This window comes from Pinus tabuliformis, chromosome 3_1 (genome assembly GCF_031772625.1).
Source record: "Pinus tabuliformis cultivar Carrire ecotype Pingquan chromosome 3_1, CPIR1, whole genome shotgun sequence".
NCBI lineage: Eukaryota > Viridiplantae > Streptophyta > Pinopsida > Pinales > Pinaceae > Pinus > Pinus tabuliformis.
This window is the reverse complement of record NC_142301.1, coordinates 208,185,057-208,257,145: the sequence shown is the minus strand read 5'-3', so window position 1 is coordinate 208,257,145 and position 72,089 is coordinate 208,185,057. Positions and strand designations below refer to the sequence as shown.

Below are 72,089 nucleotides of genomic sequence, written 5' to 3'. Positions count from 1 at the left end.
AACCATGTCTATTTTAGTGTTTGTAATATTTATATTAGGGTTTACCAATGTTGGGTTTATAATATTAGTCCTTTGGGTTTAGTATTATTCCCTTGGGTTCATAATCCTTTGGGGTTTTAGTATTAATCCCTTCGGCTTATTTTCTCTTGGGTTCATAATATCAATCCCTTGGGTTTATAATATAAATAATGGTTAACCATGGTCAACCATAACTAACCATGGTCAGCCATGATCAATCATGGTCGGATCTCGCATTATGACAAAAATTGTCTTCATATAAAAATCATGGAAAATCATGGTCAACGATGGTTTATGACGGTCAACCATGTTTTATAGAATCACACATGTTCAACGATGGTCAATTGTGGTAGAACATGTTTGAATGTCGCATTGTGACAAAGATTGTCTCTTTATGAAAATCAACCATGGTCCAACATGGAATTGTGATAAGGATTGTCTCAATATGAAAATCAACCATGGTTAATCATGTTTATTTTAGTGTTTATAATATGTATCTTAGGGTTTATATATGTTGGGTTAATAATATTAGTCCCTTGGGTTTAGTATTATTCCCTTGGGTTCATAATCCCTTGGGATTTTGTATTAATCCCTTGGGTTTATTATTCCCATGGGTTTATAATATCAATCCATTAGGTTTATAATATTAATCATGGTTAACCATGGTCAATCATAGGCAACCATGTTCAACCATAGTCAAACCATATGGATATGGAAATCAACCATGGTCCAACGTTGCATTCTGACAAAGATTGTCTCGATATGAAAATCAATCGTGGTAAACCATGGTTAACCATGGTCCAATGTTGCATTGTGACAAGGATTATCTCTAAACGGAAATCAACCATGTTAATTTTAGGGTTTATAATATTCATGTGAGGGTTTATTCACCTTAGGTTTATAATTTTTTTCGCTTAGGTTTATTATTCCCTTGGGTTTATAATATCAATCCCTCACGTTTATTGATCTAAGGGTTCATATTCCTAGGGTTTAATATTATGCAATAATGGTCAACCATAATCTACCATGTTCAACCATGGTCAACTATGGTCCAATGTTGCATTGTGACAAGGATTGTCCCAATATGAAAATCAATCATGCTTAACCATGTTTATTTTAGTATTTTTAATATTTATCTTAGGGTTTTTATACCTTGGGTTTATAATATTACAACCTTGGGTTTAATATTATTCCATTGGGTTCATAATCCCTTGAAGTTTCAATATTAATCCCTTGGGTTTATAATATCAATCCCTTGGGTTTATAATATCAATCATGGTCAACCATGGTCAATCATATCCAACCATGTTTAACCATGGTCCAACGTTGCCTTCTGACAAAGATTGTCTCGATACGAGAATCAATCTTGGTCAATCATGGTTTCCCATGGTCCAACATTGCTTTGTGACAAGGATTGTCTCTATATGGAAATCAACAACGGTCAACCATGCTTATTTAAGGGTTTATAATATTTATGTTAGGGTTTATATACATTGCCTTTATAATTTTTATCCCTTGGGTTTATTATTCCCTTTCGTTTATAATATCAATGCCTTGGGCTTTTTTTATCTAAGGGTTCACATTCCTAGGGTTCAATATTATTCCCTTAGGTTTATAGTTTTTGGGATTTTAGTTATAATCCCAATGGTTTGTTATTCCTTTGGGTCAAACAAGGTGAATCATAGCCAGACATGGTCAACCATGCTCAAATGTCGCTTTGCGACAAAGGTTGTCTAAATATGAAAATCAAGCACAGTCAACATGCTCCAACATCACATTGTGACAAAGAATTAATTATTATTATGTAAAAATTAATTATTATTATTATTATTATTATTATTAATGGTTAATGGTTTGTGTCATAGATAGAAATGAAGCCTTATGTATATATCAACCATATTTGCTAAAATAATTATTGTTATTAAGATTATTATTGTTAATTATATTAAATAAAATATTATATAGTAATTTAATATTATTCTAATATTAATATTATAATATTAATAGTCATAAATATATAAGAATATGGTTGTTATTATTTATATAATTATTAATAATCTTAAATAGTTAGTTTTTAAGAAAGCATACATAATAATTATTAAATGTGGTTGATATATATTTATTGGCCTATATCAACTACATTGGTAAATATGGTTATATATACACTTCATATATACCTATGAGCCTATATCAACTACATGGCTAAATATAATTGTGCTACTTACATACATAATAATAATAAGTTTAAACTAGATATAATTGTGCTAACGATATACCTAATAATAAGTTTAAAAATTAAAATAAATCTGACTCTAATAACTTTTGAAATATTTATTTCACCGGACTCTAGCTAACAATCAAAAGCAATACACCCCAAACTTTCCTTTTTTAAAGTTGGTTTATCCTAAGACTCTTCAACTCAATGTCTTCAGCCTGCCAGAAGAAATTCATCCCCCCGAATCTTTTCTTTATCTGTAGTTGAATGTCTTCAGCCTGCCAGAAGAAATTCATCCCCCCGAATCTTTTCTTTATCTGTCGGTAGGTGTGGACAAATTTGTGATGCTTATGCGTCAAAAATAACATCTCAAGTAGTGAATTCTGCAGCGAGCTCGGCCCTACATGCACGGTTTTTCCATGGTGCGAACCAATCCCCGGCGCCGACAAATAACAGATTACGTTGAAGGTAAAGAATGATCATAGATTGGAACGTAAAGAAGCTGTAGTTCATAGGATCCCGACCAATCGCAGTCGCTTTTTCACTCGTTTATCCTCTGACACTTTTATCGAAAAAGAACAGAGTGACGGCTCTTCGAGCCACCAGGGAGACTATTTTATTTTTCAAGCAACAGATACGCAAATGGTATTTTTTTAATTCTCAATAAATGGTATTTTTTTTAATTCTCAGTAAATAGAGTTTTGATTATATATAGAGATTTGTTAAGTGTTGGAAGAATCATTGTACTTTTATGGAATCTTAGTTATTAGTTTGGAATGTTTATCCATATCTAAGGGTTTTAGTGTAACCTAAAACCTCTTCATGATATCAGAGCCTGGACCCAGGTTAGATTCCCCTAGTTGCTTTTGAGAGCGGTTGTGGAAGAATCACCTCACCTCTATGGAATCCTTAATTTCCAACCTGGGGATCCTAGTTACTGGTTTGTAATGTTTACCAACACCTGCCTGTCCAACACTAAAAATTTTGGTGTAAACTAAAACTTCTTAATTAAGAACATTTGAATGATAAAGAGTTTACAAATCAAATTTGTGATTTCAAAATATTCTAATAATATTTTAAATCAGAAAAATATACCAAAAACACTCTAAAACTTGGATCTATAAAGTAAAAAGATATTATAATAAAATATAAAGTTATTTGAAAAAATTCGTACAAAATTTTTAACAAATTAAATCAGATAATATGCCAAAAAAACCCTCCCTGTGAAACAGATAGAGTACGGAAATGCTTGATAAAATATAAACTATCCAATGCAAAATCTTAAATATAATATAAAAATGTGTATCTTTATATCAATAGATCATTTTTCGTGTTTTCAGACTGTTACTGGATCCGCTGTGATAAGAGAGCGACCTTATTGGCATCCTGGGGCGTGTGAGACAATCTGAATGGGTCGCCGGTTATGCCACTTTTCCCTTTTATAACACTTTTTCCAATTGTGATCTCTGAATGTTCGACCGGCAGAATCATCAATGGGATTTGCAAAGAAAAACTGATGAATGTACAAAATGTGATAAATTGGATTTTCCCTTTTGGCGTCTATGACACTAACATTTAAAGAATTATTATGATATGAAGTTAACGTATAACTTCTTCAATATACTCTCATTGATGTGATGTCAAAATATGCTCGCCTCTCTCCAAATATGCGTCTTCATTGGGAAGATTTCTTGGGAGGAATTCATCAGACGGCCAGGTCCTGAATGAGTTCACATAATGATTTTTTCATCTGGTTTATGCTATATTATTCTCAGTCTGAGGACAGAATGAAAAGTAGCAAATCAATCAAATTATTTTATTATATTTTATATATAGATTTCAAATTATTTTTTCTTCGGTGTATTAGGAATATGTGTGTTTTGAAAGTTCATAATATGATCTACAGTGAAATTTCTTTTGCTTAATTAATTTTAGCTCTACAAATTCAGTAGATTCAAATCTTCAGAAGCAATAGAACAACTTAACCTGGCAGGTGCTACATCCTGCCATGGTATATTACACTGTAAAACCATTATTCACTCCTTAAGCTTTCCTTTTAAGTAGATCTGAGCGGCCTAGAGAAATTCTGGTTTTCTTCTTGATATAATCCTCTGACAGCTTTGACCGTCTTTATTCCATGAACAGTAAAAGGTAAAAGAGTTCAGCAACTAAGCTCTAGTATATGTTGCTTATCTTGCTTTCAAGGCTTCCAAAGATTGAGTAGCCGTCAAGCTATACTTGATACCTTCCCCTCACGATTTACTTTCAAAAAATATAAGAAGCAGATACTCCATGGGATTGCAAACCCGGACGAGGAGCCACTCCTAATCCCAATACATGACAAATCAATTCTGAGATTGCTGTTAAATGTCATTTTCAGCGAGAAACGGTAATTCTTGCATTTCTCCAGAATCTCTCCCACAGCCAAAACAGTGGCATTTTGGAATTTCTAGCTGTCTTTAGGTTTTGGGGAATTCTTGGCCATAGCTGAAGGCCAGTCGGGATCACTGTCAAAGTTTTGTTGCTGACAGTCCTTCGCAGAGACTAACATGGAGTAAATCATTCTTGTACAGTGTTACGTACGATTATTAAAGCTTCTAGAGCAAAAATGGCGAAGCAGAGTCAGTTATGTTATCTAATTCTATTTGCGGAATTTGTCTGGCTTCAAATTCTCGCCCCAGGATGTTCAGCAGACAGAACTCAGGGAACGTTGGACAGTTTCGTGGGTTTTCCTCGACGACGCCCCACTGTACAAGTAACAGAGCAGGCACGGCAACATAATTCAATACAAGTAAGAGAGAAGACACGGCAACATAATTCTTCTTTGTCGGTGGAGTCTCCAGATGAAGTCGTTAAAATGGTTCAAAAGTAAGTCGCCATTCGAAACTGGACTTCTTATACTTATTAATATATTGTAAAAACTATTTAATTTTTTCAAATTTCATTTTAGTCTTTCTTTTTAATATTATTAAACCTTATATTGTTTTTCCATAGCAATAACTTTAGGAGGGCCCACCACAACCCCACCGGGGTTCACACTTATTGTGGGGCCTGATTTTGATAGACCCAAGAAAAATTGAACTTATTCTACGCCAATGATATGGCAGGTGGCTTCAACCATTTAGGGTACTCATTGGGGCTATTAAACCTTATATTATTTATATACTTGATCAATTAGATAAAATTCTTACATTTTCATTTTTAATTTAATGTTTTCATCTTGCTAGTTAGTGTCAAGGTAAGACACTATTAATTTAGTATTATCAATATAACTTATAATGTTTATATTTAAAAATAAAAAATGTTCTTCAATATTAGTAAAATAAACTAAATTTTGAATATTTAGGTGGACCATAACTTGAAAGTCTTATTGAAGTCTTTAGACATATAATTCCATGTGATAACTAGGTCACATATTTTATGGATATAGTCTCAATATTTATGCATGATGTTTAGATATTTGTGCAATGATTTTTTATTCTTAAACTTCGCATGAAAGCCATCCAAAAATAAACTTCTTGAAAATAACTCATAGCATACTTAACATCTATTATTTCTTATTACAATTTAACCAAATATTTACATAAAAATATAAAAATACTTACCAAGAGTTACTTCCTACCATTATTTATGTTAAATATATAGACTTACTTGTGGTTACAATCACCAAAAACCTTTTTATGCCTCACTAAATCACTAATTTATCCACTTGATATCTCAATTTATTAGTTCATGAATAACAAAAACTAAACTATCATACAACACTTTGTTTATATGTAATATTATTAATATCAATAATAATTGAATTGCTATTTTTTATACTATCTCAATTATCTCCTTTAACAAAATTTCGTAAGTGCCTAAATTGGAATCGTGTTGAACTACTATGTATCTAAGTTTTTAAGTTCTTTATTAACTTTCAAATGTCTTTGTATCATGTGTTTTCTTTAATTTACCATTTTTGAGCCTAGAGACTCATTCTATAGCCTCGTGTAAGATGTGTGTGTGCCCCTTTAAGAAACTAAAATTAAAATTAAAAATTATATTTTAAATAAAAAAAATTGTAGGCTATAGTTAAAAAAAACTAATATGTTGTAAAGTAATTAGAAGTAATTCTACAGGCTAGTGTGTGGGGATGTGTAAGTTTGTTTGTCCTTCTTGCCCCTTTAGAAAAAATAAAATAAAAATTATGTTTTAAATAGAAAGAATTATGCTATAAAGTAATTAGAAGTAAAAAAAAGTGTGACTCACATATTTAAATCTTATACATTTCAAAAATATTTTAACAAGATATTTAAATAAACTATTTGAACATCTATATTATGTAATTTATTTAGATATGAACTTCATATATATTTATATATAGGAAAAAAAAGAATTTTTATGGTTAATTTTTTTTAATCTTATATATACTTTATTTAACATTCAAAAATACAATTTAACACATTGTATTTTACACTTTAAAAATGTTAACATGTGAAAAAATTTCATCTCTCTCACTCATATGAATGTTAGATCAGTATTTAAAATAAATTTATACTGATTAACCTTCATTTCAACCCATAACAACATTACCATTTATAACTTTTTTTTAGTTGAGATATGTGTTGTTACCATTTATAACCTGTTTTTAGTTGAGATACTTTTCAAAGTAAGTTGTCTGTGCTTTAAATTTCTGTGAATATCTTTGTGTGAAATGGGTACAGATTTGAGTGGTTTAGTTTGAATCAATATAAATACTTTTTGAAATTTAAATCTTAAAATGTTGTTGCCCAATATATTTGTATTATTTGTAAAATTTACAGATGTGAAGAAATTAAGATTTGAGTGAAGAAAACTTAAAATATTTACATGGTTAGATTATAATATTTAAATTAATGAAGTAGATTTTAAGTGTGATTTTTTCTAGTTTCTAGTGGATTTATGGTTAGAATCCAGGGAAAATTTTGTGACTAAATTTTAATTGGTGTTGTTTAAATTAATTTTTTTAATTACATATAAAAAATCACCTACCAAATTTATGATTTCAATAAATTCTTAACTGAAAAATTAGAAAAAAAAGAAAAAAGACAAAAGAAAAAAAAACAAAAAAACAGCATAAACTTTTCTAAAATTCAGAATTAGAAGTACCATTAAAATGCTCATTTTCTACCATTAAAATGCTAATTTTGCATATTATTACTCAATATAATTTGTGTTTTTGAATATGACGTGTTATGACGTGTGCTGCAGAAGTATCAATGATAATCGAAGAAAACTGGGCTATTTGTCCTGTGGAACGGGTAATCCAATCGACGACTGTTGGCGCTGCGACCCAAACTGGCAAAAAAACAGGCAGAGTCTTGCGGACTGTGCCATTGGCTTCGGCCGAGACGCGATTGGAGGCAAGAACGGTCAATACTATGTAGTAACAGATTCCAGCGACGAAGATGCAGTGAATCCAAAGCCCGGCACTCTCCGCCATGCCGTTATTCAGGACGAGCCGCTATGGATTATATTTCAGAGCGACATGGTCATTAGGCTCAAAGTAGAACTCATCGTGAATAGTTTCAAGACAATCGATGGCAGAGGCGCCGACGTCCACATTGCCCACGGTGCCTGCATTACGATACAGTATGTGACCAACATCATAATTCATGGCGTTAGCATCCACGAGTGCGTTCAAGCAGGCAACGCCATGGTGAGATCTTCCCCTGAGCATTACGGCTGGAGAACGGTGTCTGACGGCGATGGAATTTCAATTTTTGGAGGACGCTATATCTGGATCGATCACTGCTCTCTTTCCAACTGTAAAGATGGCCTTATTGACGCAATCATGGGATCCACTGCCATCACCATTTCGAACAATTATTTCACGCACCATGACAAGGTATCTCTGCAACTTGCCAGTGAATTATACCTTTACCAACTTGCTGTTCTCTGTTGTCATTGGATTCCTTCACGGACCTTTGTTTTCTGTATTAATGTTTATCACAATTGGATAAAAGCTAAGTGGTGCTTTTCCATACAGGTCATGCTTCTTGGACACGCGGACAGCTACACGAATGATGCAATAATGCAAATAACCATCGCTTTCAATTATTTCGGCGAAGGGCTCATTCAAAGGATGCCGAGGTAAATAAATTTCTCTTCCCCTGCCACAATATGTCTAGGGTGAGTTGTGTAGGTGTAATTGTGTAATGAATGAACGAGTCATCATGTATCTTGAATGGCATCCAAGTAGATTTAAAGTTTGATCATGCGTATGTGTCTAGGGTGAGTTGTGTAGGTGTAATTGTGTAACGAATGATCGAGCCATCATGTATCTTCAATGGCATCCACGTAGATTTAAACTTTGATCATGCATATATGTCTAGGGTGAGTTGTGTAGGTGTAATTGTGTAATGAATGATCGAGTCATCATGTATCTTGAATGGCATCCACGTAGATTTAAACTTTGATCATGCATATTTGAAAAATGCTTATTTAAGTTCAAAACATTTAACTGGCCAATGTCAAATTGCATTTCAATGACAGATCTTCTTAAAGGTTGTACAATGTTGTTAAGTTTACTACTACAACAACAAAAAAATCACTTTCTGGTTGGTTTATACTTGGGCCAGTGGAAAGTGTTAAATATACTTTATATAGAAATAAAATTTTGAAAGTTCAAATTTTGGAGATGAGAAATTTCAAAGTATATTTGAAAGTGTTAAGACTTCTCTTTGTGCTTTTTTGTGTCAATCAATCTATTAAACATTTGGAATCACCAAAAATTTACAGACATTTTATATCTTTCAATTTTGTAAGATACAAAAAAAACCCAAGAAACAATTAGTTCTTATTTTGTATCTTTCCCTTTTCTATAACAATCCTAAAATAAAAACTCTGGTTTCATATCAATTTAATCATTCCATTACCTCCACATCTATTCGCTTGTCCATAATCATTGAAGAAAGGGGCAAAGTGGCATTGAGATAATCTAGGGAGATTGATCTTTCTTTGAAATTTTTTTCCTTTTCAATCTAGGAGATTGATCCTTCTTTAATTTATTTCCTTTTACTTTACATTAAATTCATCGAAATGTGCCACAATCCTAGAGGTTTGAAGAATTAAGTATTTTAAAATAACCCTATTTCTAAATAAACATATTCCAATGACCACAAAGATTGCAAGTGTGCAATGTTTTTTGAACTTATTATTGCAGTGATGAAAAGAATCCTCAAAAAAGAACTAATCCATCTTCTCTTTAAAGCCTAAAACCTATAAAATTGAGAGCCATAGTAATGGGGGAGGAGACAAAAAGTCATCCCCTATTCTTCATGGGTTTTGCAAAGACTACATATAGTACTTTAAATATTTATATGATAAATTAAATTTGAAATAAAAATAACTTTAAAAACAAAAATCCTAACCCTCCACATATTTAAAAAATCCAAATTAAGATTTTCACTATTTAATAAATACAAAATTAAAAAATATGAAATCTATAATAATCCATTACATGATAATAATTCTACATTAAAGACTAATAAATACTTATTAAAAAAAAAAAAAATCCACCCTCAATACAATAGTGTTATCATACAAAATATAATCCAAAATTACATTATTATGTAAGATTAAAATGTTAATCTATATTAATAACGATGAAAAAGAAGAACCTCCACAATAACTAATATAATTTACCATAAAAATTATAAAAATTAATATAAATTTTTTAATATATTATACTTATATTAAAAAAAAAATTTACATATCATTATAGTTTTGTTGTTTTAACCCATCAAAAAAATTAAGTGATAAATATTTAAAAAATTAAAAGAAAAAATTCACTATCACCTAAACAACACAAACAATATAAAAAAATTACTTCCTAAACAACGCAAACAATATAAAAAAATTACTTCCTATCACATTTTTGGAATAACCAAAACTCAATTTCATTATGAATTCATAAATTTAGTTATTATAAAAAAAAAATCAATGTTCATGAGAAATATTCCTCCCAAATTATTAAAATACTCGCATTATATTCTTTCTTTACTTTATTAATTCAGAGTTACAATGAACATATTCTTCCTTTTACTTTATTGATTTAGAGCCACCGTATAACCGTACAATCCTCTGATATTCTTGCATTATTTCAGTCAGAGTGTACTCTCCATTCTTTATTCATACCCAACTCTGTGTTCTTTTCCATCCCAATTCAACCAACCGCTTTGCAGTAGTTATAATAACGTGCGGAGCAAAGGAGACTCTGCTTTAACCTTTCTGGGTGACTGATATGATACCTTAATGCGATTATTAAACTTTAAAATCCAGTTGTTTCCACTGGTAAATAATGAGAACTTACCTTCAATGTTGCAGGTGTAGACATGGGTACTTTCACATAGTGAACAACCAGTACGCACATTGGGAAATGTACGCAATCGGTGGGAGCGCTAAGCCAACCATTAACAGTGAAGGCAACAAATTCATAGCGCCCGATAACGTCAACGCTAAAGAGGTGCAGAACCCGATTCCCTATTCTTGAATCTGACAAAAATAATATCATTCCTGATCTGTAATTTCAAAATTCATGTTTGTCTTTCAATGTAGAAATCCCCACTAAAACTCCTAATGAATTGCAGGTAACCAAACGGCTGGATGTCGTGGGCGAGGAATGGACGCAGTGGAACTGGAGATCAGCAGGAGACCTAATGCTCAACGGCGCTTACTTCGTTCCGTCAGGGGCAGGAGCGGAGGTTAACTATGCCTTGGCCTCCAGCGTCGAGGCAAAGCCAGTGGTCCTCGTGGAAACAATGACCAGAGACGCGGGCGTCTTAGGCGGGTGAGTATTAGTTGAAGGAATCACCGCACTTTTATGGAATCGCTAATTTTCAGTTTGGGGATTTTAATTATTTGTTTGGAAAGTTTAACAACATTAACTGGTTTTGGTGTAAAGTCAAATTTCTTAATGGTATCAGATCAGAGCTTGGACCAAGCTCAATTCCCCTGGCTCAGATCAGAGCTTGGACCTAAGCTCAACTCCCCTGGCTGTGGCTGTGTTTGAAGGTGGGAGGAATCACTTCACTTCTATGAAATCTTTAATTTTTATCTTAAGATCCTAGTTACTTGTTTGGAAAATTTACCAACACAGAAAATTTTTACAGATGTTGATAACTTTCCAAACCTATAACTAAAATCTCCAAGATAGAAATTATAAATTCTATACAGATACTGTGATTTCTTCAACAGTATGAATGGGATCTTTCAAAAACCAACAACTCAATCTTCTCATCTCATTTTTTCTCTCAAGAATACGTCAAAACTTATTAGGGTTTAAAATTACAGGCATTGCATCTCATTTTTCTCTCATGAATACGTAAAACTTATTAGGGTTTTTGGATCTTTTAAAAACCAACTACTGAATCTTCTCATCTCATTCTTTCTCTCAAGAATACAAAAAAACTTATTAGGGTTTAAAACCCTACTAGGGTTTACAGGCATTGCATTTCATTCATTCTCATTTTTCTCTCATGAATACGCAAAAACTTATAAGGGTTTAAAACCCAACTTATTAGGGTTTAAAACCCTACTAGGGTTTACAGGCATTGGAACTAATTCATTCGTTTCTCTTGCAGAAGCCATAGTAGCCTACGCGATGGCAATGCCGGAATAAAGGGGCAATTGTCAGTATCAACTGCGCCAGTATCGATCTTGTCTGCTGCTCATTTTCTAAGAATAATATATTTCCTTCTGTGCGCTCTCTGCTTTGTGTTGACAGCGTTGGACGTCTGAAGGTAAATTTTGGCACTAATTGGCAGCGTAGTTCCGTGCCATAGAGATCCATGAAAGATCTTATGCCATGGAAAAAGCCCGTCGATATACCATGAAGCCCATAAAGGTTCAATATTGCATTTGGGCATATATTATTTGGCGTTAATTGGTAGGATAATTCCGTGCCACACCGCCATGGAAAATTGCCATGTATATACCACGAAGCCTGTAAATGTTCAAGATCGCATTTGGTCTTGAGAAGGCATGATCCGAATCAGCTTTACCTGTGCCTGGTAATTCAGTCTCGAGTCATCACCACACGAAAGATTTAATCTACTGCAGCTGAAATTTTGGGTTGTAAAAGTTGGTATGTTGGGAACGTTCATGTTTCATCCTCCGGGATTTATAGTAAAAGTGAGTAATTGTGAACACCTCACTAAAGTTGAATTAGTGTAACATATTTTTACCGAGAAGGCCATTCAAAATAATGAAAGTGAACAAGGCCATTCAAAAGAATAAAAGACATCGAGTGAGTTATTGTCATAGGTTTATTAAAAATTAATTAATTTAAATTATTGAAGTTAGGTAATGCAATAATTTCATTAAAAATTAAATTAAATTTTAAAAATAAAATATGAATGCTTTTTTAAAGTTATTGATTTGGTGGAAGTAGGGTCTATTGTATTTTTAATAGAATATTAAAAAAAAAATAAAAAATGATTTTTTATAAAATTTATTGATTTCTTGGAATTCAAATTATAGTGATTCCAACTCAAGTTGTAGTGATTTTGTTTGAAATTTAGTACTAGCACAATCACATTTATTAATGTGGTTGATATAGGTGTATATGAAATACATATACAACCATATTAGTAACTGAGATACATATACAACAACATTAGTAAATGTGGTTGATATAACAATATTAAACTCTATTATTAAATCAATTATTATAAGCCCTACTTTTATAAAATGTGACATTATAAACTCTAATTTTATAAACCTTACAATAAATATTTTAAACCATAGGATTAATATTATAAATAACTCTATTAATATTATAAATAGCACTATTAATATTATCAATGGAAGGGGAAAAAGCACAAGGGTTTAATATTATAAACCCAAGGAAAAATAAGAACAATGTGATACATCATGATATTAAACTTTAATATTAAACCAAATATTATAAACCCTAACATCATCAAGCCTAATATTATCAGCCCTAAGGTTAATATTATAAACCCAAGGGATTATACATATTATAAATGGAGAGAACAAATAACCTTAAGGGATTAAAATTAATATTAATATTAATATTAGAAACCCTTAAATTATAAAACTCAATATTAAACCCAATACTATAAACCCCAATATTAAAAGTGAAGATTTCAAACCCTTATATTAAGTAAGATATTATAAATTCAATATTAAAAACCTCAATATTATGAACCCAAAGGATTAATATTATATATCCAAAGGGATATAAAGCCAAGGGATTAATATTATAGACCAAAGGAGAAAAACACTTACAGGAAAATTATTCAACCTTAGGATTTATATTATAAACCAAAGGGATTATCAACCTAGGATTAATACTATAAACCAAGAGATCAAAAACCTTGAAATTAATATTATAAACCCTACAATTATAGACCTTAACATTATAAACCCAAAGGAATAATTTTATAAATGGCGTTTATTAGTTTATATATATATATATCTATATATATATATATATATATATATATATATATATATATATATATATTTATTTATTTTTATTTTTTTATACTAGAGGAATCGGCAATGGCGATGGTATCGTACTCGCATTACACGGGGTCGAATCCCATCGGCTACCTCTATAACCTCGAGGAGGGTCTACCTAGGTCGCCTTGAACATCCCTCGGGTATTCTTGGGGTTTGAACTCGTGACCTGCATAGGTGCATGAACAACTTAGCAAATCGTTTGCTTGCCACTAGACCAAACCCCACAGCCAAAATTAATATAAATATTAATATTAAAAATATTAATAATTATTATAATTAATAATTAATAATTAAAAATTATTATAATTTATTAAATATTAATTATGAATAGTTATTATTAATTATAATTATTAATATTTATTAATAATTAATAATTAATAATTATTATAATTATTGTTCAAAAAAAGGATAAATATTATAAACAAAAACTATTGATACTATAAACCCAAGGGATTATTCATATTAAAAACCAAACACATTAAAAATCCAAGGGATTAATATTGAAAGCCTAAGAGATTAATAGACCAAAACAATTAACATTGAAAATCCAAGGGATTAACATGAAGGAATTATTAATATTATAAATCCAAGGATTAAAATTATAAACTTTGGGGATTATTAACACAACCAATGAATAAACCCAATGGATTAATATTATAAAACCTATGTATCAAAAACCCAAGGGATTAATGAACCCAACCAAAGGTATTATAAACCCTACCAAAGGGATTATGAACCCAACCAAAGAGATTATAAACCCTACGATTAATATTACAAATCCAAGAGATAAAAAACCCTATGATTATAGACCTTAAGATTATAAAGACAGATGAATTTCTTTATAAATGATGCTTAATAATTAAAATTAATTTAAATATAAATATTAAAAATTAAAAATTATAATATTAATAATATTAAACCCACATTATTAATATTAATCCCAAGAATTATTAATCTTGACTAATTATTAATATTCTAAACCCATGATCTTAAAAACCTCAGGGATTAATGAACCCAACTAATCATTACTATTATAAACTGAATAGATTAATAAACCTAATAGATTAATATTATAAACCAAAGGGATCAGTAGACCCAATGGACTAGGATATAAACCTTGAGAATTAATATTATAAGGCCTAATATTACAAATTCTAAATTGAAGAAATTAATATTAATGTGAAAATAAATCCAAAAGATTAATATTAATATTAAACCCAAGATATTAATATTCTAAAGCAAGGGATTAATAAACCCAAGGAATTTGTATTATAAACCTGATGGATTATAAGCCCGAGTTATTTAAATTAAAACTTATGATTAATATTATAAATCTTATGAATAATATTATACCTTAGGAATATGGACCCTTAGATTACTAAACCCAAGGCACTAATAAAAACAATGGATTAATATTAAAAACCTAAAAAACCCATAGGATTAATATTGTAAACAAAGTTATATAAACTATAAGATAAATATTATAAATCCTAAAACAAGCATGGTTCACCATGGTTGATTTTCATATTGAGACAATATTTATCACAATGCAATGTTGGACCATGGTTGATCATGATTGATTTCCGTATTGAGAGAATATTTGTCACAATGTGACGTTGGAACATGGTTGAACTAAAAGAATAACATTAGACTGTAGGATTAATATTAAACCCAAGGAATTAAAAAAAAGGATGGAGGCCTAGGACTCAGGGACCCATACCTCCTGAACCAAACCATGGGGGTCAAACTATGGTGGCGATGGATGAACGGGGGAACCAACATATGGAAAAAAATATGGACTCATAAATATAATATGCTCGAGAGGCCGAAGGTGATTTGGAATCTGGCAGCCAGCAATAGACACCTTATCCACTAGTATGCCTTATGGAAGATCTACAATGGAAAAACAACTAGATTTTGGATGGAAGCTTGGCACCAACGAGGAAAAATGATGGAAAAATAGGAAATCAAAGAAATATATCAGCAGACTCGAGACAAAAATACACATGTAGTGAGACAGTACTCAAAGAAGGAGCAGGGGGAGGAAAGTTGGCAAATCTGGAAGACAATAGAAGACTGGGAAGAGACGACAGACACAGATCAATGGGGCAACCTAGATAGAGAACTAAGGACGAGGAAGATAACGATTCACCAAGACCCATAAATTTTGAGATGGGGCCACACTACCAAGGAACCTCCACTATAAGTGAAGCCTATGATATCCAATTCCAATAAGAAGAGGAAGGACATGACATAATATGGAAAAAGATCTGGAATGGGGGGTGGTGGCCAAAGGTAACCCACTTCCTCTGGATGGTCAACAAAGGAAGAATCTTGACCTGGGATCAGTTACAGAAAAGAGGCTTCTTGGGGCCCTCCTTCTATAGGCTATGTCGCCAAAACAAGAAAGACATGGAACATCTCCTCAACAAATGCCCATTCACAGAACAAAAATGGAGACAAATGCAATGAATTTTTGAAAGGATAGATAGAGACCAAAACACTATCAAAGGAACAATCCTATTATGGCGAATCCACATCTATTCTAGTCCGGTAGTAAATAGGGCTTGGAACCTAGGCCTTGGATTCACCCTATGGGCCATATGGAAAGAGAGAAATAATAGAATTTTCAAGCACAAAACAACCCCGCATGAAAAAGTATGGGAAGGTATCGTTCAGAACATAAGGGAAACAATATTGGCAGAACCATGGCATGAAGAGGACTGGCAAGTGTCGCCCCAAGAAGGTCAAATATTACAAAAGCTAAACCTAGCACCAGGGATGATTGACAACAAAGCATGGAAGCTAAGTAATGTGGGCATGAGATCGAGGTCCCATTTCACCCTTCCAGAAGAAGTGTTCTTCCTACTCAACTTCAATGGGGCCTCCAAACGCAATCCGACAGAAGCAGACCTAGGGGGCCTCTTTAGAGACTCCTAGGGCAACACCCCTCTCATATATGTAGAAAGATGTGGATTCACTAGCAACAATGAGGCGAAGTTTGCTGCAGTGAGACAGGGCCTCTTAATCGCTATCAGAGTGGCATAAAAAAACCTGGAAGTGGAAGGGGATTCAAGCTTGGTAATCAATATAGTAGAAAAATCAAATAAGGGCACTAAGTGGGACAGACTTAGCCAGAGCCGGAGAACTGCAAGACTGATCCAGGAGATAGGAGAAATCATCCCCAAATTTGACTACATTCAAGTGAAACATGTAGGATCGACTGGAAAAACAATGGCCAGTTCGACCAAGGGATACAACCCTTGAATCCATGGAGGCAATCTTGGAACAAGTTCTTAGGCAGAGCCAGGGGAGCCAGAGCTAGGCAACCCAAGCTCCCAATCAGGATGAGACGTGGTGTCAGCGACGACAGACCTTGAGTTGACATGGTCAGTACCGAAGCATTTATTACAACTACTCCCCACATGCTTAAGGTAGGGGGTGCAGTGTCCTCACTCATGAATGCATGGGATGTGGGTTGGCAGGGTGGCAGAGAGAGGGATAAGGAAGGGTGGTAGAGATGGGGAAGGTATTTGACGTGCCGAGTAAGTGAATTTTTCAGAGGAGAAGGAAGGAAGCTCAGAGCAAAAGAGAGGAGGCAGAACTTCATTTGTAGGCTAGCGATGGCTTGCTGGTATGCAGTCTGGTTTTGCTCCTAGTCAATTTCTAAGCACTGGTGGGGGTTCTGCTAAGGGGACGGGAGAGGAACAGGGCCATCTCAATGGGGCATAGCTCAGTCACGAAGAAACTAGGGGAGGAAAGGGAGGGCCATGGCCTGGCTTTACGTGTAAAAATTTTTGCTTTTGAGCCAAAATTTTGGTAATGACATGGATATTATAGGGTTGATCCAAGCTACAGGCCCATACATCTTAGCCCAGTCTGGGGGTATTGGGGATAGTGGGCATGTCATGTCGGGGGGGAGGGTTGAATGAAGTTGAGAGTGGTAAACAAGAGCAGCCTGCAGGGGGACGGGACACCAACAATGCTAGCAATTTGTTGAGAAAGCTTTGACATTTGCATTTGCATGGCAGAAAGAGATTAGATAGGGACCCTTGGGGGCATAATTGGCAAAGAGGAAAACATTCCCATGATAGGGAGCTGCTAGCTGAGGAAGGGGCATGTGGGTATGACAATAATTGTAAAGTCTATGTCAAGATGGGCCTAAAATCCTGGTTCCTAATGCAAGGGGGTGACCAGCAACTTTTCCGCGGTAAGGGGGAGCGGCATGGGGAAGAGACTAGGGACCCATGTTTGGAACCCAATCCCCGAGGCCACCTATGGCCACAGGGATTCCTTAACCTGCTATAGGCCAGGTAACGCAAAGAAGCAAGGTATGACCAGTCACGATGGGTTGCTGTGAACGGAATCAAGGATCTAATGGTGTTTGAATGTCTATAGGGCATCAATGAACGGGACATGACTCTAGCAAAACGTGGGCGTTGTCGTGGAAGTAAGGGTCAGACTCCCTGGGTAGCCAAGAGACCCAACCCAATGGAAGGTGGCAGGGGCTGCAAGCCTACTCAACACCTCATAGCAGAAGTAGTTGTGGCATATAGGGATGAAACAGATGAAGGTATGCGAAAGATGATTAATGACTAGGAAGCAAAGATAAAACGGGAGATGGAACTAGATGATGAGATAGAAATTTGGAGGGCGATGGTTCCTCACCCAGGGAATACAAGAGGTAGAATCATGCAATTCAAAAACACCATTGACCTATATTTCTTGATGAAAACTTTTCTTGGTAAAGCAATGGAACAAATCTTAGTGGGGATGGGAGACACACTACACGACCTACCAAATTACAAAAGAGAAATGGAGAAAATCATATTTCAGTTGCACAAACATGATATCAGAATGGATCGTATCGACTGTCACATCCCTTGCATCGTGGAGTTGTTTGGTATGCTAAAGGCAACTGCTAAAGATCTCGCTCCTGTTGCCTCAGACTCCAAGGAGCATAATGTCAAGAAGGATTAGTTCCTCTATGCTTAGTTTTTGTTTATTTGGATAGCATTTAAATTTCTTGTTGTTTATGCTAGAAGTTATATAGTATTTGGACATGAGACTGAGACCTTCATAGCCTTGCTAGAAAGACTGAAGCAATTTTGTTTTTGGATGGCATATAACGCTGACCAGTGGCCAACAGACTCGATTTCCCCTCGAGGCAAGTTGAGGTCACCAGGTATATCTCTATGGTGTAAATTTGCCTTATGTATAATAGGAAATGGACGGTCTTGCTAAGGAATACAAATAAATATTAAACCCAAGGAATATAAATCTTACTATTAATATTTTAAACCTTGGGAATAATATTATAATCCCAAGAGATTGATGCTATAAATCCAAGGAGTTAATAAACCTAAGGGGTTAATATTATAAGCTCAATGGATTATAAACTAAGAGTAATAATTTTAAACCCACGGGATTAATATTATAAACATAAGTGATTGATAAACCCAAATAATTAATATTAAGAATCCAAGAGATTGATAAACCCATGGGATTAATATTAAACCCTAATATTAATATTATAAACCTTAATACTACAAATTATAAACCCAGTATTACACTTTAATATTATAAAACGAATATTAAAAGGCCTAATATTATAAAACTTGTATTAAACCCATGTTTTGTAATGTAACAATGTGACATTGAATAAATTACAATGTAATGTGACATTGTGATAATGATTGTTAGAATTATTTTGATATTGAGACAATATTTGTCACAATGTGATGCTGACCATTCCAATGTTACAATATTAAAACGTTGATATTATAATCCCAAGGGACTAATAAACCCAAGGGATTAACACTAAAAATGCAAGGGATTATTAACCGAAGAGAATAATATTAAACCCAAGTGATTAATATTACAAACCCAAAGGATATAGTCCCTAATATAAATATTATAAACCATAAAATAGGCATTATACCCTAATATTCATATCATGAACCTTACGATTAATATTATAAACCTAAGGGATTATAAACCTAAGGGAATAACATTAAACCCTAGGAATATAAACCGTATGATTAATATTATAAACCCAATGGATCTATATTAAACCCTAGGAATAATATAATAAACCCTCAATAGTATTATACCTAAGGAATATGAACCCTTATATTAAGAAACCCAAGGGATTGATATTATAAACTCAAGGCACTAATAAAAACAAGAGATTAATATGAAAAACCTCAAAAACCCAAAGTATTAATATTCTAAACCAAGGTATACAAACCCTAAGATAAATATTAGAAACCCTACAACAAACATTGTCGACCATGGTTTATTTTCATAATGAAACAATATTTATTACAATGTGACGTTTGACCATGGTTGACCATAATTGATTTCCATCTTGAGAGAATCTTTGTCACAATGTGATGTTGGAAAATGGTTGCCCTAAAGGAATAAGATTATATTGTAGGACTAATACTAAATCCTAGGAATATAAATCCTAATATTATTATTTTAAACCTTAGTATTAATATTATAATCCTAAGATATTTAAACTATAAATCCAAGGAATTAATAAACCTAAGAGATTAATATTATCAAATCAATGCATTATAAAGAGAGAGGAATAGTTTTAAACCCGAAGGATTAATATTATAAATTGAAATGATTGATAAACCCAAAGTATTAATATTAACAATACAAGGGATTGATAAACCGAGTGGATTGATATTAAACCCTAAGATTAATATTATAAGCCCTAATACTACAAATTATAAACACAATATTAAATTTTAATATTATAAAATGAATATTAGAAGGCCTAATATTATAAAACTTGTATTAAACCCAAGTTTTGTAATGTAACAATTTGACATTGAATAAATTACAACGTAATGCAACATTGTGATAATGATTGTTAGAGTATTTTACATATTGAAACAATGTTTGTCACAACGTGATCGATACATTTTTGTATCATTCCAATGTTACAGTATTAAAACATTGATATTATAAGCCCAAGGGAATAATATTAAACCCAAGTGATTAATTTTATAAATCCAATGGATATAGACCCTAAGATAAATATTATAAACCCTATAATAAACATTATATCCTAATATTCATATCATGAACCTTAGGATTAATATTCGAAACCGAAGGGATTAATAAACCCAAAGGGTTAATATTAAAATCCCAAGGGTTATAAACTTAAGGGAGTACCATTAAACCCTAGGATGAATATTGAACCCTATGAATATAAATCCTAAAATTAATAAACCCAAGGAATTAATATTGTAAACACTAGGCTTAATATTAAACCCTAGGAATATATACCTTATGATTAATATTATAAACCTAATGGATTTTAAACCCAAGGGATCTATATTAAACTCTAGGATTAATATTATAAACCCTACCAATAATATTATACCCTAGGAATATGAACCCCTAGATTAATAAATCCAAGGGATTGATATTATACACCCAAGGCACTAATAAAAACAAGGGATTAATGCTAAAAACCTAAAAACCTCAAGGATTAATATTGTAAATGAATGTATATAAACCCTAGGATAAATATTATAAACCCTAAAACAAACATGGTTGACCATGTTTGATTTTCATATTGAGACAATATTTTTCACAATGCAATGTTGGACCATGGTTGACCATGGTTGATTTCCATATTCAGAAAATCTTTGTCACAATGTGACGTTGGACCATGGTTGACCATGGTTGATTTTCATATTGACAATTATTGTCACAATGCGACAATGGACCATGGTTGATCGTGGTTGTGACAATGTGACAATATTTGTCACAATGTGACCATGGCTATTGATGATCATTGACCATGATTGACCAAGGTTGATTTCCATATTGAGACAATATTTGTCACAATGTGACGTTGGACCATCGTTGATAATGGTTGTTTGTGGTTCACAATGGTTGATGATGGTTGATTTTCATATTGAGACTAAGATTGCCACAATCTCACATTCGACTATGGCTGGACATCATTGAATATGGTTGATTTTCATATGGACCATGATTAATTTTCATTTTGAGACAATCTTTCTGCAACATTTGACCATGGTTGACTATGAGTGAAGATGGTTTACCATGGTTGATTTTCATATTGACAAAATCTTTGTTATAATGTGACATTGGACCATGGTTGACTATGAATGACGATGGTTGACGATGGTTGAACATGGTTGATTTTCATATCAAGACAATATTTGTCACAATGTCACATTCGATCATGGTTGACCATGGTGGACCATGATTATAAACCTAAGGGTTTTATATTAAACCCTAGGATTAATATTATAAACCATATCAATAATATTATACCCTAGGAATATTTAACATGGTTGACCATGAATGACCATGGTATCCTTTCACATTGAGACAATATTTGTCATAATGTTGCGACATTGGACCATGATTGACCATGGTTGATGACGATGATTGACCATCGTCGACAATGGTTAACCATGGTCAATCATGGTTGATTTTCATATTTCAACAATCTTTGTCACAATGTGATATAGGACCATGTCTGATCATGATTGACCATGGTTGATTTTCATATTGACCATGATTGGACATAATTGACCATTATTGACCATGGTTGACAATGATTGATTTCCATATTCAGATAATCATTTTCATAATGCGACGTTTGAATAAGTATTATAAATCTTAAAATAAACATGGTTGATCATAGTTTATTTTCATATTGAGACAATATTTGTCATAACGTGATGTTGGACCATGATTGACCATGGCTAATTTTCATATTGAGAAAATCTTTGTCATAATGCGACATAGGACCATGGTAGTCATAATGTTACAATTGACCAATAAGAAATCTTCGTCACAATGTAACCATGATTGACTATGATTGACCATCGTTGACAATAATTGGTTTCCATATTCAGATAATCTTTGCCACAATGTGATGTTTGAATAAATACTATAAACTAAAATAAACATGGTTGACCATACTTAATTTTCATATTGAGACAATCTTTGTCACAATGTGACATAGGACCATGGCTCACCATGATAATATTATTTAATTATCAATTATCAATAATATTTATTAATTATGAGTAATAATTGATATTAATGTTATATACCATAATAATAATAATAATAATAATACTAATAATAATAAGAATAGTAATAATAATAATAATTATTATAATATATTGGATTTATAACATTATTCTTGGGCTTTATAATCCCTTTTGTTTTTAATTTCGATCCCTTAGGTTTATGATATTTATCCATTGGTTTTACTAATTCCTTGGGTTTATAATATTAAACCCTTTGGTTTATTAGCCCCTTGGATTTATAATATTAATAATTCTTTTGGTTTATATTTTACTCTCTTTGTTTTATTTATCCATTGAGTTTAAAATATTCATTCCTATGGTTTATTAGCACCTTCTAATTTTTATATTGGTCCGTGGGTTTCTTGATTCTTTACATTTATAATAGTTATCCCTTGGGTTTTCTAATTCATTGGGTCTATAATATAAATAATCCCTTGAGTTTGAAAGGATAATTCCTAGGGTTTGTTAATCCCATGTGTTTTTAATTTGTTTCCTTGGATTTGTTGATTTTTTATGTTTATATATAGTATGCATATGGCTAATATTATTATACTCCACGTAAATATATAAAATGTAATGGAAATCATATTCATATTATATTATATTAATATAATATTGTATTGGAAAACATAATCATATTCATATAAAATATAAAATATATTTGCAATCATATTCATATTCATATATATTAATTATTATTGTAAATACATATTTTCAATAAGAATTAAATGTTATTATTATGTTATATGTAGATTATATTAAAGTTTTAAATATAACTATAATATATTAGTAAAATTTTATGTAACAACTAATATTATATTAATATAAAAATAATGTTACTATGGCTATTATTAGTTATATATTTATTAATAATTAGAAATAGTTAGCCTTTAATAAAATACACCTAAAAGTTATTAATGTGGTGGGTGGTGGATATACCCCTATAGGGGTATGTCAACCACATTGGCAAATGTGATTGGACCATGATTTACCATGGTTAACAACGATGATTGACCATCATCGACAATGGTTAACCATGCTTGACCATGGTCGACGATGGTTAACCATGGTTGACCATGGTCGACGATGGTTGATTTTCATATTTAGACAATCTTTGTCACAATGTGATGTTGGACTATGGTTGACCATGATCGACTATGATTGATTGTAATTGACCATGACTGACCATGGTTGACAATGATTGATTTCCATATTCACACAATCTTTGCCACAATGTGATGTTTGAATAAATATTATAAACTAAAATGAACATGGTTGACCATGATAATATTATTTAATTATCAATTATGAGTAATAATAATAATAATAATAATAATAATAATAATCATCCATTGGATTTATAACATTATTATTGTGCTTTATTAATCCCTTTTATTTTTAATATTGATCCCTTTAACTTGTTTATCCCATAGGTTTATCGTATTTATCCCTTTGTTTTACTAATTCATTGGGTTTATAATATTAAACCCTTGAGTTTATTAGTTCCTTGGATTTATAATATTAATAATTCCTCTTGTTTATATTTTATTCCCTTGGTTTTATTTATCTCTTGAGTTTAAAATATTGATTCCTAGGGTTTATTAACCCCTTCTATTTTTTATATTGGTCTGTGTGTTTCTTGATTCTTTACATTTATAATAGTTATCTCTCAGGTTTTCTAATTCATTAGGTCTATAATATAAATAATCCCATGGGTTTAAAATGATAATTCCTTAGGTTGGTTAATCTCATGTGTTTTTTATTTGATTCCTTGTATTTGTTGATTCTTTATGTTTATATATAGTATGCATATGGTTAATATTATTAATATACTCCACGTAAATATATAAAATGTAATGGAAATCATATTCATATTATATGAATAATATAATATTGTATTGGAAATCATAATCATATTCATATAAAATGTATTTGCAATCATATTCATATTCATATATATTAATTATTATGGTAAATACATATTGTCAATAAGAATTAAATGCTATTATTATGTTATATGTGGATTATATTAATTTTTTAAATATAAGGATTAATATATTAGAATTTTATGTAACAACTAATATTATATTAATATCTCGGATGCGGGTGCTACGTTGCATCACATGTAAGAGCCACTTGCCACGGAGGGGAGGTCACGCGACGGACGGAGATCTTTATGGCCCCTCGCCGCCAACTCCACAGGCCGGGCATTGCAGTTCATCAGCCTTAATGAAGGTGCAGGGAACATTGAAGGGTTAGATGGCCGCATTCAATGCGGGAGAATTCCGACGGAATGTGGAAGGCAATAAGAATTGCAGAGTGGGGGCAGACGCTGCTCAGTGCGATGGTGTATATGCCCAGAATTCGGAGCAGAGCGGTGTTATTGTCGATTTGGGGGAGGCTGGCAAGCTGCTGGTCCTCCCTGGTTCTTGCCTGCGCGCATTTGTGTGTTGCCTGGAGCCAAATTGGAGGAGAATTCTGCCTAAGAAGGAAGCTGCTGGAAGTATGGTGCGAGAGAGGATGCCGTGCAGAAGAGGAAGGGGCTCAGGGCGTGGCAGCTCCTCTCGCTCGCCTGCAGCAGACACTCATCACCACTGCTGTTGTTGTTACTGTCATCGACGTGTGGGAGCTTCCCCTGTTCAGGCAAGCCATTTTGTGGAGGCTGGAGGGTCCAACAATGGCGAGCCAAGGCTACCTGCGTTTGGCTCGGTTATTTTCACGTTGGGCAATTCCAGGGATAATGCGGGTATCAACGCCCACATATCCGTTCTGTTCACCAGGGTCCCTGAGGAAAATGTGGAGGGTCTGCCGAGGCCCCTTGCAGTGGAAAATCCCATGGAAAACGAGGGAGGAATTCAACAATCCCTTGCAGGGGAAATTCTGTCGGAGCATGGAGGAAGGCGGCAACAGTCTCTGGCGGAAGAAATTCGGGTGGTTGACAAAGGAAAGCGTCCACTGGGTGAGGCTTCAAGCTCGGGGGGCAACTCACTGCTGGAGCCCCACCATACATCAAGCCGTGCGCGTGAACCTGAATTGCCAGCCTTCATGGATGGACTACCCGAGGGACAAGGATGGGCGTGGATTCGGGAGGCTGAGCCAGAGGAAGCTGAGCCTGAGGAAGCTGCGACCGAGGACTAGGCCCATGTGGCACTCTCACGTTCTTCCAGGAAGCGTTTGGGATCGTGGACGGTTTAGTGATCTTTCCTGTTGTCTTGTGTCTTACATTGCTGGTCTCCTGTTCAATGTCGTTGGACTCTTGTCTTATGTTGTTTCTTGTTTACTTCTATGATATGGATAGCAGTTTCTCTGTTTTGGGACATAAGCGCATTCCCTGTAGAAGTCTGAGTCATATAGCCTTCGAATTCTGCCCCTGCGTGGGTTCTTCAGAAATGTTTAGGATCTTTTTGTTAGTTGATGCACTGGTCAATACTGGAAACATCACCAGGTGCAAGTGTTTTTGGAATCTGTTACAGCTGCCCATGGAGCCACAGTTGGAAATGGGCAGCCAGTTCTCTCGAATGTAAGTTTCAGCTGTAACAAAAGTAGGTAGTGTTGCTTAGAAAAAAAAATATTATATTAATATAAAAAATTAATGTTACTATGGCTATTATTATATATATAGTTATTAATAATTAGAAATAGTTAACCTTTAATAAAATACACCTAAAAGTTATTAATGTGGTGGGTTAATTATTGATGATGATGATGATGATGAACGTCCACTGAGACCAAAAATTGGTCTGTTGGACATAAAGAAATGAATTATTTAGTTTGGTTAAAGATTTTATTCCTATGCTCAAAAAGCTTGGAGAGAAGCCTCCCAAGCTCATTGTAATTTTGACATCATAAAACGCTAGGAAGGTCAGTATTGCAACAAAGATTTTGAAACTGAGATCTAATGTGATTGTACATGGGTCACTCTAAGAGGAAGTGATTTTCATCCTCGATGTTCGTATTCTCACAAAGATGGCAGAACCTTTCCATCCATGGTGTTTTAGGAACTACCCAATGACTCATTTCACTATGGAGCTCATGGGAGTTCATTCTAATCTTAGCTATATTAATTTTCTTCTTTGAGCTAGTTAAAACATAGAGATACTTTTGATCTTCTAGGGTGGGGTTGATGACCTCCTTATAATATCTTAGTTTTCTTTTAGTTGCTAAATCTTTCTCACACCACATTTTTCCTTTGAACTTAAAGGTAACAATATTTTTATAGTTATTAATGTTTTGCAATATAACATTCTCGTCGATCTCCCAATGGTTTAACCAGGTCCTCGTGTCTTAATACCAACTTCGTTTAAGCCTTAGGTGGTTTTGGCTAGAATCTAAAGCTAGCTTAGGAAGTCTATGGTCTCCTATGTTATTGAGTTTGTGCTTGTACAATAGAAGCCTAGTCATAGCTAGGCTCTCGATAGGGGAAAGACCCACTTCTATAAGGAGAATAGGATATGGTGTGTTGCTTTTAATTTTGAGGTTATACATTATAAAACGCTGCTGGATTTGCTCAATATTTCTCCAGGATTCCCTAGAGATGCTGCAACCCCAAACCTCACATCCATATAAGATAACTAGAGTGACTAAAGTTTCAAAGAGGAACTTATTTTTATCCCACATTACGAGGTTTGTCGTTTTACAATTATTTTCAAGACCAAAATAAGCTTTCTATCCCCCATTAATCCTTTTCTCAATGCTATAGTTCTAGTTGAGCTTGTGACGAATATCAATTCCTAGGTACTTGTAGGAAGACACTTCCTCCAAGTTACTATTGTCATATATAAAATTAGCGTAAGTGTCCTTCTTGGATTTGATAATCATAACTTTTGTTTTGTCAGTGTTAACAATCATACTCATGGTAGAGCAGAAATCCTTATTATGCTATATGTGGATTATATTAAAGTTTTCTATTAATATATTAGCAAAATTTAATATGACAACTAATATTATATTAATATAAAAAATAATGTTACTATGGTTATTATTTTTTTTTCTCGGTAAAGACTAATTCTATTAACTGAAAATCAAAATAATGTTACAAGGGGTTGAGGCCTCAGGCAAGAACAACTGAGAGCTTTCAACGCAACAAAACTGTCCCAAGTAAGGGAGAACCAGTTACAGTGAGCTAGGAACTAGACATAGGAACCAAAATTTAACAAAAAGGTCATGAGGAAGAGATGGTATAACCACCTATTAAGAAGATGAGACCAGAAAAGAGAGACAGATATGTTGGGCAAAACCACAAAAGAGCTTTATACTACCGCCCACCAGGAAGAAGAATGAAACCACCAGGCTATAGAGGCAGAACCAGAGCTGCATCCAAAACCACATGAGCTTGATCATTCGAGCCATCAGAAAAAATCGGGAAGGTCTGAAAGGTCCTAGGTGGCCATATATTGCCACGTTCTCATTCGGAGGATCATTCAAAAATGGGCATGCGTTGCCATACCACATTTCATCATTTCCTGCCATGTCACCTACATCACTGCCACCAGAATGAAACGACGATGGATGTGTGTCACTGGAATTGCCTTCCCTGACCATCGAGACAAAGGCTCCCTGAGAGTAGCCACCTGGTGGTTGATTTTTGCTGGGAGCACTGCCTTTGTCATGCATCTCACCATTCCTTTTCTCCTGCCTTCCATCAGCCAAAATCTTCTCACTGCTCTGGCTGCCTGCCTCTCTTAGGCCACCCTAAGAAGGCTCAGACGTCAATCGCACCATAGTTTGAGGCAAAACCTCTTCTTCAGAGAAGATAATAGTAATATTGGCCGAGATAAATGGCCTGTTAAGATTGCTCTGAAACTTGAAGTGAGTAGTCTGAAAATCATTGTGTGGAATCAGCCTACAGGAAGGGCTGAGAGGAGGCAAATTCACCAGAGAAGAGGGCTAAGAAGTAGGAGGCGGGGTAATATCCACAGAATGAACAGATTGCAAATGCCCATGGCCACCACGGCTTCCTCCAAAGTGACTTTTCATGCTATGGCATACCATGATGAGGCGATGGAAGGGAAGCACAACAATACTGGAAGCAATGGCGTGGAAACAATACAGCACAATGGGAAACCACTTCAAGCTTAGAGAACAGGCCTGAGAGTGAAAGGAGGGTAGCACAATTGTAATGACAAGAGAAACCAAGAGCTTGCCTCTGTTAGCAGAAATAGTCCTTCCACAGAGATGCACAGCCAGAGAAGGCCTGAGACAAGAAGGCGGAATGTAAACAGTGGGAAGGAGAGCCAAGATCGCCATGTTAATATCAGCAAGAGACTCGCCTTGGACAGAGTGAGCAGTTAATACTGAATTCAGGAAAAATCTCCCTTGCTTAAGGTTAACCTACTTGAGCCAGATACGCTCATGGATAGCCACATTGGTCTGCAGCTGGTAGTACCACGCTCTTCCGCCCGTCATTAAAATCATCAATTTTCATTTAATTCACGTACATCCGGGTGTTCCCCTCCTTCCTGATTCATTTCATTCTTCACAAGGTTTTTGTAATCCAAGAGTTGGGACTAAGAGGCCAGTCTGGAAATTGATCCAGCATGAAGATCCAACCCGCATTCAACTCCAATGTTAGCAAGTAAGTTCGTGACTTTATTTCCTTCCTTGCGAATGTGCTTCAGAGTGACCGCCCTATGAGAGGAGAGCCAGCATTCAATAAGTTCAAGCCTTTTCGCCATTCTCCAGCTATTACTCACTTTGCTTGAGGGAGTTCCTTGCAAGATTTTTGAGACCATATTTATGATGATCTGAGAATCACCCTCTATTATAAGCGGAAAGAATCCTTTACCTTGCACAAGAATAAGACCCTGCCAGAGACCTTCCAATTCCACCGAATTATTGGTATCCCAGCCCTTTGATCCTAAAAAGGATAAAAGAGGAGCACCCTTATAGTCTCTGAAAATCCCTCCAAAGCCCGAATTACCTGGATTACCTTTCGAGGCCCCATCGAAGTTTAGCTGGTACATATGCATGGGGGGGGGTAACCACTTCTCAGGTGAACGACCCATCGGAGGCCTTGTTCCTTTGACAACCTGTTCTTGATTCCATTGAAGGTTCCAATTAGCCCAGATGGACTGTTCTTGGGGGATAGTAGGAAGGTCCTCCTGATACCAGGTTTTGAGAGAAATAGTTTCCTCGATATTTTGGCAAATTATTTTCCAGATATTCTCTAGCGGCGCAGAGTGATCCTTGAAGATTCTACGATTTCTTTCCTTCCATATGGCCCACATGAGAAAGCTCGGGATGAGCTTCCATAAGAAATTTAAAATCTTGCTTTGATAAGGATTCTGATCCCAGTTGCGCACAGTGGCAATGATGTCTCCATGAATTCTTCCTTCCTTTTGGCACCGGAAACTAACCTTTTCCCAGAGCTTGCATGCAATATGACAGGAATGCATGAGATTCTTCATGGATTCCTCCTCTTTTCTATAGTTAGGGCACATTGAGGGCCCATGAAAGTTCCTCTTCCTAAGATTGTCCCACGTGAGAATCTTTTTGTGACATAGGAGCCGGAGAAAGGTGGAGATTTTCGGCCAGATGGAAGGGTCCCAAACTTTGCTCCAGAGAGGATATTTCACCATTTGTTCCTTGATAATGAGATTATAGGCCTCTCTCGTAGTAAAGGTGCCTCTTTCATCATATCTCCATCTAAGGATATCCCTTTCGTCAGAGATCTGTATTCTCCTTTTCATTAATTCTGTGTCTAGAGTTTGTTGAACTTATGGTGTTCCCTGTCTTAAGATCTAATCTGCCTTGATCCACTCCCTATACTCTTGGGTCGATGAATTCTTCCAAAAGTTTTTAACCTTGTCATATGATTGCATATCCTGCTCCAGAAGTTGCATATGAGAAATTTGGTCCTTTAACTTGGGCATCTGCTGCCACGAATCTTCCCAAAACCTTGCAGTGTTGCCATTCTTCACTTCCCAAAAGCTGTGCTGCCTAATGAGACTTCTGTGTTGCTTCGCCGAGTTCCATATTAGGGAGCCCAACTAACTTCTAACATTCTTATTAGTTCCTCCGTTGGGCAGGTTCTTGCATACTTAGTTGTCCAAAGAGAAGCCCAGGGGGTGAGAGGCGCAGTTAGCCATTTCCACCAAATTTGAGCTCCCATGACTTCATTACTGTGAGAAGGATCCCTTAATCCAATACCGCCACTGCTCTTTGGAAGACATGAAGTGTCCCATTTGACAAGAGCCCATTTGCGCTCGTGACCGGTGCTGCCCCAAAGAAAGGATCTTTGGAGATTCTTGATTTCTTTGAGAACCCATTTGGGAGCTGTAAGGATGGAGAAGAGGTATAGCAACATAGCATGAAGAACATCTTTTATGAGGACTAGATGACACACCATATTTAAATATCTGTGAGTCTAAGAGGAAAGGTGAGCCTCCAGTTTTTCTAAGAGGATCTTCCATGAAGAATGCTTCAGGGCCGAGGCAGCCAAAGGAGCTCCTAAATATTTGGAAGGAAGGTTAGCAATGGAGAATCCCAGAATGCGGGTGATAGCTACTTGAGTGATAGCAGGGGTGTGGAAAAAGAATATCTGAGATTTGGATTTATTGATAGATGCTCCTAAGGCCTCCGGGAATTCCATCAATAATGATTTGATCTAACAAGCTTCCTAGACCGAAGGATGCCCAAAAAGCATGTTGTCATCAACAAATTGCTGGTGTGTGAAGGCTGAAGAGTTGTGAAAGGATAAGCCTCTCAGACATTGGGATTGCTGAGCTAGTTTAATGCTTCGGCTCAATCCTTTTTCCATAATGACAAACAAGAATGGGAGGGAGGGTCTCCCTGCCGAATTCCCCAAGAAGGATGAAAAGGAGAGGAGGGAATTCCATTGACCAGAATGAAAAAGAAAGAGGAGGAAATGAGACTCATAACCCATCTAACCCAAGGAGGAGCAAAGCAGAAAGAAGTTAGAACTTTTTTAATGTACATCCAACTTAAGCTATCAAAAGCCTTTGAAAGATCTATTTTGAGGAGCATACTTGGCTTCTTGGAGTGCTTCAGGGAATGAATTATTTCATGAGTTAGGATGATACCATCCGTAATCTGCCGACCTTCGACGTATCTAGACTGCTCAGGCGAGATGATGAGAGGAAGCAGCAATTTGAGTCTGGAGGCAATGATTTTGGAGACTATCTTATAGATTATATTGCATAGAGCTATATGCCTATATTTTTCAGGTGTGCTAGGCTGATCCACCTTGGGTACCAGGGCGAGGAATGTGGCATTCATTCCCAAAAACATCCATCTTAAGGTTTGTGATTCCTCAACCACCTACCAGACTTCCATCTTGATCAAATCCCAGAAATTGTGGAAAAAGTTGGAGGTGAATCCATCCGGGCCAGGTGCTGTCCCTGCTCTCAACTAACGAACTGCCGATTCCACCTCCTATAAGTCTACAGGCTTGAGAAGAAGTTGGTTATGCTCCTCTAGAATAATTTTAGGAATATTTCGAGTTATTTTTTCTATGGCCAGCGATCTATCTACATTTGGCTCGTGATGCACTTGCTTGAAATAGTTTAGGAGTTTGCTTTCAATTTCTTCATGCGTTTCCACTTTGAATCCCTGCTCATTTTGAATGTGAGTTATGTTGTTACTCATTTTGCATTGGATGGTGGTAGTATGAAAAAGTTTTATGTTTATTTCTCCATCTTTAAGCCACCTTATTCTTGATTTTTGCCTCCATAGCGTTTCTTCTTGCTTAGCCCTTTCTAAGATTTGCACCCCAAGAGCTATTCCCTATTATGACAGGTCCTCTGAATGACCTTCAACAATAATCCTCTACTCCAAATGTTTCATATCTAGCTCAAGGGCACTCTGAGCCTGGAAAATATTACCAAAAGAAGTATGATTCCATCGTTTGATCTTGCTTTTAAGATGCTTTAGCTTCTCCTGAAATTGAAACATCTTTGAACCTGTTGGAGGGGAAAAATTGTTCCATTCCAAGTGGATTAAGGTGTGGAAATCCGTATGAGACATCCAGAAAGCCTCAAAATGAAACGGTCTTCAGATCAGGTTGCCAAGACGCGTCCACTGAAGGGAGATGGGCCAGTGATCAGATCCCGAGAGAGGCAGGATGGAAGCTGCAAAGTCTCCACCGATATGAATAGCATTGTCTGAAAGTAAGAATCTATCCAAACGAGAAGCGATCTGCTGCGACCCTGCTCTCCTGTTGCTCCATGTAAATAGACCATTATTGAAAGGCAGGTCAATAAGCGAGTTATTCTGAATGAAGTCTTTTAGGGGTTTCCCTTCCTGATTCCCTCTGCTTCTGCCTCCCCTTTTTTCTTCCAACCTAGTAATCATGTTGAAGTCGCCTCCAGAAATCCATAAAGGGTGCAACCTATCAAGGTTGATTGCAGAGAGGGTGTTTAGGATTTCTGCTTTATGCATTGCCTCTTGGGGAAAATATACATTGGTTAAGAGCCCATGTATATTTGTCCCAATGATGTGAAAAATTGCTTGGAGGAAGTTCTTATTTGCATGGATGTTGTTGAGTCTGATAGCTCAGGCATCCCATAAGATTGCAAGGCCTCTAGATGCCCCATCGGTATCCACTGCAGCAGTGAGACTCCCTGGCCATACTTTTGTTGTAATTGTTTCCAGAGCATTTGAATTGCATTTGGTTTCTTGCAAGAAAATGATTTGAGGTTTTTCTCGCATTATCATGTTTTTAAGTATTCTTCCTTTCCCTGGGCCATCAAGCCCTCTTATGTTCAATGATATTAACTTCATTGGGAAGGATTATGATCGGAGTTATAATACTTGGTTAGCTTGGAGTACCTGCCTGACTCCACTAGCATTTCTCCTATTCTGATTGTTTGTTGGAGGTCTATTTTCTTTCCATGCTTTTTGATATCCTTGGTAATGAATCTTCCATCCCAGGAGCTGCCAGTCTGAATACCTAAATAATTTTTCCTTTGTGCCCCAGATAGGATCTCCTCCAGATTCCCAAGTTGTTGATCTAGAATTTTGTCAAAATTGTTTGTATTTCATGCCTACTCTAGGCTTGGGATGTCCAGTTTCCCAATATCTATAGCCTCTTTTTCCTCCTCCATGATCGGAGAATCATTTAACTCCTCATATGGTTCTTCTGCTATTCTGGAATTAGATTGTAAGTTTTCCACCTCCATTCCTTGAGTATTCCATGCTGGGACCTTTTGCTTATCTGAGGAGGAGGCACCTTTGAGCAGAGGATCTGCTTGTAGCTCTTTGGAGTCTGCCTGCTTCGATTGTTTGTCCTTCATCATCTCCGTCTCTAGGGGAGCAGGAGTTTCCGAGCTTGGGTCATTTTGGCGAGCTAATGCCTCGAAGCTATTGCTCGTTGAAGGCTTGGACGAACTCGCTGGAGGCTTTTTAGAATTTGAAGCCAGTTTCTTGTCAGTTTTTTTGCGACTGGCTAGTTTGGTGAAGCCATCAGCCTCAGGCGAATCAGGTCCAGATGAGGGAGAATGTTTTTGAGTTAAAGGATAGTCCCTAAATAAGTGGCCCATGGCATGACATCTTCGTCATCTAAAGGGCACATGTTCATAATCAATCAGCTGAACCCATTCAATATCATCATGGAATAAACTTACCACATCCAGGAGTGCCTGGTTGAGGTTCATGTAGATGCAGATACGAGCAAAGTGGGTGTATCTGTGGACTTTTGTTTCCTCGGCAAATTTTATAAATTCACCCAGAACATTTCCAATCTCTTGTAGGGAAGCTTCATCCCAATACTCTACTGGAAGTGAGTATAGTCGGATCCAAACTGGAACCCAACTGAGATCCTCCTTATCAGGGTTGAAGTGCTCTACCCATCCTCTAAGATACAGGCCGGCGGTGTTGAAGAAGTAAGGTCCTCCATCCAGCACCCTATTCTGATCCTCGAGGCAATTAAAAATGGTTGTGAAGAACCCTTTTGGCCCCAGCTGCAGGGTTATATGTCCCTTTGGGTTCCATTTCACTGCTATCCATCCCCACAACACCTTCTCAGTTAGCCAAAGTCCTATGAACTTGCCTATCAGAGCATGGTATCTCATATACTGTATCTGAGCATTGATTCTGTGGCTTGGAAGTTCTACCTTCGGATACTCAGAGGGTACGGGCTTGCATGTTGTGGAGCTGATCTTGGGTTGCTTTTTTTATCCTATTTTACCTGTTGTGAGTTCAGATCCACACTGTCCTCACTCTGGTTTGCTGGTTTGTCGCCTTCCTTATTCCTTTGCCACCCTTCATCATCTAGAGGGGGAGGCATTGCGCCCTCGCCCTGGGGGGGGGTTCATGAAGTTCTGAACGCTCTAGCTAGGAATCAAAAAGTCATGATGCCGTCAGCGTTTGCAGGTCTTTAGCTGTCTGTAGCAACCTGCCATTGCAGAGAACACCAAAACCCTAGAACGCAGAGCCCTCGCCCAGAGCTCCTACTCGAATCATTCTATCATCGTTACTATGGTTATTATTACTTATATAATTATTAATAATCAGAAATAGTCAGCCTTTAATAAAGTACACCTAAAAGTTATTAATGTGGTGGGTGGTGGATATACCCCTATAAGGGTATGTCAACCATATTGGTAAATGTGGTAATAAATCTATTTGATATATGCCTATTGGTGTATATTATTTATTTTTATTAATATTAATATTAATATTCATATTAATGTCAATAAATAATATTAAATTGTTATTAATATTTAGTTTTATTAATGTTAATGATATTAATATGTAAATTTATTAATATTATTGTTAATACTAAATGTTTTAAATATTATTTATCAGTATTAATGTTTATCGACCACATTGTGATGTTAATTGTGTAATGTGATGTTGTAATAATGTGTATTGTTCATCTTCAAATGCCTATTATTTGTTATAATTTTGATGTTGGTTTGTTTCTCACTATCTTACGCTAGTGCTTTTCATCGTATTGTCCCAACATTTATTTTACACAATTACATTGGTAAGTGGTGCATTTTATACCTTTTATGCACCAATAGGTATATGAAAATGACATCGACCTTTGTTTCTTGTTCATTATAATGTGATGACGAGACTTCATTTTCCGGCCATTGCCAATTGCAGTACCTCAGCAAACAATGTGAATGTTATTATTATTCATGTGAATGCTATCCTTATTAATTATATATATTAAGGTTATTAAATGCTACATAATTTTATTAATATTAATATAAAGATTAATTATTACATAAAATATTATTATTAAAATTAATGTTATTAATATTACAAATTATTATCATTAAAAAATATTAATATTAATATTATATAATAATTAATGTTAATAAGATAATGATGATTTTGTTAACCATTAATTTTATGTCAACATTAAACTTATATAAATTATTAATGTTATATAAAATTATTATTAATTTTAACTATATTTAATACTAAAATAGTAAAAATTTATACTCATGTTTACTCTACGATGAGGGATTCTTGGAGCTCTGCAACCCTAATCACCCTGCGGCCATGAGGTAGGCGGCGCAGAACACCTCGAAAAACAAGCGGACATGCATGGACAAAAGTGAACAGGCAGCTCAGAAATGATAGAAGAGACTAGGAGGGGAGAGATCCCCTACTATAGGGATCCGATAGTAGGAGAAGGAACTAGCAACAACAAAGTGGAGGCTACACAAAGGACACTGGGACCAGTCCTGGGACCACGTTGACAAGCAGGAAGCAAAGGAAGATGTATGTCCTACGCAGTGGAGAAACTGAGGTTTGTCATTCCGATGAACAAACTGGAAAGGTACAGAAGCTATATGAAGGATCATGCATTGATCTGTAAGTTCTTCAGAGTTTGGCCCTCAGAAAAATATCTGACAAGATGGATCCAACAGAAATGGCAGCCATGCAGCCACATTGAACTGAAGCTAGGAGCACGCAGTTTATTTACAGTAATATTCTCAAACCTATAAGAAAAAGAGAAATTTTTTGAAAACGGACCATATCTCCATAAAAATGCAAGTTTATTTATGAGGTATTGGGAGGAATGCTATAACTCGGACTAAGAAAAATTCCTAGCAGCACTTGTATGGGTTAGACTATTTGGACTACCTATGAATTTATGGGACCCAAAGATTCTTGATGGAATAGGGAACACCATAGCCAGTTTTGTAAAGATAGTGGAATCAACTAAAAGAGGGAGATATACCTCGTATCCAAGAATATGTGCATACATGAACATTGCAAACCCTATACCAGGTGCAGTCAATCTAGAGTATCATGAGGATGTCTGGCAGCAAGCTCTGGACTACGAACATATACCATTTAGATGTAGAAAATGCCATGAATATGGACACCCTTTTAAGGAATGTCCCTTAAATGTAGAAGAATAGGAGAGAAATACTAAGCAACAGAGGAAAACCACTAAAGACGATGAGGGATTTCAAGAGGTAAAACTCAAGAAACGACCCACTAAAGAATTCCAGCAGAAAGGCAGGAAAGAACAGCAAACCACAAGTCAAGAGACAAATAGGTACGAAATATTGCAAACAGAAGAAGGGGAGGGAGAAACCTGAAAGATGGACTACCAAGAAGGGACAGATCAGGACGGCGGGGGGAAAAAGCAGGATACCAACAACAATAAGTAGAAAGCTCAAGAAGAACCTGAAGAAAAGGGGAACCAAGAAAAGGAAGTATACTAGGAGTATGAAGTAATGGAAGTAGATATAAATAAAGGGGATGACCCAACCACAGAAGAGGAAATTTTAAAAAAATTACTGGATAAGTGGAAGAACCTGGATGAACGGTTTATCCTAGAGGAAGATAAAAAACTATACAAAGACATCTTCCAAAAATACAAAGAAAAGCAAGAGAGTGGAAAAATAGGGATGAATGAACAACTGGGAACACAACAAGATAATAGCCAAGAACATCAACATAAAGGGAAAGCGGGAAAAAGGAGGATAGAAGAACCTACAAGAATCCATTCAAATAATGGGCAAAATGTTAGTCAACATAGGAACAGTAGTGCTTCTCTCAGCGGTCTTCCACCAAACAACCCAATTGTCTCAATGCTTATTACGTCATGGAATATAATAGGGATTAACAGCAAGGGTAAGCAAATATATATGACCAAGAGGATCAAAAAAGAAAAACCTCAGATCATGTTGCTTCAAGAAAGAAAAATAACGGGAGCAAAAATGGAGGAAATTCTAAAAAAAATCAAACCTCATTATGAAAGTATCACAGTAGATGCAAAAGGGAGTGCCCGGGGTATAGCAATACTATGGAATCCAACAGAAGTAGTGGCTCTCCTATGGATAGGAATGTGAAGGATTCTTTGAGGGAGATTCAAAATGGTTGGACATAAATATTGGTTCCTCGTATCAACGATGTATGGGCATCATATATCACTTGAGAGAGAGGCCTTCCTAACATAGCTGCGTCGAATGGGAAACTTACACACAAAAAAACTATGGGTGATAACAAGGGATTTTAATATGATAACAACTACAACGGAAAAGAAAGGAGGACTGCAATGGGAGGATGAATATATGGAGAGATTTAGGAACACTGATATAGCCCTCCAATTTATTGATATCAATACTATCAATGGAAGATACACCTAGAATAATAGAAGTGGAGGCAGCAGGCAGATAGCCTCCAGATTGGACAGGTTCTTAGCCACAGAACACTTTCTAGGGAAAGATATATTCTACGAAGCAATGATCTTACCATGCCAAGGATTGGATCGCTAGCTAATAAAACTTGAAATTTCCATGAACAATCAAAACCAGCACAAACTTTTCAAGTCTGAAGTGTTTTGGCTAAGAGATCCAACACTCATAGACAAGCTGGAAACCTGGTGGCAGAATAGTGAAGGAGAAATACAAGGTAAGAATAAGATGCACACTCTCCAATTAAGACTCAAGGAGCTGAAAAGAAAAATTAAGACCTGGAACAAGGAAGAATTCGGCAACATCCATAAAGACAAGGAACAACTCCAAATAGCCATGAAAACGATACAAAAAAAAATCATAGAAGAAGGAAGAACCAAGGAGAATACGAAGGAAGAAGGAGAGGTGCTAATCAAACTGGAGGAAAGAAAAAAGCAGGAGGAAATCCTTTGGTTGCAAAAATCAAGATTTCAATGGTTAAAAGAGGGAGAATAGAATACAATATTCTTTCACCGAGCAATGCAGCAACACACGTAGCAGAACCGAATTTTCTCCCTAAAATATACACAAGGTAACAGGGTAATCCAGAAAGAGGAAATGGAAAACCTCCTAATCCAACATTTCAAGGACATACTGACAGAGCCACAAAGCAAAAAAGAAGAGGAGATAGCAAAGATAAAACAATATATCCCAAAAAAGGTAAGCAGGGACCAAAACCTAGCACTTCTATGGGTAATTACGGAAAAGGAGGTTGACGAAGTAGTCAAGTCAATGGCTAAAAATAAAGCCCATGGCTTGGATGCCTTTATAGTAGAATTCTTTCAAGCAACATGGCGTTTCATGAAAAAAGATATTATTAATGCAATAGAAGAATCAAGAAGCCATAAAAGAATGCATCCAACATGGAATGTTACCTTTCTGGCCTTAATACCAAAAGTAGATCAGGCTGAAGAACCCCATAGCTTCAGACCAATAGCTCTTTGCAATGTAATCTATAAAATTATGGCCACCATAATGGTAAAAATATTACAACCCTTACTCCCAGAATTGATAGAAAAAGAACAAACACGATTTGTGAAAGGCAGACAGATTGTGGATGGGATTGTAGTTGTGCAAGAGGTGATCCACTCCCTAAAGAAAACCAGAAATAAAGGAATGATGGTCAAACTTGACTTAGCGAAGGCATATGATAAACTCAGCTGGCAATATCTACAAGAAATCCTTCAAGCCTACAGATTTGATGATAGATGGATAGCATGGATAATTTCCATGATATCCACACCAAGTATGTCAATCCTGCTTAATGGGACCCCTACTAACACCTTTAAGCCTTCCCATGGCCTAAGACAGGGAGACCCTCTCTCACCGTTCCTGTTCATCTTAGCAGCAGATGGTTTAGGTCACTTAATCAATGCCAGAGTAAGTAGAGGAGAATTCAAAGGGCTAAGACTATGGGGGGAAGACTTAACTATCACACATCAACAATTTGTGGATGATGTGATGATGTATAGCCAAGCAAACCTCAAGGAAGCAAAAATATTAGGGGAGATCTTAATAGAATTTACAAAAGCTTCAGGAATAGAGGTGAATAAAGAGAAAACTGAAATCTTCTTCTTCAATACGCCAAGAGTGAGCCAAGCCTTCCTGGAAAGAACATTGGGGTTCCAAATTGGGTAGTTCCCAACAAAATACTTAGGAGTACAACTGAGTGGTCAGTAGTACGGAGTAGCGAATTGGCACCGTTTGATAAGGAAAATTCAAAAAAGAATGGACAATTGGACATTCAGAATGCTCAATACATCGAGCCGTCTCATACTCCTTAAATCAGTCCTCCAAGCCATGCCAGTCTATTAGATGGAAAGTCAAGCAATCCTTAAGACCATATGTCAGAAAATGGTCCAAATATTTAAAAGTTTTCTATGGCAAGGGGCAAAAAAATAAAAAAAAATGGGCATTACTTTCATGGACATGGTTAAGTAGGCCGGTATCAAAGGGAGGCCTCGGACTCAGAGACCCTTATATTTTAAACCAAGTCATGGGGGAAAAATTATGGTGGATATGGATTCGAGGAGGGAATGACCAATGGAAAATGCTATGGGAACAAAAATATGAGATAGCACAGACATCGGAAGGTAAACTCTGAACCTTGACAGAAAAGAAAGGCTCAACGATTTGGAACCTAGCCAATATGAATAGAGCCCTGATAAGAGATAACAACTTCTAGGAAATTCGTGAGGGAGACAAAGACGATTTTTGGCAGGAAGGGTGGCAACAAAGAGGTACCCTAAGTCAAGAACCCCAGCTAAATGAAATACAATAGTACACAACCCAAGTAGTCGAAGACATAGTAATAAAATATTGGGTAGGTGACCAAAACAGTGATTGGCGAAAACGGAAGATGAAGAGTGACTAGCCTGAAGCCCTAGAAACTGATCAATGGACTACATATCACAAAGAACTGGCAACCAGGAAAATAGCTATTAAATAATGAACATATATAATAAGATGGGGCAAACGCATTAAAGGCATGTTCACAATATCAAAAGGCTACCATATGAAAACAGGAGGGGCTGAAAATGCAAACACAAAAAAATGGAGAAGAATACGACAGTTAAAAACCTGGCCAAAAGTGGTGCTTTTCACCTGGACAGTGCTACATGGGTGAGCCTTGACTTGGGATCAATTAAGATGGAAAGGGACGCACAGGCGCTCGCATTGTGCGCTATGCCAAAAGCAAGAAGAAACCATGGAGTATGTCACAAATTCCCGCAATATAAGCAACATCCCGTGGCAAAATCACCAACAAATTTTTGGGATTACAGAAAGAAAGCTATAGAGCATTAAAACAACAATAGAGCTATGGAGTAGCAAGCCATACCACAACATAATCCTCAACCACGCTTGGAACTTGTCAATTGGGTTCTTCCTATGGAACCTTTGGAAATCCTGAAATAGGGTAATATTCAGAACAGAAAAAAATGACACAGGGGAAATCTGGAACAAAATTATGAGAAACACAAGGGAAACGATCACTCTGGGAAACTAGATAGAGGAATATTGGAAGCTGGAAGGCACAGAAACCAGCATTATGAACCCACTGGAAATTCAAGCAAAAAACACAAGTAGCATAAGGAAGGTACATGATGCAGAAAAGGTAAGAGCAAAAGAAAGCTACAAGAATCCCCCCAAGGATTCATAAAACTAAACTTCGACGGGGTAGCCAAAGGCAACCCAGGGGAGGCGGGTATTGGAGGGTTATTCAAAGACAAGGAAGGAAATATCATAAGGGCATATGCAATGGACTGTGGCATCGCCACAAACAATGAAGGTGAATATCATGCACTAAACAAGGGACTGGAGATAGCGATACGAGAAGGGTACCAAAGATTGCAGATAGAAGGGGACTCCATGCTAGTCATAGAAACCATAAAACAACTACAGCAAGGAGCACCCACGGAAAAACTAAGCAAAATTTGGAGGACGGTGTGGGTAATAACAAATGTTAAAAAACAACTTTAGCGACTAGCATATACCATCTTGTCCCATGTGAAAAGGAAAGGAAATGCCCCGGAAGACCTCCTCGCGAACTGGGGATGCCGAAACAGAGAGAAAAGGTTAAACATGGGAGAAGCAGAGCTCAGCCAAAATGAAGAAATGAACCAAATAAAACCGGTAGTCGAAACATACAAATGACAACAATAGAATTCAGGTGACGTAGATGGGAGGGTAGAAGGACGAAGGCAGGTGCAAGCAGATCAGCACAGATCACCCATGGAACAGCACAGGATAGAAGAATGGATAGAGAGGACATGGATGACAGAAGAGGAAAGAGAAAGGACTGACCCGAGAAGTGTGGGGGCAGAAATGGAAAGAGGTGGGCGAAGGGAGAACAAGACAGCAGGACCGAGAAGGGATAGTAAAGGAAAGCCAGATTGCAATGCGGAGTCAACAACTAGATGATAAGAGCAGTCGGGAGAAGATAAACATTAATGAAGCACAGAGGACAAGACATTTGGGCAGCATCTGAAGGAATGTGGGCTGGCAAGCGAGGCAAGGATGGATGGAAATGGAGACAGTTGGACGTAAGGTTAAGACAAAGGATGTTCACCGAATAAGTTGATCTTGCCGACAAGGCCGATCTCGCTAGTATCAGAAGATAGTCTAGCAACAAATGGACAAACAAACCTATCTTTCTCAAGACATATGCGATTTATAAATAAATACCACAAAGGTGTTAAGATCCCACCTTAGATCTAATGCTTATTCGTAGTAGTCATCCTTCAATTGTTCAAAAGAGTTACCCTCCAATCGTTCGAAAGAGTTACTTTTAAAGACCTGCAATCACAAACAAGCAAACATTAAATAGCACCTGCATAGCAAATATTATAAATCATGCCTATTATGGTGATCAAGGAATCCATAAAATAAACCATGAATCAACAGCTTATTGAGAAAAACAAACTTATTTGTATTAACTTTGAAGTAGAAGAACCTTACAACTTTTCAGCCTTGATGTTGAACAAGCTCTTCCTGGGGTCTAAAATAGGACTTTCCTTTACTTTGAAAAGCCTTGCACTCTTCCAAATGAGATCTTATAGGTATGTAATCTCTCCTCATAAAAACTCGACTAAAGAAGACTAAGTTACAACAACATTTCACCTCAAAAATATTCAGCTTCTAACCCCCCAAGTAACCAACCCAATGCTTCTTTTTATAGTGCAGAGGAGGAGGTTACTCGTCCACCTATGAAGGGATAAAATCCTCCTTCAAAGGGATAAGCTCCTCGCATCAAGGGGTTAGCTCCTTAAGGAATGGGATGCATGAACCTTAAGAAAGTGAACTTGCCACCTCAAGAATCCTTCCAAAAGCTTCTAGAAATGACTGAAAGTGAGTTTTTCATAATATACTTGCACCTTTTTAACTTTTATAGTGGTCCACACCCTTAACACAGAGACAGTGCAGTCAAGTGCGTAAGAGACATGACCATTAGGTGCGGGACCCCAGGAAATACAAAGAGGAAGTGTAGAACCAGAGTTTTAAATACTTTGAGGGCTTTTCTCTTACTTTCAAGACTTGATATGAGGAATTGATGCTTCAGACTTGCAAAGGAGGAAAGTATGAGTGGTAATGGACTCACACAGATTGCAAAATTTCAAGGTGACAATTTTTAGTGCAACAGATTGTCCCCTAAAGTGTGAAGTCTGTAATAGATGAAGATAGAGTCTGTCATTTATGAAGAGTGAAGTACTTTTTCATTTCAAGGATCATCCTGTGGACACCCTAGTCAGAGCCTGTAAAAACATTCAATGCAATATATATATATATATATATATATATATATATATATATATAGATATATATATATATATATATATGTAGACATATCATCGCTAAGGTAGGCATTACCATACTCAGATCAAAACTAACTAGAAAACTGACTAAACTGTTCTGATATAGGAATTATTTTGAAATACATCAAGAGTATAGACATATGTAGACACAGTATGGATGTAGCCATATGTTTATGAATAGTCCACTGTATAATGAATAACAAAATTCCTCCTAGCCTGGATGGTAGAAACTAGATCCAGGTTCTTGATTTCCACTTCTTGAACTAGTACGATTCTATCCATGTGAATGAATGTGTCAAAGTTGAACATGGTAGAAACCACTTGATTACCAGTCAATGATGTGAACTGTTAACAAGTGTGAGAGAAACCACCAGTAATGTCAATGGCTCTCAAAGTACCCAGTACAATCCATGAAATGTGAATAAATGAGCTAAAGTCAAACATGTCATAGAATCATTCAATCGAAGGTCAATGATGCAACCTATCGTTGAAGGCGAGAAAACTGCCATTAGGGCATGCAGTTTTCAAGGTACTGATGATTTCTAGATCAACTTCCTAGATAAAGAGCTAAAGGCAATAGAATGTGATCCGTCATAGGCAAGCCCACAACACAAAATCATAAATCAAGTTTTGAAGAAATATATTGGCAAGGACTAACTCAGGGATGGTGAAAATGGATGACAGATATTTTGCAGATGAATGGTTTGTTTTAACTATTCTCTTGAACACATAATGACACTGTAGATGGCTTGGTGACAATTGACCCAAAGCTAATACCCAAAAACCGACTGAAGACATTCAATGTGGTTTGATTAACTGTTAGGCAAAGGATTTTCCCAACCCAGGTGAACAAAAAGTGTTGTGTTCAAGAGTGATTGATGGCTTTTTACAAAACAAAGTGTAACAAACATGTTAATTTTTCTCTCTTTTCACGCACCATTTCTGGCAAGTACCTCTTTATCTTTGACAAGCTTGAGGAGGATAACAAATTTGCTTGTTTATAAGCTCATCCTTCACATGAGTCCAACATAGTTTAAAATTCGAACCCTAAGAAGGAGTGGTCCGTTCCTGTTTAAAATTGAACAAGTCCTTTACTGTTAAATTTTAATGAGTCTAGTATAGGAAAAACTCTGTGTTTTTCAATTTTAGGGAGTCATAAGAAAAACTTAAGAAAACTCTATGGGGGTGCCTTTTCATAAAATAATCCCTTAGGCTAGAAAAAGGATAAAATAATACAAAAGGGATGACTTTTTCAATAATTTAACAAGCTGAAAAAGACAAGCACTCGACAATATTTTCATATTTAACAAGTCTGAAAAGGGTTTAAAGAGGACTCTATTAACCGTAATTATTCAATGTATACCTTTTTCGTAAATAGTCCATTTCAGTGCGTAAAAGGGGTAAACTTATACTAAGGGGATGATTATTCATTTATTTTAACAAGTTCGAACAATCAAGTTCTCGGCAATATTTTCAATTTTTGAGAGTGTGAAAAGAGCTTAAAGAGGACTCCAATGTTTAGCTTTTTCGTAAACTTTTGAAAGAGTCGGAAAAAGTGATAAAAAAATGTTTTTTGTTGAAAAGTGATCAATTTTATCGAAAAAATTCAATATTCTCCACAAAAACGCAAAACATTACACATACCTGTTTAAGATAAATAAAAATGATTTAAAAATTTACCTTTTTAAAGTGAAAAATAAATAAATTGAAAATTCATTTATTCAAAAAAAACTTATAAAAAGGGCTTTTTTAACTTCATTTTTACCATTTGAGTTCAGAGTGAGAAGTGAGAGCTTTTGGGTAAGAAAGTTCCTGTGAAGATTCTGGAAATCGATCTGTCAGAATCGAAAACCGTCAGCTCCAAGTAATCCACGTCCTCCTTAACTTGCATTTCATCCATTTACATTTTTATTTTAGGCTTTAAATTCAATTTTTGAGGGAGAAATAGGTTTAGAAATTCGCTCGCGAGGGTCCGCAGGTGCAACACGTGGCCCCTGCAGACCTCGACTTTTTTCTATAAAGAAAAAAGTCATGGGTCCGCACCTATTGCTCACAACCTGTTTAGACCTATGCACTATTTGTAAGCAGCACGTGCAGACCCCACGAAATGAATTTTAAAAACTTAAATTTCTCCATTTTTGCCCAAAATTTTTCGAACAAGGTCATTCTAATATGTATTTTTATGCATTTTAGGACATTCAAAATGCTTATTTGGCGAGAACGCGAGCACGAGGATGTATATTTTGCCGCACTAAATCATATGCCCACATTGCAAGCATTGAGAGCACGCGAATTGTTAAAGTTCTGGGGCATACAGGGTATGAGGGCCCAAGTATACCTCTTGCAATGGCTGGTAGATAGATGGAACACACAGGACCAGTGCTTCATGATTGGTGGTCACCAGCTCAAAATCGAGCTGCAGGACATATACTTCTTGACTAGTTTGTCCAAGAGGGGTGAACAGTTATCTCTTTTCGGGACTAGGCCAGGTGGCCAGTCTGTCGCTAGTCTCCGATTGAAGTTTTGTGATGATCAAACAAAGGACAAATGGATTGATATTAAAACTATGAGCTGTCCTGAGCTTAATGTTATTGCATTCACTGTTACCAAGCTATGAGGGAGTGCAACATTGCATGTGGCTACTGGATCCCAGATGTAGATGGCTATAGACTATTTTCGAGGCACCATATTGAACTGGTGCAAGACTGTATTGGAAAATGTGAAAGGCCAACTAACCAGAGAAAAGAATGGATAGCTGAAAAACTTTGGATATGGATTTATCATAGTCAGCTTTGCTTTTGAGAGGATCCCCATGTTATCCCCACAGCATATTCCTGTTGATTCTCATCTTCTTCGAGAGCCTAGGATAGTTTGCTGGGTTGCTTTAATGGTCCGTCACCCTGAGGAGGGTACACAGGTTGTTCTATTTCCGCCTGAGTATTTTCATTGGTTTAGCAACCAACTTTTTGTGATTCAGGATTTTCCATACACCGGGATGGATTGTCGTGGTGACCCAGACATGATTCTTCCATGAGGAGAGAAATGGGATGATTCAGGTAAAATCATTTTCAACACTTTCTAAGTTTTAATTTTTTTTATCTTTTAAATTGTCAAAGCTGATAATCAAAAGTTTAAATGCAGATGTGTGTCCACGATGACCAGCCTCTCTCCATCCTTATGAGAGGAGACACCCAGCTGTAGCAGCACCAGCCCCACAGTACAAATCAGCAGAGATCCTGACTGACTTGGAGCATCATCTAGAGCGCTTGACACTAGATATTCCAGAGACTGATATAGATGATATTCCACTTAGGTTATAGAGATATGTGATTGGGGTCCCAGGACCTTTTAGAAGGTTCTTATGTAGGGTGGCCCGAGCAGTAGTTTCTTATCGTGATCATCACGAGGGATAGGATGATCAATTTGTAAACTCATGACATTTTTAACTTTTTGTATTATCATTTTTGCCGATCATAAGGTGTTTTTCAACCTATGATTGAAGACAATGTATATTTTTAAACACTACTTCTATGCTATTATATATCATTATTACTGGCTATCTCATGTAACATGTTATCAAATGTTATTAAATTTACTGCTTTGATTATTGAAAATGTCTATTTATTATACTAGAAGCAATTGCATCTGCTAATGTATTTAAATATCTTGGAATATGTTGATATTTAGTGTATTCAAATTCACGTTCCAAGAGATGAACTCTCAAAAATAACCTTAATAACACTAGATTTCTAATGGCATAAACCCTCTTAAGTTGTAATACAACGAGTTCAGAATCCAACCTAACAATAAAACTCTGAATCCTAAATGAGATGGATTCAGATAGTAACTCAATCAATGCACTATACTCTACAATGTTATTCATTGTTTGAGCGAGGCTTACCCCATGAATAGATACTAACTCATCAGAGGGCGAATAGATAACCCAAGCTGCGGAAGAAATGTTCCATGTACTACGACAAGCACCATCAGCAAAACCAATGTATGTTTGAAGAGACGTCGACATCTGCAATATCAAGAGTAAAATTGAGATAAGCATGAATAATGATAAGAGCACTCTCTAAAATACACACACTTTTCTAATCTAAAAAACACCAGCTGTAAAGAAACTAATCTAACAAAAATTCTCCACCCAAAATTTAAGCATAATATCTCTTCAGATAAAGTCCATTTCTGGGTTTACCCAAAGAGACACCGTCAAAATATATCAATTAATAAGCCCCTTTTGCTACCTTTCGCTTAACAATTTAAGGACCATGCCACATAGGTACAAATTTTCTAGCCCCTATCTTATTGTTTGCTTGATCATATAGTAAAACTAGGTCTCCTTTTGAAAAATTACAAGGTGTAACATTTCTGTCGTACTGAGCTTTTATTCTTTTCGCATGAGTCTCGTTTGCTATTACAACAGTGCATCGATTCTCATATAGCTGAGCTAAGTACAAAAAACATTTCTCTTCTTCAGAAGTAGCTGGGAGTAATTCTATGGCTAATTGTAATGATGGGATTTCGCATTCAATAGGTAACACTGCTTCCAAACTGTAAACTAGTTGAAAAGGAGTGAAACCAGTTGATGTTTTCATTGAAGTCTGATATGCCCAAAGTGCTGAAAATAGCATGGTATGCCAATTCGACTTATGAATACCAATGATTCATTTGATCATAGAGACTGAAACTTTATTGATAGCTTCAACCAGACCATTAGCCTGCGGGTAATATGGAGTAAAACTATCGTGGCGTAGGACAAGTTGATCTGTTAGTTCAGTCATCATGATATTTCGAAAGTGACTTCCATGATCAGTAATGATAGCTTGAGGAACACCGAATCTAGCAATTATATGATTGAATACAAAAGTTGCAGCAGTCTTACCGTTTGGCGAAAATGTAGGCATCGCCTCAACCCACTTAGTAAAATAATCTACTGCTAGGATAATATACGTATGCCCCCCGGCCGAGGGAGGGCTACATGTAATAAAGTCAATACCCCACTTTGCGAAAGGACCGACAACAATTATAGGGTGAAGAGGAGCGGGTGGAGCACGGATCTTATGATCAAAGATTTGAGAATTGTGGCATTCCCGGACTGCATAGATACAATCTTTGAATAAGGATGGCTAGAAATAACTAGCGCGCAATATCTTTTGGGTTGTGGCATACCCAGACATATGACTGCCACATACTCTAGAGTGATAGTCATTTAGAACCTTTTCAGTTTCTTCATGAGTTAAACAACATCGGAAAACAAAATCCACTACACAAAGATAAAGTGTATCACCAATAATATTGTATTGTTGGGATTAGAAACGTATTTTTTGTCATTGAGATCATGAGATTTCAGGCTGAAAATATTGGGTTTGGAGATAAAAAATAATATCTCCATACCAAGGATAAAGAGTACTTATAAGAAACAAGGATTCATCCCCAATGGGCTCTTCCACCACAGCTTCAGTATCAGTACGCAGGAACTCGCACATCAGTTCGGCAAAAAACAAAGATTTCTTTGCCTTGGATTTTTCAAATTCCAAGTCAAATTCCTGCAGGATAACTATCCATTTGGAATACTTGCCCCCTAGCAATTTTTTGGTCAAGATATACATCATAGTGTTACAGTCAGAAATTACCGTGGTTTTGTGTAATAAGATGTAGTGATGAAATCTTTGGACAGCTTGAACGGCTGCCAAGGCCAATTTCTCCACATGCGAATATTTAAGCTCAGTCGAATGCAGAGTTTGACTAAGATAGTAAATCATGTCATGTTCATTATTGAATTCATCTTCCTAAACTAAAACCATCCCCATGGTGGAATGAGAAGCGGTGAGGTACAAAAAGTAATCCTGGTTGTAATTGGGAGGATGCAGTAACGGTGCATGGGTCAATGCGTGTTTGAGTGCATCAAAAAATCGATTAGCGATCTCATCCCAAAAGAATGGAATATTTTGTTTTAACAACCTGGTAAAACCTTTCGTTATCTCAGCGTAGTTAGGAATGAAATGACGTAAAAAGTTTTCTTTCCCTTGCAAATTTTGGAGTTGGAAAAGAGTCGAAGGAGGAGGTAGATTGATGATAGCTTCCACCTTCGAGGGGTTGAAAAATCCCAGTAAGCGACCCGTTTCTACACAGAATACACATTTGTGTGGATTCAGCCGAATTCGATAATGCTTACATCTCATAAACATAGCTCGTAAATGAGTGTGATGATCAGCTCTACGTAATGAGTGGGTAGGTAAATCATCGAGATAAGGCTGCACAATGTGCTTGATGTCATGAAATGCGTAAGACATTATCCTTTGAAAAGTTGCTCCAACATTCTTCAATCCAAAGGGTAATTTGCAATAAGCAAATGTCCCCCACGAGCAAATGAAAGTTGTTTTAGCTTGATCAACAGGGAGTATGTTGATTTGATTGTAACCAGAAAAAACCGTCCATAAAGGAGAAAATTTCACTGTCAGCACAATCGTCAATAATTTGATCGATATAGGGGGTTGGATCATTGTCTTTAGAACAAGCTCGATTGATATCCCTATAGTCGATACATACTCTTATCGTTCCTTGTTTTTTGTTGATAGGAACAATATTTGATACCCAATCGGTTCAAGGAATTGGATAAATGAAAACTTCATGAAGTAATTTCTCTACTTCGGCTTTGATAGCAGCAACTTTTCGCAGATGTATTTGACGTAAGCGTTGTCGAACAGGTTTACCATCTGGGTAAGTCTTAATTTCATGGAAAACAATTGATGGATCGATTCTTGGCATTTCTTCATATGACCAGGCAAAAACTTCATGGAATTCTTGAAATAGGGCTTTATAAGTTTGGATTTCATCATTCATATAGGAAGCACCTATATGAATGTTTTCAATAATTCCAGGCTTAACTGAAATGTCAATAGGAACTATTCGAGAGATATTTTTCAAATTTAACTCAGAATCATAATTTTGCAATGGATTTTGTGGGTCTTTGACATAGTTAGTAGTAAAAATAGAGGAAAAATCATTTTCAAAATGATCAAGCTCAGGTAAAAATGAAGATCGATGATGAAGATCTTCCCATGGTAAATCATCAATAGACAAAAGTTCACGAATTTGCTCATCAGTATGAACATGATCATAAAGTGTTGATGTAGCTGAGGTTGATATCGAAAGTGATTCCCCATGGACCACATTCATTGGATCAGTTTCGGTTGAATAGGAATCAGAAAACGACTGTACAGCCTAATATGTAATTTCAAAGGGACTCAAAGGCATCGCGCCACCAAATGAATCCACCTCAAAATCAGAAGGTACGATCCAAGGATCATCAAAAGTAACAGTATTCGATGAAATCATATGAACAGATGCAATAAAAGGTGATACATTAGGAGGAGGGAAGGAAAAAGTTCCTAGTAAACCAGAATCTTTAATCAAACCTACGCCAAAATCCTTGTGAGGGATAGTCTTTTGACCGATGTGCTGAATACTATCTGTAGAGGCTAGGTTAGATGAAAAATAAGTCAGATGGTCTATCGTAAATATCTTTCCATTATGAGGAAACTTGATAAGCTGAAAAACTGATGAAACAATAGCAGTCATAGAATAAGACCAACTATGACCCAAGAGAAGGTTGTAATCTAGAGGGGCATCAACCAATTCCACATCTAGATTTATGGTTTTGCCTTCGACCCCTATAGCTAAATCTTGCAAAATACCAAAAGGATGGAACCCTCGGCCATCAAAAGCCTTTAGAATTGTTAGAGACTGATTGAGTGTGGTATAACCAAGCAATTTCCAACAATGGATCGACATAATACACGTAGAAGCCCCTTCATCAATCACAGTCTGAAAGCAAGGTATGTTTTTGACTAAAACTGGAATCTGGAAAGCCGTTTGATGAGGGAGGTGGGGTGTACTATTCTCTAAATTGAAGATTATTAGGTTCGAATCCTGAATATCGACAGCTCCTATAGCAGACAATAGTAATTTACGATGTACTGGGCATGATTGCAGCACTTCCAAAACTGACATTACTGAAGGGGAAATAGCTAATTATTCAACAATGTTGTATTTCTGAGTAGCTCTTGCATGTGGATTGAAAGCTGATTTTCGAAGTACACCTTTAGTAGGCGGTTTGATTACTAAGTCAGGGTTGGGTTTCTCAATCTGTAGTCGACTGGAACCAGGAGGAGGTGTAGTTGATGTGTTTGAATTAGAAGATACTACTGCTTTACCACCAACAGGATTTTTACTATCATAATCTTGTGATCGTGTCGCAATCCTGACATGAGACATCATCAAAATGGGTTCTTCTGAGGCATTTGAGGAAGAACCAATCATATTACTATCTTGAGTAGGAAAAGGATCCTTCAAGACAATAGGTGTTTGAGAACCTTTAATGAATTTCGAAACCTCCACTCGATGTGGGCAGTCTTTAGTAAAATGATCCTCGTCGCAGATGAAACAAGGATACCGAGGTTTCCATTTTTCATCAATAGATTCATTTTATCTATTTTATATTTTAATTTTGTTTGTTTTTCTTCTTCCCCTTCTTTTTACTAACGGATTTTGATTTGGTTGTAGATGATTCTATGACATGAATATCGGTAGAAATTTCAGCGGAAGAATCTCCTGTCGGGGAATCAAGTAAAGTTATTACAGTAGAAGAATTCTTTGAATATTTCTTCTTACTTTTAGTGCTAACTGAGCCAATAATACCATCAGTGGCATGAGACCGTGAAGGAGCTGTAATTATTTGATCGTGTTTTGGAAGATCAGGAATTTTTTCATGTAAAGTACCTGACTGCGTATAAACGAGGTCAAGGTACTGAGCTTGAGCAATGACTTGCTCTTCAGTAACAATTCCTCCCTTAGCTACATCTTCAGTGATTTTGGGTCACAATGATTTAATGAACCATTCTGCTAAAATTTGATCCGGAATGAAAAATTTCATTAAATTCCTTCAATGTCGCCATTCATGAATATGATCAGAAATATATGTGGACGTGGATTGTTTCAGTGAAGTTAATAGTTCCCTTCCATTGTCATATCTGACAAGTAACTGAAAATGAATTAAGAAAACAGTGGCTAACTGATTGAAATTATAAAAAGAGGCTCATTGTAACTCAATGTACCATTTGGTGGCAAGACCAATAAGAGTTTGTTGAAATTGATGCAATTGAATTGAATCATCAATGATTGAATTAGATGCACACCAGAGGTGATAAGTCATAACATGATTTGACGGATCCTCACCTGACTTACCCTCGAATTTTGGGATATCACTAGGCAACTTACTAGGCATTTGCGGCCAATACGAAAGATAGTAAATCAGATTGTTCGTAAGGCGCGACAAATCAGGTAAATCTAAAGTTGCAATAAATGGTAACTGATGGTTAGGGTCATGAAAACCTTGAGTAATGAGACCAGTTCCAGGAGGAGGATATCCAGGATAACCTGGAATCGGATTTGCATTACGAATGTTATAACTTCATGGAAAACCAGGATTAACCAAATTTGCAAACTGGGGTTGTTGAGGCTGTTGATAAGTGTAGCCAAGATACAATTTATACTGATAAACTGGGTTTTGTACAGTAGGCCCGAATTGATACTGTCCCTGGTACAGTTGATATGTGAATTGTGGTTGACTTGTGGCAATTGTAGCAATCGTACTAGCTTGTCCTGCAGGCATCTGGACCGAAGTCTAAAACGTAGGTCCTGATTGTGGCACAGAGACTTGAGGAGTTTTCACTTATTCAGGGGTAGTAGAAATCGGAGCTACAGATACTCCAGAAATAGGTGTTGTAGGTTGAATAGAAGTCACAGTAGTTGCAACAGTTTGAGGAGGAGTACGAGGTGAGCTAGGGCCAGGATGCTTAACTGTACCAGATGCAGGGATTTGGATAGTAGGTTGGACAAGTTGCTGGTTTGGACCAAAAACCAAAGGCTGTCCAGGTTGATTAAGTAACTACACATTAAGTTGCAAAGTCTGTTGAGTTTGAGACGGATCCCACACCATGTTCATTCATAAGTATGGACCCATAAAAGGTTGTGCATATGGAGGACCATAACCTATTTGAATGTAGGGCTGATAATTAAATGGTACATTTCCATCTCCTTGAAAAAATGATTGACCAGAAGGCGGTTGGAAACCTTGAGTTGGGTACAGACCTTGAGGTTGATAACCCTAAGGCACATACTAAAACTGGGGCTGACCTTGAGGTATGTACTGAAACTGGGGTTGACCTTGAGGTATGTACTGAATCTGAGGTTGACCTTGGGGTATGTACTGTCTTGAAGGTTGAAAAAATTGAGGAAGCCCTTTAGGCGGTAACTGACTACCTTGGGGATGCCCCCCAGGTGGTAAGTGACTACCTTGAGGTTGCCCCTTAAGCGGTAACTGACTACCTTGAGGTTGAGGATTTGGAATACTACCAGACATCATAAGGATTTTCTCTGTGTTCAACATTTGAGTTCAATTACTACTAGATGATAATACTTGTTCAATCGGTCGAGGAGTTGCTCCTGAAAAAGTACCAGAGAGTGATTGGTACCCCAAAGGAACAGAAGGACCACCAGATAAAAATGTTTCCAATGTTTGGGAAAACATAGATGACTGTCTTGACATGATCGATGAAGGATAATAACCTCTTGGTGTAGGATGAAAAGGAATTCGAGGTGGTGAAAAACTAAGACCCGGGTTTTCTAAATTTTTTTTCAATGATACATACCAAGCATCACTCCTAAAAGGACTGCAGAATATTGATTCACGCTCCCTAAGATTTAAAATCTATTGGTTTTCGGGAAGAGTTACGTTTTCATCTGGATTAACAAGTTCTTCAATAGAAATGAAGCTAGAAGGAAGATTTTGAGTAATAATATTTCTTACCCTAGGTGAACCAAGATTACTAGAAGTTGGAGAAACAAATCCTGAAATTGGAGTAACAACAGGTTCAGTGTGAGGCTCAGAAATTTTAGGTTCTTCAGCTAATTCACTGGAAGGATAAATATTACCAGTAACTTTAGAAAATGAAATTGGCTCTTGAATATACTCTGTTGTTTGTATTTGATAATAAGGATGAACAATTAAAGATGATTCTCTAGCTTTTGGTGATCCAGCTCTACCATCACTAGGTGATACAAGACCTTGTAGCCCTTCAAGCTGGCTTGGTGTATACTCAAGAGGTTTCCCCTGAAGTCTACGAGATTGTCTCAGTAATTCAGCCACAATTAAATTAATTAATCACATGAAAACAAAGAAAATTTCAATAAAGACACCTAAAGTCTCTAACCAAACAAACAATTGAATCACATGCCGAAAAAATCTAAGAGTTCAAACCACACACAAACAGTAACTTCCCGTACTAAAAACACTAGTTGGTGATGAAATCCAACTTAGTAGAAGTTTAATACAGAAAGGGCAGTTGTAATAGTTACCCCGACAACCTGCTTAATGAAACAGACTGGCATAAGTTTCTTCACAAAATCATCTCGAGTGAAGAGAACCCCCTAGAGGTTCCAAGTGAGTCTAGTCGACGTCTACTCTAGGTACAGTGAGATCCTTCCTTCACCATCACCTTAGGAAATAATCTTAAGTTTACGGACACTAAGGTTACCAACAACAACAAATACAATTTGGGGAATAGTCTACGATCCGATATACGCGCAAGGGTAGAGTAACAAAGCTCAATCCCCTTGGTTCCTCGACATGGTCAATCCAAGGTTTACCATTTATAATATGCACAAATCTTCTATCTTTCCTAATGAAACAAAATTGATTATCTCAAAGGTTCGGATATGATCTCGTGATTGACTCCTTTACGAGAAGCTTCCTAGAATGTATCAATTACAATTGGATTTATTTCCTACCACAAGATGTATCTACTTATTTTTTTTTTAACTATCTTGAAGAGTTAATTACTCCCTTATCCAAGATACTAGCCTAAGCTATATTGGTGATAAGAGCCCTAAAAATAGAAAAGATTACTAGATCAATTTTAATTAAGCGTTGCTTTTATCGGTTGTTCTTTAAGTCAATAGGTATGGAAATGAAACTATGATGGTGTGAAGACTCGACTCCAAAAACACTAAAAAATGCACCTAAAATGATAAGCAATTCATTTTTCTTTCAATGAAATTTTAGCTAAAAGAAATAGTTCGAGAATGTAATTCTTTAAGAAGCAATTCTTTCTTTCAACATGGAAATGGAAAGAAAATCTTTTTGTCTTTTCAATAAGAAATCAAAATGAGACAAATAATTAATGCTCACAATTAATCCCTTTCCTTTTTCAAAACTTGAAACTACAAGAAAACAATTTGCTTCAAAAGACATCTACAAGTTCTAGAAAAACACTCAAAACTACAAAAACTAATTTTGAGATCTAAAAACTTTAAAAATCTAATTAAATAAGAGCTTCAGTTCTTTTTGAGGATGTTTTACGTAGTTGTTCAGTAAAGTAAGGATTCATTTGTTCATAATAAAAAACCAATCAAAAAACATCTAGATATGTTTTCTTTTGTAAAAATGAAATTCAGAACTTATAACAAAGTTTGTTCAAAGATTTGCAACAAGAAAACTGAATTTGTTTCTCACAAAGGGTAGATTTCACAACCAAGTCAAACTCATCAAGTAGACGAAAATACACCAGGGTGATCTAAGGTTTCTCAAGCTTCTGATCTTTCAATCACTACAGAGACAGTGGAAACCACTCCAAGCATGCAAAACTTCTAGAAAATCATCTAAAACAAAAATATTATCGGAACTCACTTACAAGAGATTTTTGACAGGAAAAATATAGATCTGGGTAGATAATAAAAGTCCTAAATGAAACCTAAACTTAATTGGAAGAAGATATTTTAGGTTTTTCATAAAATTTTAACAGGGTCCGCAGGATCCAGAAGTAACAAGTGCGGTCTCGCACTGGTTACTAAAGGAAAAATGCGGAGATGCCCACACTGTCTGTAAATAGAAAGTGCGGTCCCCTGAAAACTTCAAAAAAAACAAAAAATAATCTAGATTCTAAAAAGTACCCAAGCCAGTATACATCAATCAAAAACTAGAAAACAAAACAATTTTCTCAAGTCAAAACAAAGGAAAACCAAAAAGCAAAGTCATTCCCCAGTGGAGTCGCAAAGTTTTTGACCAGATAAATCAATCTTGCGGACAAGGCCAATCTCCCTCGTATCAGAAGATAGTCTAGCAACAAAAAGACAAACAAACCTATCTTTCTCTAAACATATGCGATTTATAAATAAATACCACAAAGGTGTTAAGTTCCTACCTTAGATCCAATGCTTGTTCGTAGTAGTCATCCTTCAATTGTTCGAAAGAGTTACCCTCCAATCATTCGAAAGAGTTACTTTTAAAGACCTGCAATCACAAACAAGAAAACATTAAATAGTACCTGCATAGAAAATATTATAAATCATGCCTATTATGGTGATCAAGGAATCCATAAAATAAACCATGAATCAATAGATTATTGTGAAAAACAAACTTTTTTGTATTAACTTTGAAGTAGAAGAACCTTACAACCTTTTAAGGCTTGATGTTGAACAAGCTCTTCCTGGGGTCCGAAATAGGAATTTCCTTTACTTTGAAAAGCCTTGCACTCTTCCAAAAGAGATCTTAGAGGTATGTAATCTCTCTTCATAAAAACTCAACTAAGACTAAGTTCCAACAACATTTCACCTCAAAAATATTCAGCTTCTTACCTCCCAAGTAACCAATCCAATGCTTATTTTTATAGTGCAGATGTTATGAAACCAGCTCAAGAAAAGATAGAAAATATAGATCAACGCCTTAGAATTTAGCCTCTTCGAGGGGGCAACCTCCTTTACATTACATAAATGAACAATTCTTGGATGATTCAAATGACAAAACCTCCTTTCTATATATAGGAGTCTAAGGAGTCACAATATAATCCAGCCGACCTAACAATAATAATATAAAGCCACAAAAATAACAATAGAGGGATTCTATGGGGCACAGAAATAACAATATGGGGGTAATAGGGGCACAACAATATAAATAAGGGGTATAACAATAATAGTAATGGGGTAATCACTAGTATTATAGGGACCCAACATGCCCCTCTCCTTCAAAAAAGTGTTGTCCTCAACGCTTGAGTAGTTCTGGATACTTCTGCATAAAATTCTCATCCTCCCATGTGGAATCTTCAGCGGATAAGTTCTTCCACTTGATAAGATACTCTGAAATTGATCGATTTCGTAGCTGTCGAGTTCTTGTTTCTGTGACTGCTTCCAGTTCCAATATAATTTTTCCTTCCTCGTCAAGTTCTGGCAATATTGTTTGAATTGGGAGCTTGTCGCCTATAACCTTCTTTAAACATGAAACATGGAAAACTGGGTGCAATCGAGAAGCTGCAGGAAGCTCCAATTTGTATGCCATAGTACCAATCTTTTGCAACACCTTGTACGGACCATAATACTTTGGTGATAATTTATTATCCTTCTTAGCTTGCTTTAGGGACATTTGCTTATATGGTTGTAGCCGTAGGAATACCCAATCACCTACATCAAAACTTCTTTCACTGCGATGTTGATCTGCCTGTTGTTTCATTCTATTTTGTGCCAACACGAGGTTATCCTTTAAGAGTTGGAGGACTTGTTGTTGATGTTCGATGTGATGTTCCACTGCCTGAACCTTAGAATTTTCTCTTAAATATGATGTGATGGATGGTGGTTGATACCCATAAAGTGCCATAAATGGGGTCATTTTTGTTGCTGTATGGAAGGAAGTGTTATACCACCATTCAGCCAGAGGCAACCATTTGACCCATTGTGTCTGTTTATCAGATACAAAGCAACGAAGATATCCTTCCAAACATTTGTTTACTATCTCAGTTTTCCCATCAGATTGAGGATGATAAGATGAGCTATGAGCTAACTGAGTACCAAGACAAGAAAATAATTTTGTCCAAAAATTTCCAGTGAAAATGGGATCTCTGTCACTTACAATAATCTTTGGGTTTCCATGTAGCTTTTGAACTGTTTCCATAAATGCAGTAGAAACTGTACTGGCTTTAAATGGATGTGATAATGCACAAAAGTGTGCATACTTGGTAAGTCTGTCAACTACCACCATGATGACACTCTTTCCCTCAGACTTGGGTAAACCTGTGATAAAATCCATTGAAACCTCCTCCCAACGTTGGCTTGGAATGGATAAAGGTTGTAATAGACCCGGTGTCTTAATTGTTTCAACTTTATTTTGTTGGCAAACCAAACATTCCGCCACAAACTTTTGAATATCTGATTTAAGGCCATCCCAAAAAAATTCCTTCTTAACCCTGTGGTAAGTTTTTAAAAATCCTGAGTGCCCTCCTAAGGGAGAAGTGTGCAATTCCATAAGAATCTTTTGTTTTAGCTGGGAATTCTTACAGAGGTATAAGCGATCTTTGTACCATAACGAATCATTTTGCCAGCTAAATGTATCAGAAGTACTGGAATCTTGTTGTAGCTTTCGAATAAGTGCCCACACTTCTTCGTCATTCTTCCATTCCTCCCTTGCTTCATTTATCCAATCTGGTTGGATAATAGAAATGGCACACAACAATGCTTCCACATCCTCATCCTTTCTTGAGAGTGCATCTGCCACCACATTTTGCTTCCCTTTTTTGTAGATGATTTCAAAGTCATAACCCAACATCTTTGTGACCCACTTTTGTTGCTCTTCAGAGGATAATCTTTGTTCTAAAAAGTATTTAAGGCTATCATGATCCGTTTTTACCTTGAAGTGTCTTCCCATTAGGTAGGGTCGCCATTTCTTAAGTGCATGGAGTATTGCCAACATTTCCTTCTCATAAATAGCTTTTCTTAAAAACTTTCCCTTGATTGGACGACTTTCAAAAGCAATGGGTCTTTCATCTTGCATTAGAACAGCACCAATTCCATTTCCTGAAGCATCACATTCCACAATAAAGGTTTTTGTGAAGTCCGGTGTAGCTAAGACCAGTGCTTGGCACATTGCCTCTTTAAGATGTTCAAAGGCCTTTGTTGCTTCTAGAGTCCATGAAAATGAATCTTTCTTCAATAATGTTGTTAGAGGTGCTGCTATTCTCCCATAATTCTTAACAAACTTGCGATAATACCCTGTCAACCCAAGAAATCCTCGCAGATGCTTTATGGATGTGGGGATTTTCCATTCCTTAATGGCTTTAATTTTGCTAGGGTCTACCTTAACTCCTTCATGAGATACAATATGACCCAAATATTCCACCTCCTGGACTCCAAAGAAACATTTGGATCTTTTTGCATATAATTGTTTCTCCTCCAATAGTTGTAGCACCCTGTCAACATGTTCAACATGATCCTTCCAAGACTTGCTGTAGATTAGTATATCATCAAAAAATACTAACACAAATTTTCTAAGGAATGGTTTGAAAATTGAATTCATCAAACCTTGAAATGTTGAAGGTGCATTGGTAAGGCCAAAAGGCATGACCAAAAATTCATAATGACCCTCATGAGTTCTAAATGCCGTTTTCGGAATGTCTTCAATCTTCATTCTGATTTGATGATATCCCGAACGAAGATCCAACTTGGTGAAGTAAATTGATCCATGCAATTCATCCAGTAATTCATCAATGACAGGAATGGGGAACTTATCTTTAATAGTGAGCTTGTTGAGCTCCCTATAATCCGGACACATGCGCCATGATCCATCCTTCTTGTGCACCAATACTACTGGAGCTGAGAAAGAACTTTGACTCGGTTGAATTATACCAGCCTCTAGCATTTCTGCAACCATACGTTCAATTTCACTTTTTTGGACATAGGGATATCTGTACGGCCTGATGTTTGGAGGAACACTTCCTGGAATCAGATGAATAGCATGATCATGATCACGCATAGGTGGGAGACCTTTGGGAGTCTCAAATACCTTGGAATGATTGTCCAGGACTTTTTGGAGATCTGGAGAAATAGATGATTCCAATGTGGAAACATCTAGCGAACATAATTGTGCAATTACACCTCTTTGCTCCTTTTTTAGAAGCTTTGTCATGCCATTAGAGCTGATTATCTTTCCTGGTTTCCCTGCAATACCCCTTAATTCAACTTCCTTTCCTTCCGTAGAAAATTTCATGAAAAGTTCTTGAAAATTAAAAGCTATTGTACCCAAGGATTGTAGCCATTGGACTCCTAGTACAACATCAGCACCTCCCATTGGAATGGAAAGCATTGGGCTAGTCAATACATATTCTCCCATGGATAGCTTGATATTATGGCACTTTCCAGAGCAATTTATTGTTCCTCCATTTGCAATCATCACTTGACACTCTGGTGCTGGATATAGGAAGCAATTCAATTCTTTTGCTACCCTACAATGAATAAAATTGTGGGTGCTTCCTGAATCAATCAACACTATTACCTTTTTCTTCTTGATTTGTCCTTCTATCTTGATGGTTTGAGGAGTGGTAATTCCCACCAATGCATTACAAGATATGGTCGGATTTATTTGTTCTTCATCTAGGCTTTGTTCCTGGAATATATCCTCTTCTTTTGACCTTTCTTGCTCCTTTTCTTCTTCCTCTTCACAATCTATGTAGAATAATTTCTTCTCAGCACACTTATGACCTTTTGTGTATTTGCTATCACAATTGTAACAAAGCCCTTTTGCTCTTTTTTCTTCCAATTGTTGTGGTGTCAACCTTGTAGGTTGTGGAAGACTAGGGGCAACAACACTTCCGTCTTTATAGTTGTGAGTGGTATGCTTCCTAGTTGCCATAATTTTGCTTTCCATTTTTCTTGCTAACCTGAATGCCTTCTCTAATGAATCAGGTTCCCAAAGGCGAACATCATGTTGGATATTATCCTTTAAAGACCCTATGAACACATCAATCCTATGCTCCTCTGGAATATCTTTTACCCTTATGTTCAATTTTTGGAACTCCTCAATGTGCTCCATTATTGAACCCTTTTGTTTGAGACTTATCAATTGGCTAAAAAAAGTGTTGCTTTTTGTATCCTCATAATGTGCTATCAATTCTTCCGTAAAAATTGCCCAAGTGATAAATTGTTTACGAGAACAAAGCCATTGATACCATACAAACTGATTTGGTTCCAAATATACAGTTGTCATACGTACCTTTTGTGTGTTTTGCACATTATTGAGATCGAAGAATTGCTCCATCTGTAATATCCATGTGGCGGGATCCTTGCCATCAAACTTCCTCATATCGATTTTTGGAATATGGTGATTCTTTGATCCAACATTAGCGTCTATGGAATCATGATTAACATTTCTTTTGTTCTCATCATGAGTTTCCTTTACTACCTTTTCACCATTAGTAAGTATTTCTTGTAGAATATTTGTTAAATCTGTCTTCAAATCTGCCATGCCTGTCTTCAAATTTGTGTTCAAATCTATCTTCAAATTGTCCATCTTAGCTTCCATTCCATTCATCTTAGCTTCCACGCCATTTATCTTAGCTTCCACGCCATTTATCTTAGCATCTGTTAACTTTTGTGAGCGTGACATTTGTTGCACTTGTTCTTGTAATTTTGATATATCATGTAGCATTTCTTCCTCTTCTTCATGAGTCATGCTAGAGCTTTCAGGTTCCTTACTAGGTGTTTGCATTTTCTTTCCTCGGGGCATCAGTTACCGATAATAATGCTCTACTATGCCCTTTGAATTCCTTCAAAATAAATTTTCAAACCAAGCTTAAGCAAAAATTTAAAAAACTCTACACACCTTTTTTCACTTTGTAGGAACTCGATATTGCCTCTGATGTATCTCTGTACTTTCCAATCATCTAGTTCTAAATTTGTGATCTATAGTAGCTCTCCGTGTCCTCTTTCCAATGCCACCAGTCGGATCCAAATTGGATTCTCCAAGAAAGAGTTATGCACAAACTGCCAAGATGACTTGATTATAGACCTTTCCAGAAGAGCGAAGTTGTATGAAGTGCCACGTGTACAATTTGTGATATTTGGTTCTGAAAAAGATATACAAGAAACTACAGTTCGTCCTCTTTCTGTACCTTCTTGCGAAATTTCAATCTGATTCCTAGAGAGAAAGTTATGACAATTTTCCCCAGGTCACCTGTTTTGAATTTAATTCAGGAGTCTGTAAAAAGACCAACTTCCTCAGATCATATCTCCGAAAATATCCCGCGAAAAGCTCTAAAATTCGGACCCAAGGTTCAACACGGTTTCTTCTCAAATTGGGTTTTTTTGCAACTTCTGAAACATCACAGAAAAAAATTTATAGAGAAAATGCCACGATGACCTGTTTGGAGCAGCGAAACCCTAGAATCCAAAGCTCTCATACCAAATGTTATGAAACCAGCTGAAGAAAAGATAGAAAAGATAGATCAACGCCTTAGAATTCAGTCTCTTCGAGGTGGCAACCTCCTTTACATTACATAAATGAACAATTCTTGGATGATTCAAATGACAAAACCTCCTTTCTATATATAGGAGTCAAAGGAGTCACAATATAATCCAGTTGACCTAACAATAATAATATAAAGCCACAAAAATAACAATAGAGGGATTCTGTGGGGCACAGAAATAACAATATGGGGGTAATATGGGCACAACAATATAAATAAGGGGTATAACTATAATAGTAATGGGGTAATGATTAGTATTATAGGGACCCAACAGTAGAGGAGGAGGTTACTGGTCCACCTATGAAGGGATAGAATCTTCCCTCAAAGGGATAAGCTCCTCACATCAAGCGGTTAGCTCCTTAAGGTATGGGATGCATGAACCTTAAGAGAGCGAACTTGCCACCTCAATATTCCTTCCAGAATGTTCTAGAAATGACTGAAAGTGAGTTTTTCAAAATATAATCGTGCCTTTTTAACTTTTATAGGGTTCCGCACCCTTAACACAGAGATAGTGCGGTCAGGTGTGCAAGAGACATGACCATTAGGTGCGGAACCGCAGGTAATACAAAAAGGAAGTGCAGAACTAGAGTTTTAAAGACTTTGAGGGCTTTTATCTTAATTTCAAGACTTGATATGAGGAAATGATGCTTCAGACATGCAAAGGAGGAAAGTATGAGTGGTAATGGACTCACACAAATTGCAGAATGTCAAGGTGACAATTTTTAGTGCAACAGAGGAATATTAAAAGAATAGAGTATGAGGGAAACCATGCATTTTGCATGTGGATATAGAAGAAGGAAGGTGGCAAGCAAGAACACATCGATGGAAAATGACAGCTACAGAAGATAGAACAGCACAACCAGGACGATGGGTATGTTAAATTTCCTCCTCCTCCCTTGGGAAAAATATTTTTCATGAAGCATAGTGTAGGCATGAAGTTATATCGGGATTGTTGGGCCGTTAATATGTCATTATTACTATCACTTTTGAACACCTATTTCACCCATTTCTACTCTTCTTTATCAAGTCATTTATCATGGTTTATCATATAATTCCATCTTATAATGATTTATGCTCTTATGGAAAAATATTATTTATTCTCTTTTATTTTTAATAAATTGATGATTATGCATGATTTTATCAATGATGGTTTATTAATAAATTAGTTGTAACATTACTCACCATTTTTAGCCTTCAAGATAATTTCCAGATTGAAGATTTGATCATTAAATGTGTCAACTCATAAATTCGTTGGAATAAGAAGTGATGATTTTGTATTGAACGTTTTGGGCAAATGGAGAAGAATCTGGAAAATCCGAAACATGGGTTTTATCCAGAACGGACCAAATTAATTTTTCCATAAGCAGTTTTCCTAAATTCAGTCCGTATTGAGAGAAATGGAAGTTTCTCTGAAGACGTTTTTCTCAGATTCGTTGTGTCGCCATTTTCTAAATTATCTCAGTCGCAATGCCAAATTCGACCTGTTCTTGTTGAATTGTCGATGGAGAGATATCCCAAATATGATCTTGCTTATCAATTTGTTGAGAATAATCCAATTTTGTAATAGAAATCATGTTGTAATCATCTTTGTTGTAACTGCTCTCTGCTCTCTCTCTATTTAAATGAAAACAGAGATCAGAGAAGGGAATTCAAAATTATGGATTCACGATTCATGATGGATGATTAGAAAGAGAATTAGATGGATTGTTAGATTAGAGATAGAAAGGGTAGGATATGAGGAATGGGAGAATTACTATTGAGAAATTGTAACTGTTATTGTTGACTCTCATTGCTGAAGGAGAGAACGAAACTACTATAATGTTTATGCAATGATTAATATATAAAAACAGTTGCAGTCCCTTGAATCTCCTGAAGTAGCCCAACAGCATCCGCTGGCGGCTAAGGGCCTAGCTTTTGGTGGATTAAGCTGCTGCTTTGTATTATATCTTTACAGTTCTAGCCATGTGATGGTTTGATTTCCTTTTCATTTCTTTAATTTGTTTTGTTGAGTAATCTTTTGTTTATGATCATTTCAAAGAATTGCTCTATTATATTGATATCATAATCGGATTGTGTTTGTAACAAAATGATTAATTATAACTTGAAATGTCATGTTGTTAATTCTGATCTAATGTTGCGCTGTCTAATTAAAATTGTGGTTCATTTAATTGTTGCTCATTTATAATTGCAATTGTTGTTCAATTAAGTTATTGTTCAATTATAATTGCGATTTTCGGTGCTTTAATACCTGCGATTAATGTTCATGATGCTAGATTAATATTTCTGATTCAGTTACATTTGTAGTTGTTGTGTATTTCTATTTAATTAGCTTTGTTGTTCAGTTTTTCAATATACTTAGTTGTTGTTCCTTTTCTGCAAGGATTTGATTTCACCTTTTAATTGATATTGTAATAAGTGCGTTTCCATTTCTTGTTATGTGTTTTATTGTGGATTGAAAGATCAAAAACTATAAAGGACACTGACTACCGCTATCTAAGTTCTCATATTGGAGATCTTGCCTATGATTGATTTTTATTTGCATCAGTTTAGAGGGGAGAGATTTATCATTACTGAGTCCTCGATTGATGATTGTTTGAGTGAATGATTTAGTTCAGAACATTTCAGTTTCTTGCTGTTCTGATTAGATTTTGTTTCCAGCATTCATTTACTTTTGCATTTTAAGCACTATACTGCAAAACATTACTCTTGAGTAAATAGACACTTCAGACTGAGTACACTTTTGAAATAAAAAATCGTCCCTGGGTTGACAATTAATGTGAAGATAATTAGGAGTTAAAAAGACACCTTTTATCACTCAACATTTTGGCGCCGTTGCCGGGGATAGTGTAGTGATTTTTAAAGAGTAGTGTGCATCTGCTGAGTGCCTATTAGGAAAGAATTGGGTATTAAAAACGGAAGGTAAAATCCTGCGTACGAAGCATGTAGAAGCCTTGCTCCCCCAACCGCTTTCCAAAAGAATTGTTAAAGAACTTAGGGTAGAAATAGATGTTTGAATTTCTGTGTGAATGACTAAAAAAAAATAGAAATTTTGAAAAACAAATCTCATGATTTCTCTCAAGTGGTGATATAAGCACCACCCATTTCACTAACCAATTGACAGGAACATTTGAAGAAGGAGCCTCAAAGAAACACATGAAGAACATCTTCTATTATGGTAAGAAATGGCTCACATTTCTACTTTTGAATTTCCTATCAAAGATCTAGGAGGAGTGACACAAATGCACATAATTCCCCCATCTTCTCTACCAAATTTTCATGGTTTGATAAATGAAGATCCAGATACATTCTTATTTGAGTTCAAAATACTTTGTAGAGGATATTATTATTGTACTGATGATCAAATGTTGAAAGTGTTTCCTCTTACTCTAAAAGGAGCAGCTCTCCGACAGTTCATGAGCCTAGGTGGGAACTGCATCCAAACATGTGAGGACATGAAAAACATATTCTTGAAGAAGTACCAAGACTATTGCAAATCCAATGAAGATATTTTCGATATGATACAAGGGGAAGATGAAAGCTTTGAGGACTATGTGGAGCAATTTCAACGCAACCTTCAAAAATCAAAGCATAAGTATTTGGAAAAGGAGATCTTAAAAACACTCATTCTTAAAGGAATCAAAGATTAATTTTTAGAACTCTTAAATCTGATAGGAAAAGGTGATGTTTTTCAGTTATCATATGATGATGTTTGTGAATTGTGCATAAGGTACTCAAGAGGAATCTCCAAGGCTGGTAGGAATTCTAGAGATGTTTGTTCTTTCTTTTTCAAAGCTGCTACAAGAACACGAGGCATAAGAGCTGAAATCAATGTTTTATTTGAAAATTTTAAAGTTGATTTTATTAACTCTCTAAGTTCAAAATTGGATGCTTTGCAGGTTTATAAAAATCAAGAATTTGATGAAGTGTTTTGCTCTCATTACCGAAAGGAGCATCCCATAGATAGTTGTTCTTCCTTATCTAGGATGGAAGTAACATATCAAAGAGATGAGGAAGCTGCAACAAGATCAAAACCATGGAAATCATGGCCTGTAGGTATGGTTCACAAAACTTCTTCTCCTTTCTTTTACTTGCATAATCCATTATGGAATACTAATGTGTTAGGGCAGCCAAGTCAATTTCAATATAAGCACCACCAATCGTGTTTACAAATTTGGCATGGTTCATCATATGATTACATGAATACTCTCCCACATCTTGTAGCACAAACACATTCTCCATATTCTTCACTAGCTCTTCCATAGATTTTGTTTGCATATCAAAATTATCTATTCAACCCAATCAACTACATCATCAAAATGCTCCATTCCATGCAAAATTTCCTACTCAACTCATTCCACACCCTTACCCTAATAAACCAGTACAACATGCTTACAGCGTTGAACTGTAAAATTTACACACCCTTCCCACCCATTCTATCTCACATGTGCCATTTGAGAAAACTTACAATGAGATTCAAAATGTTTCAAATTCAAAAATTGTAAGAGTTATGGGAAAAAATGAGGTTTCTTTTAGTATGCATCAACAAGTCATTTTAAAAGATAAAGAACTTCATGATATGATGGATATGGGAAATCAAGAAAGTAAAGGATATATTGAAGATTGGTTTCACTCCATCATTTGTTTGCAGCATCACTCTATACTTCAACAATTTTTGACACCATTTTTTCAAGGGAAGTTGGCTTCTCATACCCTAATATTCATTAATATGTATTTTTCAAATTTGGGTATATGCATACATGAACCCCTATTTCAAAAATGGTTCTATTGGAAGTACTCCTATACGTAATCATATTCATTTTTCAAATCAAAATAGGTTAGTATAGAAAATAAATAAATAAGGACATAAATAAATACATTTTGTTTTTATGTAAAACTAGTTGTTTTTTGTTGCAACACGCTAGGGAAATCAACATCAGTGATAATTTTTTTTAATTCATTTGTGTATGTAGATGATTTATAATAGAAATAATAGTTATAATAACAATAATATTCACTTTTATCATCAATTTGAAAAAATTCTTCAATATCATATTTTTTTGGCTTGTGGGCTTGATGAAATTTCTGAAAATACAGTCGAGAGAGTCAGTTTTTGGAGGTCTAAATAGTTATATTTTTGAAACCTATTTCTATACTGGATAGCCCTTTATATACACTTTCTAACCCAATTTGAATAACTCAATTTGGATTTGAAACGAAAAAGTTAGAACCGAAACATTGACAGGGTGTCTAGCGGGTAGCTCAGGAACAGAGTTGGGACAGTCGGTTTTTGGAGGCCTAAATGGCCATATTTTTAAAACCTATTTGTATTGTAGATTCCAATATTAATATAGTTTACAAGGCAATTGTAATCATTGATTTTCGATATCGTATGGGGAAGTTATGATCAAAATACTGACTGTCTATCGTAAATCAGCACCCTTAAAACTTTGTCTTTCCAACTGTTCCTTAGAGCGTTTGACCTATCAATTATTCTTGTCTTCAAAAAATGTTTCTATTTGAGATAAATAAATGAATATACTTTCATTTCCAATATGAATCATTTGAATTCGAAATCAAACGAAGAATCTATGCTTAAAACATTCACTGTTGTTCTAAGTGGGGTAATCGAAAATGACTCTATTATGAAGGTTGTTCTAGCTAAAATTGACATATCATATCATCGAATTTTTAAAACATGTTTCTATTGAAGATACATCTTTGAATTATCTTTCATCTGGCTTTGGAATCACTCAATTTGGATGAAAAACAAAGAAGTTGTGATTAAAATACTGCTGGTTAGTATGATCGACCACTGCTCTCCCGCAGGTGACAAATAAATTTTACTTTGTTATTTTCTCAATAGGATTTGTTATACAGAGTAACTAATTTTAGTTTTTTTGCATAATTCTTGGATTAGGGGAGCCCGATCACCTCTCTTTCTCCATGATTTATTTTTTTATTGCAGGTAGACACTCGTTTTTTTTTTCCGGTCCTAGGAGAAAAAAAAAGGTCAATTTATGGACGAGTGATTCTTGAAAGAAATTTTAATCAAACAAGGGAATTTCATCCAATTCATTACCCAATGGATTCATAACAGAAAAAATGAAGAATTGATTTCCATTTGAAGATTCATGTCATGTCTCAGCCGCCAAAACATTTTTCAAATAGATCATTTTTTTTACATAACATCATAGTTGTTGTAACTTAATTTATTTATTTACATAATGTTTTTAAATAAAATGTTGTTTCTTTTCTGATTTCTCTTATATTTTTTGTTTCAGGTGTTGCTTCCTTCAAGTTGTAACCCATCCTCAGCATCAATGCCGTAAACAACTAATTCATTCTTTGTGTGCTTGCATTTTGTGATTGTGCATTTCGCTATTCCTTTTCAAAGGAACAACACTTCTGCATTTTGCTGTTCCTTTCCAAAGGAACAACACCTTCACATTTTTGTTGTTCCTTTCCTTCGAAAATGAACAACACTTCTGCATTTCTGCATTTTTGCTATTCCTTTATGAAGGAACAACACTTTTGCCCATTCACATTTTTCCTGTTCCTTTTCAAAGAAGAACACTTCTGCACCTTCACATTTTTGTTGTTCCTTTCCGAAGGAACAACACTTCTGCACTTTCACATTTTTGCTGTTCTTTTTCAAAGGAACAACACTTCTGCACTTTCACATTTTTGCTGTTCTTTTTTAAACGAAGAACACTTCTGCACTTTCACATTTTTGCTGTTCCTTTTTAAAATAATATCACTTCTGCACTTTTACATTTTTTTTCTTACTTTCCGAAGGAGCAACACTTCTTCACTCTCACATTTTTGCTGTTCCTTTTTAAAGGAACAACACTTCTGCACTTTCACATTTTTTCTGTTCCTTTCTGAAGGAACAACACTTCTGCATCTTCACATTTTTTTTGTTCATTTTCAAAGGAACATCATTTATGCACTTTCACATATTTTCTATTCATTTTCAAAGGAACAACACTTCTGCATTTTTGTTGTTCCTTTCTGAAGGAACAACACTTCCGTACTTCTGTATTTTTACTGTTCCTTTCCGAAGGAACAACACTTCTGCATTTTTGCTGTTTCTTTCCGAATGAACAACGTTTTCGCATTTTTTCTGTTCCTTTAAAAGGAACATCATTTTCGCATTTTTTGTTGTTCCTTAAGAGGAACAACATTTTTTCACATGCATTTTTTTGTTGTTCCCTATAGGGAACAACACTTTTCATGTGTATTTTTGTTTTCTAGTGTGCATTTCCTTTGCTATTCCCTACACGAAACAACACTTTTCTTAGTGTTTTTGTTGTTCCTTCAAAGGAACAACACTTTGAGAGTATTTTCGAGAACAACCCTTCCTTCCTCTTATGGGATTATTCCTAGTTCATTTCAACCACATTTTACTGATTCCCTTTTATGGCATGAAGTGCACTACTTTTATGAGGACAAGAATTATGAATTCTATCGAAACAAGTTAATATCATTCATGTTATGATCTTTAACACGACAACTTCTTGATGATAGATTATTTTAAAAAAAGACACAATTATTTATATACTACTTTACTGCATTATTTTCTATTGAATATGATATTGATTGATCATCTTAATACCATGCTGATTCCACCCTTCCTGGTTATAATATTCTCTGTCTGTAATAAATGAAATTGTCTATATTTTTTTTTCTATTGACATGTTTAACTTCTTCCACCATCCTTGCTCTTAAGGAGTACTGAGCCTCCCTCTTTTTATCATAAAAATGTGTAATAACAACAAAATTTTGTTGGCAGATGGAGGATAGGAGGTCTCGTTACGAGCGAGCCTACCATGTTCATAAGGCTATAACAAAGTGACATTCCCATTATGGCCACCACACGAGGGTTATGATCCATTGGATAGCCAAATTATCCTTGGAACAAGAGGTCTCATCACGAGCCGACCTGATCACTTTTTCTACATCCCAGTGAATGGCAGTGTAGTTATCAGGTTGCCACGACAGCACATTGATCTCTTTTGTAGAACAGGACTAGAACTCTCCATTTATAAATTGAGGATCCTGGCTCATATGGGTTAAAAAAAAACCCTGCCGAGGCTATGGACGCCTGTTGGCAGCAGAGGCTCTACTTATGGTATTGAAGCTATATTTTATCATCAATTATTATTATAATACCATTTTCTTATTGTCTCTTTTTATCGGAGAATTTATTTCCTTAATTTTTGCCTATTTTGAACCTTTATGCATGAGAAATTATTTTTTGATCAATCACATCATTTTCAGCTATAATACTGTCAACAAAGCATCTTTTTGGCATATTGCTATTCTTGTTCTTTTTCGCATAACTTATCATCAATCCAAAGCATCCTATATCTTATTCATAACTATCTTTACACACTCTCCTCTCATTATAACCATAACTCTTGTTGTCCTATTACTGATATGTGTACTCTGCTTCATTCACTGTTGTATTGTTCATTCCCTTGCCTTGTCGTCAGCACAACACCTTTCATATGCTTTATGGTCATGGAATCCCTTTTTCAATTAGAGGGGGAAATGTATACATTATGGGACAGCATGCGATATGCTTACTACACTCTGCCATAACTTGTTGATTTGACAAAATATTAGTACTGCATGTATACAAAGTTTTTCTGATTGAAATTTTTGCATGAATATTATCTTTTGCTATTCAAAACCAACACTGTGGATTCAAGAACATTGTATGCAAAATAGTGATTTGTTTATAAGAAACAACAAGTATGGGGGGGAATTCTCTTCACAGCATGACCACATTATTACAACTAACAGAAGAGGCTTGCGAATGTGAACAATTGTTCACACATGATGTGCTTACCTGGATTTCACCTTTTGCATCACTTTCAGCACCAACTCTACCTACATCAGCTTCAACAAATGCCAGT

General features: G+C 35.9%; 2 protein-coding genes across 2 annotated transcripts; one reads left to right on the top strand and one right to left on the bottom strand.

Moving 5' to 3' along the window:
• Positions 1 to 4,238: 4,238 nt before the first annotated feature.
• LOC149186521 (putative pectate lyase 5) lies at positions 4,239 to 12,497 on the top strand. Its single transcript, XM_089411025.1, has 6 exons — positions 4,239 to 5,101; positions 7,466 to 8,102; positions 8,244 to 8,347; positions 10,583 to 10,721; positions 10,846 to 11,045; positions 11,839 to 12,497. Exons 1-6 carry the CDS (start codon positions 4,842 to 4,844, stop codon positions 11,993 to 11,995), a joined length of 1,497 nt encoding a protein of 498 aa, XP_089267151.1. The 5' UTR covers positions 4,239 to 4,841; the 3' UTR covers positions 11,996 to 12,497.
• A 21,858-nt stretch (positions 12,498 to 34,355) lies between these two features.
• Positions 34,356 to 34,871, bottom strand: LOC149186520 (uncharacterized). Its single transcript, XM_089409376.1, has one exon. It carries the CDS (start codon positions 34,869 to 34,871, stop codon positions 34,356 to 34,358), a length of 516 nt encoding a protein of 171 aa, XP_089265502.1.
• Positions 34,872 to 72,089: the final 37,218 nt, after the last annotated feature.

Excerpts from the sequence above, each read along its gene's own strand:
- LOC149186521 (XM_089411025.1), top strand. The coding sequence starts at position 4,842 with ATGGCGAAGCAGAGTCAGTTATGTTATCTAATTCTATTTGCGGAATTT. Across the intron at positions 10,722-10,845 it reads ATAACGTCAACGCTAAAGAG|GTAACCAAACGGCTGGATGT; the intron begins GTGCAGAACCCG and ends AATGAATTGCAG. Across the intron at positions 11,046-11,838 it reads GACGCGGGCGTCTTAGGCGG|AAGCCATAGTAGCCTACGCG; the intron begins GTGAGTATTAGT and ends TTTCTCTTGCAG.
- LOC149186520 (XM_089409376.1), bottom strand. The coding sequence starts at position 34,871 with ATGAGATACCATGCTCTGATAGGCAAGTTCATAGGACTTTGGCTAACT.